General features: G+C 36.4%; 2 protein-coding genes across 2 annotated transcripts; one reads left to right on the plus strand and one right to left on the minus strand.

Annotated features, from left to right (window-relative positions):
• Window positions 1–16245: 16245 nt before the first annotated feature.
• Window positions 16246–20376, plus strand: LOC113289724 (potassium channel KAT3-like). Its single transcript, XM_026539082.1, is given in 11 exon segments — window positions 16246–17266; window positions 17382–17600; window positions 17711–17866; window positions 17970–18027; window positions 18128–18445; window positions 18698–18937; window positions 19170–19296; window positions 19408–19440; window positions 19523–19609; window positions 19611–19862; window positions 20078–20376. Coding segments are annotated over 11 exon segments (1719 nt in total). The 5' UTR covers window positions 16246–17150; the 3' UTR covers window positions 20191–20376.
• A 267-nt stretch (window positions 20377–20643) lies between these two features.
• Window positions 20644–26146, minus strand: LOC113289725 (mannosyl-oligosaccharide 1,2-alpha-mannosidase MNS3-like). The gene is made up of 6 exons (XM_026539083.1): window positions 25815–26146; window positions 23147–24111; window positions 22171–22432; window positions 21514–21711; window positions 21205–21353; window positions 20644–21063 (listed from the first exon to the last, which is right to left on the minus strand). Exons 1-6 carry the CDS (start codon window positions 25890–25892, stop codon window positions 20805–20807), a joined length of 1911 nt encoding a protein of 636 aa, XP_026394868.1. The 5' UTR covers window positions 25893–26146; the 3' UTR covers window positions 20644–20804.
• Window positions 26147–72089: the final 45943 nt, after the last annotated feature.

Consider the following 72089-nt stretch of genomic DNA (forward strand, 5'->3'; position numbering starts at 1 on the left):
CAATCAACAAATGCCGCTCTTGACATTTGAATAACAAAAGATTTTACTCCCCCTAAATGTAAGATAGGTAAATATTCAATCTTAACATCTTTGTTATACCCCTTCTGTAGTAAGAATTACTACACATCAATATGATATTTTCTCCCCCTTAGTCAATGCTTTACTCTTTCGTTAGATATAACATTTAAGCACAATTGTCCTTTCCTATTAATTAAAAATCACTTGTTTACTCCATATATTTCTCCCATTTTTTGTCACAAAATGACAAAGGTTCGAGCAAATAAAGGACAAACCGAAAGGATCTTACAAATCTATAAGACTTGTATACAACCTATAAGAGTTAAGCACGAAGATTTCACATAACATTTTATATAATCAATATTAAAATAAAAACTACAAAAGTAATTTAGTTTCAATATTTTATCAAGGAAACAATTGTCCGAAGCAATTTTCCTTATAATCCAACAATTCGACTAAGATACTCAATTCCCTTGTTGAACCGATTGTGCATGTACAATCGCTTGTTTCGATAAGACCAAAATAAAGATCAGAATTAACTTTATTTTTCTCATCAGGCTCCAATTATTAAGACAATAACTTAGACCTTTCCCTTTAGACAAGACAAATACCAGGTTAGTTAAATAGTTTTTCTTGTCAAGGCATTTGATTAGATTTGAATAATCGAATCCTCCAATTGATAGTCTAGCTAAGATCAGAATTAACTTAGTTTCTATTATCCGGAATCAATTGGAATAAACAAATGATCTCGTATTTTTTTAAGCCAAAAACAATAGATTCAAACCAAAATAAATTGACTTGCACAATTATTTTCTTAACTGGAAGCAATTGAAACAAACATATACATTACAACACCGCAATTGCACTGAGTTTCGTTAAGCAAAAACACTTGATACCCAACAATAAAAAAGATACCAAACAATAAGCCAAATACATTGACATAATTTTTCTTAACCAGAAACAATTGAATCACATAAACATCCATACACAACATAATGGAACATATCAATTGTACCAACATTTTGGTAAGCAAAAGAAAAATACATTCAATATAAACAGTCTTTTCTTAAACAAGAAAACGATTAACTAATAAATAAAAATCATTACCTCAATTTCCGCAGCCACTACTCCCCAAAAAGATATATCGCTATGCGCAAGTTCAAATAAGAACTCTCCCCCATTGTGTTGTCATCCTCTCGCAAGAACAAAAGAACAACAACAAAAGCAACCTTTACCAGAGAAAGGTTGAATTGGTTTTAACTAATGCGTGCCAATAGCAAAAGTTGAAAACCCGAAACACATATGTTATGTTAAACACAACTCATGTAAACATAAATTGATTCAACATATTGTTTGACTTTTCACATATGATTTTCAATCGGAACACCTTATGATCCTTTGATAAAGCCTACCAACATGGGCTAGAACTTAATCCCGCTAAATAAAAAAGCTACACAAATCATAAGGGCTACACCATATGAGATCGAATATTAAGGTTAATAGAAACTGAAATCAGACATCTCATATACTGAAATCACATAGCAAAAATATAAGCATTCACACACAGGCTATGTAATCGTAAACTATCACATGAAACAAAAATTATTAAATAATAATTTTATTCATAAATAATAATATTGGTAGTTTTATTCAAATAGACTTTACACAATTCATGAAATAAATCAAAAATTGGTTAGTCTATTTTTCTTAAATAAGAAGATAAGCTACTCCTTATTTCTCTACTGCTCATCACATTCTAGTTCTGACTCTTGGTCCTCTTCACTTTTTAAGAAATCAACATGGATCTCTAAGATCCCTTGAAGAGTTTCTAGATCATCTCGAGCAGTGAAGGCTAGCTGTTTCTGAATACAGCTCAATTGTCTACCAAGATGCAAGATATGAAACAAGAAATCTCCTTTGCTATAGATCCGAGCAGTTGAAGCAACAATTCTTCTTTCTTTTTGAGTTTTACTCATATGCTTGATAATTCCCTGAGAGACAGTTTTAGTGAATTTTTCATCTCCAAAATTGTTCCCCATTGTGTTTTCACAAATATTGGTGATGAGACAGGATATCTAAGATTTCTTTGGGACGTTGTGGTGGTGATGGATTCAGAAATCCTGATCATTTGATTTATAATCATTCTACATAGATCGATTTGCATGTCTTCTCCAAGGAGAAAGTATACAAACTCAGCAAATTCCATGTCCCATTGTGATGTATCTCTTGTGCAATCAAAAAGAGTTTTTATTGCAAGCTTACCGAAAACTTTTAAGTAGAAGGGTACCTCTTTGGTTAGCATTCTTCTATTCTTCCATCCAACATATTTTCTAATGAGACGTTTTGAAATGTTATCATGATCAATTTCAAAACCAGTAATCAAGTGATTTCCTTTCAAATTGTACTTAATGATCTTTGAAATCATCTCTATTGACATGATGAAAAATATATCCAACAAGAGTGCTAAAAGTAAGATTCTCATGATCAATATTATGAATATTAGTATAGAAGATTCTTACTATATCAAGTGAGTATTTTTCGAACCCGAACAAATTTCCCCAGTTTCAGTCTTGAACAAACTTCACATATTCACCTTCTAAAACATCTAAGTCGAATCTCTTTTCAGCAGTGAAATTAACTCCTTTTAGGACTTGATATTTATCAAAACATGTACTATCAACATAGTTTGTAAGTTCGTGTTTTTCTTTGATCAAGTGAGGATACTTAATTTTTTTCAATTTCACCAAAAGGAATATATGGATTCAACTCCAGGTTGTTGGTTTCAGATGTTTTTCCTCTTGATTTCCTTTTTCCCATATCTCCAAAATATCGAAGATATATGAAAAACCCCTAGTTTCGGTTCCGAACAATTTCTCCCAGAAAACTACAAAATAATATTCTTTTATAGGGAGTGTAGGTATTAGTTTTCAGAAATAACTAGTTTTAGGAAATCCTTCAAAAATCAGAAACATTAGTTTGTGGGGAAACAAATCCAATTTCGCAACAAGGTCTTTCTTTTGGAAAGCCGATTTTTCTTGTATATGATCTTTATTATGGATCAATTCTATATTCATGTCCAAATATTTTTCAACTCTATAATTACCAGAACTTGATAATATCTTTTGAAATTCACTCAAGAATTTTCCAATAGAGTATACAATGACAAAGTTGAACATAACAAGATATTTATAAAAAAATATCTTTAGAATCACAAATCCAGTAATATTTTGAAAGATCACTTGCTTCATTAAAACAGTTCTGGGGTGTATGAACCACTCCTTGGTTAATAGAATTATTAACCGAAAAATCATCCTTAACAAAATTAAAAGGATTCCAAAATCGCAACCTAATCAGCGATACATTGACAATTTTAGATCTGAAAATGTACATATATATATATTTGGGTAACAAATCCAAAATATATTTAAGATCCCAGATTTTCATAATAGTCATAGTTCATACATAGAAAAATCTCAGAAGGAATCTTATGCATTTTCAAGATAAAACATATCACATAGAAAATTGTATCTGTTCTACTAAACTTGTTAGTAAATCTTACCATGAGATACAATTCTATGATATCCAAGGAATTATGTAGGTCAACAAGAGTATTATATACTTCATTCGTGTCTTTCACCCCGGGCCTTTGATACTATCAAATCTTGCAATTACGTTAACTGAATCAAACATTAGATTCAATTCTTATAGGTTGGATCGCACCAAACACAGATTTTTATATCTTTTCGTGTTTGCCCGCTTTAATACCAATTGAAAACACAAGGGTACCCAAATACACCATAATCTTTTTATTTCGATCTATAAGTCCGATACCAAGTGTAATCGTCTATGGACAAAGTCGAGTCAATACGACAACTTGATATTCACTTAATAATAGTTATGGTCCGAAACCGATTTAATATAGGATCAATATCAAGTGATTAGGAATTAACGTACAAGTGCAATTTACTTTAATTATAATAAAATAATTATAATGCGTAAAAGTAAAGTAAATGGCACATCAAGATTTTGTTAACGAGGAAACCGCAAATGCAGAAAAATCCCGGGACCTAGTCCAGTTTAGAATACTCTTAGAATTAAGCCGCTATACAAAATCTAATACCAACTTCGTGTAGTTGAGACCAGGCAGACAATCCCTAGTTACTTAGTTCCCTCGGTATCCATGCGCCTTCGACTTCTAGAGTCACGCACGTGAATAGCAAGTCCTTTGGATCGTATTCCAAACAACAAAGGAAGAATATGTTTGGTAACCACTCTAATCAATCTTGCTAGAAGAAATAGATGAGTCGTGGACAAAGGCTCTTATGTTTAATCTAATAAACTTCTTTGTCTGGTTTGATCAATCTAAACTATAACTACTGAAATAGTCAAGTATAGATTCGCACTCAACCAATATAGATATCAAAGAGAAATATAGAGAATGTCGGTCTCATGCAACTAATCAATCAGATCTATCAAATATAAACTGATTCTAATTGGATCCCATCCGATCAAGTTTGTGCACTAAATCCATAAGATACGAAAACTAATAAGAATTCTTCTTCGTCTTCAAATCTTCTATTTCCTTCAAATACCTGCATAACACCACTTGAATCTCTTGTGATCAATCATGCACAGAACTGAGTCTGTTAAAAATGGATTATCATAAGATGTCTTTAGATCTAATAACAGTTCTAAAGATCCCATCGATACTTTGATCTAGTCTGAGTGAATCTTATATCAGAAGAGAAGATTCTCAAGAATAAACAAACTAGGTGCAATCAAAGTTTCAACAACCGCTAGTCAATCAAATCAAATCGAAAACTAATAACACTGTAATTATCTAGTTTCCCACCAACGGTACTCGTAGAGATTCATGATCCAACAGAAGTTTTTAAACGAGCGTCCGTAAGAGATTTCACCTAATTAGGATATTTTCCTCTCCGAATAGACCGCTCCACCAGAAACAACAAGAAATGAAGTTTGCCTGGCTCTTAGGATGGTTTACTAGAAATGCAAACTTGGGTATTTATAAACCAAGGATGTTTGGACACCAAGGAATTTCCAAAACCGAATATATACTCAAGATATGCAATAAATGCCCAAATTCGGTTTTCCTAATTCCAATAAATGCTTGTCCAATATTCCCGAAATCTCTCATAGAAAATCTCCAATTAGTAAATACACATAACTAATTTTTATTTTCTAGAGCTATGCATTAATTACTGGTAATTAAAGCATATAAAACCAAAAACCTTAATTTAAAGATTCTTAATTTGTTTCTGCACAGGATCACCTTGAGTACCAAGGAATATCTTTGAAAAATAAATGATAAGAGTTACTGATCGTGTTCAAAGTTGTTGATATCTTTTCACTGCAAATCCTTATTTCGTATTCACATGGATTTGCTTCTTGGAATCGGTTCTACCATACTTCCAAACAAGTTTAGAATTGGTTTACCAGTAATCCAAGACTACTATTTGATTGGTCATACCAAGTCGCTATGGTTAGTTATGATCGGTCCTTCCAAGTCGTATACATGGGTTCGGATTGGTTATACAAATCACTAGGATCAGTTCTACCTAAACATGGTACCTACTTGTGATCGGTCATACCAGTCACTAGGATCGGTTCCATCTACACGTTGTATCTATTTGTGGTCGGTCATACCAGTCACTAGGATCAGTTATACCAATTACAAGGATCGGTCACACAACACTTATGATCGGTCACACCAATTACCCGAATCGGTCACACCAATTACAAGGATCGATCATACCATCTCATGGTGATTAATTAAGATCGTTTACACCAATTACCAGGACCGGACATATCAAATCATAAGTCTAGGTATTGTGATCGGTTATACCAAGATACATAACCTGAGTTAGGATGGGTTCTACCAACTCACACATATTGGTCATCCAAAAAATATGCAATTAACAGCCGGACCAATATACCTATTTATTTCCCTTTCGATTCACGAGACAAGTTCATGAATGTACTTCCTTTAAATTAACAAATGTAAAATAATTGTTTCCTAGGATAACATCTTCACCATACACCCATACACATAATCATAAAACTGTATGCAAGATTATGTCGATGTCATATCTACGAAGTTCAAAAGATAAGTGTTATACTTCGTAATATCATTCCTTAACACTATGACCATACTATTATGATCATGTCTCTACACTAGATATTATATACAATATGTACAGTATATACAGCTTCGCATGTTATGTTTTTCATATAGCACGACTTGAAAGATTCGTTAAGAATGAAACAGTTCAAGTCAATATTACTAACCTCAAATGGAAGGATGATGTCATCATTGTAGTTCGTTACTTCTTCATATTCTTCAGGTTTTCATAGTAATACTTGTATGTCTCAAAATTTCTAGACTTTATAGTCTAACCTACACGAAGTTGACTCTAGTATTTAATCAACCGACTCTAGATGAGTTTTGATACTAAAATATGACAACCAAACTTGACATACCAATGCTTGGTGAGTTCAACCGAGCTATCCTCTAACAACAAGAATTCAGGAAATGGTAATTCTAATAATAACAAGAATGCTCAAAATCTTAAGCCTAATGGGTATTATGCTACTTTTTCTGGTAATACAAATGGGAGAAGGGATTACTCACAATTTGAATGTCAAATATGTAAAAAGAGAGGACATTATGCTAGTAGGTGCCACTTTATGTATTATCCTCCACCATTTACATAAGAAAATGGCTCAGGGAATGTAACCCAACAACATCATGCTTTTATTACTGTGAGTGAAGATATAAATTTTTCTGCACCTTCAACATCTGAGATCTACAATGGCTTGCTGATTCTGGTGCAACTGCATATATGACTGGAGATGGGGGTCTTCTGTACAAATCTTCTAATTAGAGGGGAAAGGAGAAGGTTCAAGTTGGCAATGGTAAGTCTCTACAAATTACTTCTACTGGAACATCTATTATTTAAACACCTAAAACTAGTTCTAGACTCAAACACTGTTCTTTTGATTCCAGATATGAAGCATAATTTACTCTCAGTTGCTAAATTTACAAGGGATAATTCTTGTTATTTTAAATTTTATCCTTATGGTTATGATATTAGAGATTTACTTACAGATGCTTTGCTTGTTCATGGAACTGTAGTTAATAATTTGTATCATATTCACAAATCTTTCATGTCTTTAAAAACACCTATTTCATTACCTACATCTTTTTAGACTCCTTCTCAAGTCTGGCATGATAGACTAGGCCATCCATCTATTCATATTGTTCAAAAATTGCACTCCACTAAAAAAAGTTGTCTTATCTTCTCCTCAGTCTTCTACCTTATGTCATCCGTGTCAGTTAGCTAAAAGTAAGAAATTGTCATTTCAGTTATCTCCTTCTCATGAACAAAAACCACCATCACTAAGTCATTGTGATGTTTGGGGTCCCACTATTCCTTCTTTAAATGGATATAAATATTACATTGTTTTTATAGATGATTTTTGTATATTCCATTGGGTTTATCCAATGGAACTTAAAACAGATGTTGCTCGATGTCTTACTCATTTTAAGACTCACACTGAGAATCAGTTTTCAAAAAAAAATAATTACTTATCAAGTTGATGATGCAGAGAAACTTGTTAAGGGTGTTTTCAAAACTATTCTTAAGAAAGGTGGTATTCTTATTAGGATATCATGTCCCAAAACACTAGAACATAATGTTCTCGCTGAGAGGAAGCATACACACATTACTGATATGGAAAACACTCTGTTATTTAACGCTTTTTGTCCTAAAAAAATGTGATATGATGCTTATGTTACTGCTATTATCTTATAAACCCAACACCAACTAGGATTTTAGATCACAAATCACCATTTGAAGTTCTTTTCAGTGTGGTCCCATATTATTCTTTTTTAAAGGTTTTTGGTACAATTTGTTATCCTCATTGAGATCACTCAAGAGCTGATAAACTCTCTCCAAAGTCTGTAAAATGCATTTTTCTAGGATACAGCCTGTTGCATAAGGGATATATTGCTATAATCATATTTCTAAGAAGTCTTATATATTAAGAATATCATTTTTGATGAGTCTCAAATTTATTTCTCGAATCGTGTTGTATCAACATCTTCAGGTTCCTCACCTGTTGATCTTTCTTCTGCTTTTGATTTTTTACCTATTCAAGTTACTTATGTTTCTGATAATGTCACTACTAGTAACACTGTGGTTACTAGAGCACATAGAGGAATTTCAAAACCTAACCTTTTTCCTGATCATGTTTCCCATATTTCCATCAAATATCCTTTTTTTGTTCTGCATATGAAATTTTATTAACTACAGTTTATGAACCTAAGATTTTAAGCAAGCAATGACTGATCCTAAATGGAAAGTGTCCATGAAAGATGAATACACTGCTTTAAGAGATAGTGACACTTGGGATTATGTAGCACCAGAACCACATATGAACATTTTAGGATCAAAATGGGTATAAAAAATTAAGCAAAATTCAGGTGGTACAATTGATAGGTTCAAATCTAGACTAGTTGTAAAAGGTTATCGTTAGAGCATTGCTCGGTCGAACTCGCATGTGTTGTTATCTCAAGCATGTTTGTCAATATTAGTCATGAAAACTATATGAATTGACTAAGTCTCGGTTTAGGATAGTCAAGTGTAGTTGAAGCTCCATACTCCATGGCGATCATCTTACGAAGACGAAGAACTACTCGAGGAACCGGTGGAACTTCATCCGACTGAAAGGTATGTGGAGACTTGAACTTATCTATCACTCAAAAGTCTGTTCTATCTCCTACACTTGAGACAAAGTCGTATAAGTATGATAGTTTTCATACATACACATTTGTTATTTCTAGCCGAGTTTACTCGCCTATCTTTTTCTCGAAATATGTGTTGGTAAGCTTCACTTTAACCATTTTCATCTTTACCCGTGACGAAATTCATGATGACGTTTCAATCTTGAAAATATCTTTGATGACGATAGTCGTGAATAACGATTGTTATAACATTATAGAAGAATGTTTCAATGATTGAAATGTGGAGGTTAGATTACCGTCTATGGATATAAGCATATATAGTGTGTTCGCACATTAGTGTATAAATCCATGTGTCTAAAGCCAAGTGCGTGCATATGTGTGCATGCGGTATTGGTGAAGGAGACAGGTTGAGTACGCGTACCCACGGAAGTTTTCATACTGAAAATTTCTGCTGGAGTTTGTAAGTTTTCAAACTAGTAAACCAGTCACCTTAGGTACGCGTACTCACGGAATTTTTCGAACCGAAAATTCCTGCTGAGTTTGTAAACTCAAATCCGGTAACTAAGGTACGCGTACTCATGCTGGTGATATCTCAAATCGGTAGTTCATGAACTTAAAACAATAAATTATAAGGAATGCAATCTTTGCAAACCGTGGCTATATTGTTCATGAATTGATTCAAGTGGCCCGATTTTGTTTAAATTGTGTCTATGAATAAAGACCTAAGCAATTAAACAACTCTTCAACTAGTTCTTATGAGTCATTTGAACTAGTTATGAGAAAGATGAATACGGTTAATATAAAAGTGCTCATATGGCTAACCATTGGTTAGCTATTTGTGAACCAACTAAGTGTACACGTTTAGGTACGGTTACTCAAACATAAATGAATGCATTTCATTTGTGTTTGTGACAAGCTAAGTTTCGATCTAACGGTTGAAAGATATTAGCTTGGTTGAATCAGGTTTTCATCTAACGGTGAATATTGAATGCTTTGTACCAAGGTAACTTAGATTGCAAACCCTGATTTAAAAACCATATAAAGAAGACATCTAGCATCTGAAAAAACTAATCCCCACACCTCTTGTGTGATACTAGTTGGTTTGATAGATTCGATTCTCCTTTAACCTTAGGTTTCTTCTCGAGACCCTGTAGGTTAACGACTGAAACACTTCATTGGGATTGTGAAGCCAGACGAAACTACTTTTCTTGTAGTTGAGCGATCTGATCTTTTCATTTTCTATCATACGAGTTCAATTGAATAATTGGCTTGAGATTATATCTCCGATAGGAAAAGATAAAAAGAATCACAAACATCTTCGTCTCATCGTTTGTGATTCCACAATATCTAGTTTCGCTACCATACGATTTAGATTATTGTGAGGTGATTCATAATACTAGGTTGTTCTTCGGGAATATAAGTCTGGTTTATCAATTAGTTCATGTTCACCTTGATTTATCAAAATACAGAACAAAAACTCTTGGGCATTGCTGTGGGAGACAGATTTATTCAATTCTATAGACTTTTCTGTGTGAGACAGATTGGTTTATCAAGTCTTCGACTTTGGGTCGTAACAACTCTTAGTTGTGGGTGAGATCAGCTAAGGGAATCAAGTGCGTAGTATCCTGCTGGGATCAGAGACGTAAGGAGCGAAACTGTACCTTGAATCAGTGTGAGATTGATTAGGGTTGAACTATAGTCCAGACCGAAGTTAGTTTGTAGTAGGCTAGTGTCTGTAGCGGCTTAATACAGTGTAGTGTTCAATATGGAATAAGTCTCGGGGTTTTTCTGCATTTGTGGTTTCCTCGTTAACAAAACCTCTGGTGTATGTGTTATTTCTCTTCCGCATTATATTTTGTTATACAATTGAAATATCACAGGTTGTGCGTTGTATCGATCAATTGTGGAATCCAACCTTTGGTTGTTGATTGGAAATTGATTGATCCTTGGATATTGGTCTTTGGTACCATCCGAGTTTTTATCCTTGTATATTCGATATAAACTCGCAGATTTCTATTTGCTTGAGTAAAGATCAAATCAAGAGATTGAGATATTAACTCCTCGATATACTTTTCTCTAGACTGAGTCTGACTGTCTAGTTGATTCTCTAGAAAGTATATTGCATTTAGTCCATACAAATTGCTAATCGAAATACTGGCTGAGGTTGTTGTACCCCCGCATTTTTAGTTATGATCAGCAGGATGGGATTGATTTTATGAGACTTTCAGTCCAGTTGTGAAGAGTAGTACTGTAAGAGTTGTTTTGTGTCTCGCTATTGCATATAGTTGGCAAAGCAGGCAGTTAGACGTGAGTAATGCTTTTCTTCATGGATTTTTAGATGAAGATGTTTATATGTCACAACCACAAGGTTTCATTCATCCTGATTATCCTACAAACTATGTTTGACATTTTAAGAAAAGTTTGTATGGACCGAAACAAGCTCTTAGATCTTGATTTCATAGATTTAGCTCTTTTCTCTGTTCTTATGGGTTCAAGAAGTCAGTTTCTGATAATTCAATGTTTGTGTTCTCTTCTCAACATGGGATGCTTGTTCTGTTATTATATGTTGATGATATTTTGTGAACTGGTAGTTCACCTGTAATAATTTATGCTCTGATTGCTTCTCTCAAGACATAATTTTCCATGAAATAATTAGGGGATTTGGATTATTTTTTGGGTATTGTAGCTATTGGAAACTCATATTCTATCTTACAGATACAGAAAAAGTATACATTTGAGTTACCGTCAAAAGAAAATATGGTAGATAGTAAACCTTGTGATACACCAATTGTCAAAGGTGCAAAGGTTTCAATTCATGATGGAACTAAATTGGAGAATGCTAGTGAGTACATAACAATTGTAGGTAGCTTGCAACATTTAACAATTACCAGGACAGATATTTGTTTTGGAGTAAACCATGTGTCTTAATTTATGCATTCACCAATAAATGTTCACTTACAGTTGGTGAAGAGAATACTCAGATATTTGAGGATACAATTGGTTTAGGTGTTACTTTAAGAAAAGATACTTTACAACATTTGAAGGCTTATACAGCTTCAGATTGGGCAAGATGTCCATATACAAAGGAGGTCTACATCAGGTTATGCAGTATTTCTTGGATTAAATTTGGTCTCTTGGTCCTCTAAGAAGCAGCCTACTGTTTCTAAGTCATCAACTGAAGCGGAATATAAATGTATTTTTGTTGCTTCTGCAGAGTTAAAATGTCTTGCTGATTTACTTTATGGGTTACATGTTTCTATTTTTACACCAACAATGTTTTTGTGTGACAATACACATAGAGATTCAATATCATACTATCATAGGATTGGTGGACCAAGTTTTTGTGGAGCTACAACATATGCCAAGTGAAGACCAATTAGTTGATATCTTCACCAAGGGTCTCTGTTTTCCTACTTTTTCCAGATTGTTGCAGTCATTGATGGACACAAAGTTACAATCTTCTGTATCAGATGTTTAGAGTACTTTCTTTTGTCAGATGTGTGTGTGTCTGTATCAAATTTTTTCGTCTTTTTCTGTTTTTCCAAACTGCAAATAGTCAGTCTCCTTATAACAGTTTGAGGGAGTCTGTTAGACACTGTGTGTCTGTGTCAGATGTGTGTGTCAAGTCAACAGTAGTCAATGTTGAGTTGACCAATATAGTTCGTGTGGTTAGCATGTGTGTCTGTTGTATTGTTATTGCCTAAATCATTAGCCTTAAATAGGCTTGTAAAAAAACTCGGTGTAATATCTTTTTCTTCTTCAATATAATATCAGTTTATCTGTTTCTCAGCTTTTCCAGCAGCATAACTTTAACTAAGACGTTAACAACTTTTGAATTACGCGGATCAAACTCTTTTTTTTTTTTGTGTGTGTGGTGACACCGAGTCCAAATTCTCAAATTGAACTGTCTACATTCATAGTACTATCTGTCCCTAAATAGATGACATATTCTTTTTAAATTGTCCCGTTTATAGATGACCTATATCATCAAACAAGGGGATATTTCTTGAACTACATTTTTAATTAATTAATTATGGCTTCTCTTAAATGTAACCCATGCTTTTATTAACTATAACCCGCATAAAATAAGTCATTAATTTAACCAAACATGTTCTTATAATTATTAACATAATCCATAAAATTTTAAACAATTTTTATATATAACCCAAAATATTATCAAATCCCTAAATCAAAAAAATAAAATAAATCTAATTACATAATTTTCATAATCAAAGTTATGTAATGGCATAATTAATTATTTTTAAGAATACCAATTTAATGTAATCATGATTGGGAGAAAAGAACACCATCTTAGAATTTTTTTTATAAAATAATCGTGTTTATGTAATTTTAGAAATTTGATTTTTTAAAAAACTGTGCAAGATCCTAGTTTAAGTGCCCCCCACCCCCGCCCCACCCACTCACTCGAGTCTACCTTTAGATCTACAAGATACTTATTACGTCGTTGCACATTTCCATTATGTACCGTCTATGGAGCCGTTTTTTTGCTTTGCTTTCTGGATTCTACTATTGGGTTGGAAAATCTTTGGGCGGACCGACCTATCCTGAATCTTTAGGCCAAATCATTTTTGGGTCACTTCTTTCCGGGTTAATGCCACCATCTCTCTCCAATTGATTAGTTTATGTTCTTTTGTAATTTCAAAGTTATATGCAGTGTACCATCTTTTTCATCGTTGGAATTAGGATGGTTACAATATGTTCTTTTGTAATCTCAAAGTTATATGCAGTGTACTATCTTTTTCACTGTTGGAATTAGGATGGTTACAAATTTCGGAAGATGGTTTACATGAATGGTTTTCATTTTCCCCAAAACAACAGGCTCTATGAGCCAGCGTAGAAATGAAATAACGATGGCAATCTGCCTAATCCGGGACCCTAACAGACCCACCACCAACTGGCTACTAGTACATGTCAAAAGAATCTTGCAAGAAAATGGAAAAGATAAGTAGTAGTACCAAATGAAACCCAATTCAGATTTACTTTACAAAGTATATGATGATACCTTATTAAGCAAATCTTTCCAAAAATTTGTCAAGCCTTAGGGACCGAATTAGTTCTGTTATTTTTAGGTCCAAGTAAGAAAATGGACCATCATCCTGATAGTGTTGTAGTACAGGAGGACCACAAAACCCTGTTTTAGATACTTTCTCATTTATAGTCGATCAAGATTTGGCTTATGATCACCAACTTGTAAAAGTTCATCTAAATATCCCACGTGACGTGAGAGTAAAACACAATCAAGTGGGAACTTTGGCCTTGGATTTCTAACTCAATTCAGTATAGTTTGGCTCCCTCCTTGGAAATGGATGCTTGTATTGTTCCGTTTTGAGTAGAACCTGTATTTCAATGCATTGTACTGTATGGTTCTGATTTGTTTCCATGCCAAAGAGTGGGTCACAAGTCAGTTTTTAGGCCGTCTGATTACCAAAAATAAACAAACAGAAAAAAAAAAGTTAAAAGAACCGGAACATAACTCATAACTGCAACTTTCATTTGCATGTGACTTGGGGTAAACTTTCTCCCTCACACAGATACTCGTGAATACAAACATATCTATCTATCCAAACTGAACCAACCTCCCACCATGAATCAATTGATGAGAGAGAGACTGATCTGATAATGAATTTTCCACGTCATTTCCTATGTCTCCAGGAAGTGAAAAGGGTTATTGTATCTCTCCAACAGTTCTGTTTCAGGACAACTCTGACCAGAACCAACTGAAACCACAAAGTTATCAGACCCAAATGGGGACCTATACTTCAAGTATTCAGCACTTTTTTCATTATAAAGGAAGCTACTGATACTTACAGCACTGTTCACACCTTTCTGTGGGCTACCTGGAGATTCCTGTTTTCCTATTTGCTGTTCTTCCATAGATGCTTTCAAGCAAATCATCTTATGGATCTGAACTAATAATCAAGTCCATAAACATGATATTTTGTATGACAAAGGATATCATTCATGCCTGCACATAATTCTTGTCATTAGATCGCCTCCTGTTATAGACACATAGAACAAGAAAAGGGTATAGAAATTAGTGGTAATTTCTGATCAGTATAAAAGACAGACATAAAGGGTGATTTTTATGGTTGATATACATCCAAATTTCATAACCAGTGAACTGCTTTCATGATGGTATTTTACTTAATTATTATAAAATCATGGGCAACAAAAGGCGATCCCTCGATTAGTTCAAACTTCAAAGTGGCTCATGAAAAACTGACAGGATAGCCGTTAGGAATATTCCTAAACTAAGCAGATCCCTTAACTAAAGCTCATTTACTTAGACCCGCCCTGAACTACGTTCACCGCCCTTATCATCTTTACAAGGTCCAAAGAGCTCCTCTCACTTTCAGCTTCAACGGGTTCGACTTGCCATCCAAAATCACATTTCAATTAGAATAAGTAATCCGAAACTTTACAGCTCAATAATGTGAAACTTCTTTTTGGCTGTACACCTAACTTTGCCAACTCAAACGAACGTGACGCACGTGCTCTTTGCCACGTCAACCGACTACCTCATTAGACCGATTACTTACTGCGTGTAGGGTCTCCATTCCATGAACTCCATGTGTGGTTCAAGAAGATCCAACTTCTGTAAGAAGATCTATCTGACATATTTGACATCTAGAAACGTATCTAGTGGCCCTCATATTCTGATCAACCAAAATCAATCCACTAAGGTCGCGCACAGACAGTTATCGAAAACAAAACAGCATGCTTGGTAAAATTGATATCATACCTTAAAGTAACATTCAGTACTATGTTGATGACTATATTCTAATAGAAGTTTTTACCTATAGCCAAACACCATATTAACTAAAATTCACTTGCATGAACATCTATGACTTGACAATTCCATGAGTGAATGCTAAAACTAAGACCAATCACTTTGTTTTCAAGCAAACAAACAAAACAAGATTATACCCAGACACTTTCAAATCCTGGTTTTCCAATTCAGATCTCCCTTAGAGATTTTATCTTCAGATAAATGTCAGACAGGTGGATCTAAATCTGACACTTTTTGAGAGTCTCTTGAAAATATTCAAGTGACTCTGCCTTACTTTTCTTTTCGGGTTTTAAAGACTGACCCTTCTACATGTGAATCACTGGAAACTTTTCTGAGGTTTCTTTCACCTACTTTTAAAACTGTTCCTATTTTCAATGTTAACTTATGAGAACAATATATCTACTTCTATTTTTCTAGGAGGAAGGTGATAATTTTCATATAGGTTAAGAAACTTCTTTCCGTCACTTATATGTCATCCATCCATGGCTTTAACTTTCATCCAAATGATGATATAGGAGACACTTTTAGATCATCCAAATCTAAACAATTAAACTTCATCACAAGAAACCAATCTGGACCAAGCTGAAGAGATAAAGCAACCACCAGCTATATCTGTATCTACTGAAATGTTTATGTGAAAAGGTTTGGCTTTTAGCATCCACTGCGTGTTGGTAATACTATTTCGTTGGCCACAGATTTTTTCCCTTGCTGAATTCTCTGTTCTTTTTCTGTCTAACGCATTTTGTTACTATCTTAATTTACCAATCTCTAAGAAGAAAACTATGGTTTGGTTCATATGATGTGAAATGTGGACACCTAGTTTTGTTCTTGATTGACTCTCATAAGCAAATACTAGTTTAAACAACAAGAGACAGAATATGGGAAAAGCTTGGTAAAAGTAGTACCTTTTCTCCCTCAAAAATCGAATGTTATTGGTCCATCTGGCATCCACTAATCCAATCATCTTCGGTCAAAATAGCACTTGCCTGGTTTATTTTGGAATTAGAGATGACAAGGCTAATTTTTCTTGTTATCTAAGCTAAGAAGGCTTTCTATTCTTTCATTTCATAAAACCACTGATGCAGATGATGGAATTCCAACCACATACCACCACCACCCTCTGTAAAATTTCACTTTCTCCAAATCTCTGCAATTTACATTGTATACGAACCTCATGTCTGCCACTTTCAGAACCCTTCCCATCTGTGAGTCAGTTGTCTCACTTTTCTTTCTTCTGCTGTATTTCCTTTCTGTCCCTCTTTTGTTTTTTGTTCAAACAAAGAAAAACTGTCTTTTCCTTTCTTCTCTTCATCTTTTTCCAGCAGCTTAGTTCTGTTGCAATTGGCATCTTATTAAACCTTTACAAAAGAAGTTGACTAAAACCCGTGTCTCCAAAGTTTTGCTATTTATACTGCTCTCCAAGGCCTTGACCCATGAAAGTTTTTACAGCCTACTCTACTGTAGCAGCAGTAGGTTTTAACAAATTGAGCCATCATGATGTCATTTTCCTGTGCAAAAGCCTTCTTACGTCGGTTCTGTAACGACGGTTTTCAAATGGAAAGCAATAGTCACAGCTTCTTCTCTACTGATCTCTTGCCATCACTTGGAGCAAGGATAAACCAGACAACCAAGCTAAGGCAGTATATTGTCTCTCCTTTCAGTCCTCGTTACAGGAGATGATCCTTTTGAAGGCAATTTACAGCTGTAATAATCTTCAGGAAATTCAAGGAATGGAACATTCTCTAAAAACCAACTATCTAATTCATCATGTTTTCTTCTTCATTTCAGGGCTTGGGAGATGTTTCTCATATTTCTGGTTGTGTACTCATCCTGGATAAGCCCATGTCAATTTGCATTTCTGACATATAAGCAAGGCACGCTATTCATCATTGACAACATTGTCAATGGTTTCTTTGCCATTGATATCTTTCTCACCTTCTTTGTTGCATACCTGGACCGCCGATCATATCTTCTGATCGATGATCCAAAGAAAATTGCAACAAGGTAAATAAGCGATATGACATTACCAACATAGTGATTAAATGCAAGAAAATGAAAAACCCACTAAGACTGATTTTGTTTTCTGCATGTGTAATGTTCTGGGTCCACCATAGGTACATATCGACCTGGTTTATTTTCGACTTCTGCTCAACAGCTCCATTTCAACCTCTCAGCCTTCTCTTCACCGAACACAGCAGTGGCCTAGGTTTTAAAGCGCTTAATATGCTCCGACTGTGGCGTCTCAGACGGGTCAGCTCCTTGTTTGCAAGGTTCACCACAGATTCATATCTATGCCTTCGGTTTCTCAATTCTTTTAAAATTGTTTCAATTGAAAAACAACAATATTCACTTAGCCGGTTTGATTTCCTTCAGAGTCGAGAAGGACATTCGGTTCAACTATTTCTGGACGCGCTGCACAAAGCTTATCTCAGTAAGCTTTTTCAATCCATTGTTATGCCTCCCTCATTGCCACTAGTAGTTAGTCCTATCGTATCTATGTAGACTGCACTTACATTCATGCTATGGTACAGGTGACTCTTTTTGCAGTGCATTGTGGTGGATGCTTTAACTATCTGATAGCAGACAGATACCCAGATCCAAGGAAAACTTGGATAGGTGCTGTTATGCCAAACTTCAAAGAAGAGAGTCTTTGGAACAGATATGTAACTGCAATATATTGGTCCATTACAACACTAACTACAACAGGTTATGGGGACTTGCATGCTGAAAACCCTAGAGAGATGTTGTTTGATATTGTCTACATGTTTTTCAACTTGGGATTAACAGCTTACCTCATTGGAAACATGACAAACCTTGTTGTTCACGGAACGAGCCGGACCAGAAATTTTGTAAGCCCTCTTCCACTGTAACTGCTTTGAACTGTGTTTAAGTATACTACTCATTAAGTAGAGATGGTATTATAAATGAACCAGTAATAGAAAGATAGTCTTATGAGGCTGATGGACAATGCTTACCTACTTGTGATACCAAGTCTGGTACTGGACCCTGCACTACACCAGTAGTTTCTGCTATACAAAGTATAGCTATTGTATACTTTAATTTTTACTTCAATATTAAGCTGCTTCAATTTAATGCTGCAGAGAGATATGATCCAAGCTGCTTCTGAATTTTCTGCGCGGAATCAGCTGCCGCCACAAATACGTGACCAAATGCTGTCGCACATATGCCTCAAGTTCAAAACAGAAGACTTAAAACAGAACGAAACATTGAATGGACTACCAAGAGCCATTCGGTCAGCTATTGCCCAGAACCTCTTCTTACCTATTGTTCAAAAGGTTGATCTTTTCCAAGGGGTTTCCAGCGATTTCCTTTTACAACTGGTACTACTTTAACCACCTCATTAAATTTGCAAATTCCTTATTTTATAGTGTAATTTATTTTCATTTTCATGTTAGCTGCCCACTGATCCTGTTTCAAATATTGTATTTTATCGCTATATATGATTCATGATTCACGCAAGGTAGTAAATCGAACAGTTGTTTATACTTATGCACTCATTAGTACCAACTTCATAACACAAATTATTGATCCAATAGTTTCTACCTTGGAAAGGTCTCAGAAGTGGAAGCCGAGTATTTTCCACCAAAGGAAGATGTGATTCTGCAGAATGAGACTCCAACAAATATGTATATACTAGTTTCAGGCGCTGTGGTAAGAGAACCTAAATTTTCCCTATACAGTAAGTACTAAGTACAAAGCAGTGCATTTCCTTGAGAATGACAACTATGGTCAATCTGGTTGGTAATGCAACATTTAAGTTGGTTGTTTCTATTTTTTGGCTTGTTCACAGGAATTTATAGCATCTACCAATGGTTGTGCCAAGGTACGTGTGTAATCTTCGCAGAATACACATAATGATATAAAGAATTGAGTAAGAAACTAATTCTACAAGTAAAATGGTATAGGTTCATGGAAGAGCAGTCGCAGGAGATATTTTCGGGGAAATTGGGATATAAAGAATACACATAATGATATAAAGAATTGAGTAAGAAACATAAAATGAACTCCAGCAAAGATTTGCTAGCGCCAACCAAAGCAATGATAAAATGAACTGGAAGACTAGTTTTGGCAATTGCAGCAAGATTGCAACAGAATCTAAATCAGGCAGCGTTGGAAAAACCGTAGCGCACAATAGCAGAAGAGTTACGATTCATTTTACTATTGGAAAGCACAATACATCAGAAAATCAATTCGGGAAGTTGATAAACTTGCGTGCTACGCTAGAGGAGCTATTGTCAATTGCTGGTAAGCTTAGTTTGACATCAAAAAATTGATGAGACCTGAACAAATTTCAAAGTTAATCATTATGTATCAAGGATAACTTGAAATACATAAAAGTAAAGGATTAGGAAAACATGGACCCTAAATATCTCAAACCTTGAGCTAGGATTAAAATAGAGAAATCAAACATAAATCTTACCTGCACTGACTTGTGTCACACTGGTCTTCTTAAACTGCAGGTCAAAAGTTTCCAGGCTACCATCCTGTAAAAGTCGTCAACAGAGAAAATGCTGAAATAGATGATATAAGCGTAATTCGAGATGGGGATCATCTATTCCTGCTTCAGAAGTAATACCTAAATCTGATAAACTATGCCAGCGAGGTTAGAATGTAAAAAAGAAGAAATTAGTGTGAGGCAACGAGTACCAAAAAAGTAATCAAAATTGCAATATCATTAAAAAAAGTTACCGAGTTACATTTGCTTGCATATATTCACGTTTTACCTATGAAAATGCAAACATTGAGTATTAACGAAGTCGAGGCTACGTAAGAAAATACATCTTGCGATAGTGTGATCTAATTTTTGTATCAGTATAGATAGATAAGCACGAGCAACCCTTCCATCCAGAACATTTAAGGAGATATGGGACAAAGGCTTAATAGCTGATGCTAACAAGAAAAATGTGGTGAACTTTTCCATCTGTTAAACAGAAAATCTTGCTGGTAACCCTTTCGTTTGCGGTCACCATGAAAACAGTACCCCCAACCCCCCCCCCACCCCCCCCCCCCCCCCCCCCACCCCCCCTTGATGTTCAACTTGAGACTTCCTCAGTACCACCCTCCTATAAGAATCCTAGATGAACAAATATAATGGCAGAACATGCCCGGACACTTCGGGTACAACAAAACAAAGTGATGCCCCCATTATACCTTCACGTTACCCATTCCTTGTGACAGAATACAAGGTCATTGCTTTTTCACTGCGCTACGAATAGGGAATGGGTGAGCTTCCGTATTGAATACAAACTTATCCAAAGGAATCACGTTTTCGTCCCCAAACAACAGATATAAATACTTCAAGGTTTCTCCTAAGAAAAAAGTCTCCATTTTGTCTCTTTTTCGTGGGGGGAGTACTGTGACGTCATCTAGAGAACCATAACCCCCAGAATCAACTCTAGTATGTTTTTCGAATGCTTCAAAGATCTGCCAACCCCACTCACGATACCTGCAGAAGTTTAAACCGAAGTTGGAGTTAAAATCCTACACTAGAACATTAATATTTAAGTTTGATGTTAGAAACAAAACGAGATCTACACTTTTCACATTATACAAAAAAGACTTGTGGATAGAGTATTCTTGAACATACTTTGAGTCCTCTGTAATACGATATAAGACAAACAATGATTCTACAGTTTCAGGGCGTAAAAGATTGTGACGGTCAAGAGTCTTAATAATGATATCATTTGCATATTCAGAACTTCCATTCCCACCACCATGGCCTCCTTCAGAGTATCCCTGTTTAAAGCCAACTAACAAATCAATTAAGTGTGCACAGAAATTCAAACGTTACACAACTCCAGAGCTCAATAGTGGGGCGTGAAATAGGGGGGGAAAAACAAGAAAAAAAAAAGGATTAATGTAACAATTATCAAGATAGGTACAAAAACCAACTTACATCTACATTGAAGTAAGCAATTTCTGGAGCAAGCCCAGTAGTAGTAACTGAATACATCTCGAAGCATGTCTTTGCCAGATCTTCAGCAAGCTTCAGATTCTCCATATCTTCAAATGTGAGCAAATTCTCTTCCATTGCCTTCTTCTTCGAAATGCCTTTGGTAGCACCAAGAGCAAGAGTCCCTGGCAGGAAACAGACCTGAACAGTGCAGCGTGATGAGGCTACTTCAATAAGTCAGTTTTACAACAATAAAAAAAGAAAAGAAAAAGAATAAAAGAAACTAGCAAGCGTGGGAGAGTGAAGCCAACGAGCTTCAGATCATAAGAAAACATAAGTTGCAACGAGTGCTTCAGATAATAATTTTCTTGTCAGTAATATACATAGACTGGTCCTCCTCGATGTGCTAACCATCATTGAAAGATCAACATAGCAACAAGTGAAAACAGGGAATAGAAAATACCCCTAATGTAAAAAACATTTCAGCCCTGATATTAAATCAAAGTTTGGGTTTCCAAATCTATAAAATTCCATATTTTATGGTTTTCCTTGAAAATAATCATCTCAAATACGGAGCCACAAAGTTGTTTAGCTTTAACCGTCAAATTTCACCACCCCAAAGAACAAACATGGAATCATTTAGTACAGCTTAGGACATACCAGGTGATCCATTTTCGAACTAAAAGCACCCTTAGGACCATAAGGCAGCTCCCCAACAAAAACCAATCCTTTAGGGATTGATTTCCGGACAAGAAGATGTCTGACACCTTTCATTGCTTCCTCATACATCTCATGTAAATAGCGCACATCACCATCTTGACTTGTCCGCTGCTGAAGCCAAACCTTAATCAAGTACTCATAATAACTGTCACCACGAGATCCAAGTCGAATATTTTCCCCACTGAACTGGCCAGAATGAGGGCTGCATTCATGAGAACAAAACAGATAACTGTTGAGATCTCAATCAATCATATTATCACAATAGGAATTTCAGGATGTGACATGCTATACAAAAGGAAAGATGCATGATCCAAACCGTTTACTTTGTAGCAAGTATGATACTTAAGCTGGCTTTATAACTTAAAAAGCATAAAACAGTTACAGAAGAAAAGAAAGAAACAAAAACTCCATTCCCAAGTACAGTAGCATTATCTCTTGCAACATAATGCACCATGTAAAGTATAGAGAACCAGAAGGAAAAGGCATTGGCATGTCTTATTGTAGCAGGAGTTTTGAGATCACAAATATTTCAAACAAGTGAGGTGAAGCCGGAATGAAAGGTCCTCATCGCATATCCTATGTAAATTGCATGGAGACATCCCATTCAGCGAATATGTAAGGTAAACAACATCAATGTGGCAACCAGATAACAACTAGCAGCCATGTTGTGGATACTTATAAATCTGAGAGCAATTAATAAACTGGTACTTTAGGGCACATTCGAATATATAAAGACATAAGGAAGTTACTTGAATCATGCATAACTGACATTCCGATCATTATCTGTCTATGCCTGATAGCGACATTCAGAAACTCCCTTAGCTTAACTAATAAGGAATAACACTTAAAACATGGATAATCTCGCAAAGAATGTCAATGTTGAGGGAATTCAAAAGCACGTAATAAAGCTTCATACCTGATGTAGATAGGCACTAGTCCCTCCACCTTAGGAAGAGTCTTTAGGTGTTCCAAAACCTTCATAGCTTCAGTTCCATATCTTAAATCGCCTGAAATAGCACTGAGGTAATTAAACTCAAGCTGAAGAGTAGAGACTTCAGAAGTACTGCTCAATCCATCAGGAGCTGGATGTGCTGAACGATCACGAAGAATAACATCACTATAAGGAACAGAAGTAGGGCTTGAAGTAAAAGCAGACATCAAACGATCGGCCAAGTTCTTAGCAATCTCTAAATAAACATGTGGTTTAGGACCTTTAACTTTCATATCACCCATCCCTTCTTCTCCCCCACTAAGATGATAAGCACTGAGTAGACCACCCAAAACACGTATAGTAGTTTCAAATAAATTGACTTGGCCTTTCCCATCAATTCTTTCAGAAAGATGTGTTTCAATCCATGTTCCTGCTTCTGAAATAACTTCATCAGCACCCATTATCATGGCAGTATCTAAGGCATCCACAACTGTGGCCCCTAGACCTCCTAAACCATCAACTCCCCTTTGGCTCAATGGCATAAGCTCATCATAACCCATTGCATACTGCTTATAGCCTGACCATGCATGGATAAATGCATGTTTAACACTACGTTGCCGGATCACCCATTTTGAATCTCCTTTTAGATTCCCTGCATTAAATGTTGAACTATTACTAGTAAGTATTTCATCAGGAGATAAGCGTGGTGGAAGCCTGGGTGGTTTTCTCCAGAATTTTCCAAACTTGCCAACACCATTTAAGAGAAGCCTATGTTCTTCCCTTCCGGCAATACTCTTTCTTATTCTATCAGACACATGATCGATGGAATTTGTATTCATTAGCATTAAGAATGCTAAACCCCCAATCATCAATAAAATTAAAAACTTCCCTGTGCTACAGGTTACGCATTCACGTTTGATACTACTGTTGGCGAATGCTTGCACTATCATCTGGAGAAAGGAAGGCAAAATCAGTCAACTAATAAACACACACACACACACACATATGTATATACAAGGAAATCAATGAATCAAGCATCTTAAAAGCACTTAAAAAAAAGCATTTCTCATAAAGAGAAAAGAAGTAGAAGGCCATAAAAAGGTAGACAAACTTATATGCATGGTCCAAGTCATAACTTTTCAGACAGAGGTATTTAACACCTCATGGATGGAGGGAACATGAAATTAGATACCTATGTTGATTTGTCTTGCCACAATCACTGTTTAAATTAAGGAAATAGAGATAGGAGCAACAATATTTTAGATGCATACAAGATGGCCTTATGAAACTTGAACAGGCAATATACTTTAACTGTTCATTGTCAAAGCTCCACTATTATATTAATTATCATCACCGGGTTCTAACTATGGTAAGGCTATCTTCTTCAAAATTAAATAAGAGCAACAGCTTTCTTCCTTGAATTACCAAACCACTAAAGAATTATGATAGAGAACTCTCAGTATCACGAAAACATGTAAGGGACGTCCATTAAGATTGGACCTACGACAAATGTTATTTAAGGTCGCATAATAGAAAAGAGTATCTATTTGGAGGGTGGTTCCGAGAGAAATGTGGAGAGTAGAAAACATTTGCTACTCCGAAGACAGTAGGACAGTGACTCGAGTGTGCCCCTGGACATGTTGTGGGAGTAATGGATGAGAAACTTGTAAGTTGAACCTTCTAATTTTCTAAAGCCAAAGCCCATGAAAAGTGATGTCAGAATTCCACTATGTTACCCATCACCATTTGCATCAATCAGAAGAGCTTTATAATATTTGAAGTAACAATAAACTTACCATACCATTCCTCACCATTAACACTCAAAGAAGATCAACAACATTGTGACACTCCATTGTTTTCCAACTCTACTACAAACAATCAGTAAATGATATTTGTATGATAGGTGATGATCGAAATCTATTCCTAGCAACCTCCAACTTCAGTTGTAAATCAACCTACTTAGAGCCTCCACGACCAGTTAAGATGTTTTCACATAGCAAAGAGACCTTAATGAACAAAAAGAGTAAAATGACATTATTTTTAGCATTGTTTAAGCTCGAAATCCTTTGCACCAAGTTTGAGTGTCATGGTTAATTTTACATTGCTATGACTACCTTCAGATTTGGGCACAATGTACCATCAAAAAAGCTGTCATAAGTTACTATTTACTTATGTTTTTTAGTGCAAAAGAAACCAATCAAGTGACCTTCTGAGCTCTAAACCATTCCGTATATTACTTTCTCCTTCAGCAGGGTTGTTCTAGACAGCTTACTAGCGAAGTTCTATTTCCCTTCGGCCTCTAACAATCAACCAAGTTATCATGATTGCATAACTTACCTATACTGAATCAGAAACCGAGAAAACATTTAAAAACGGAGAGCAGTCCGTGTCATGCAACAAGTGGCAAAACCAAACGAGAAATCCTAATAATAACCTAAAACCAAAACTAATGAATATCTGATTTCATTGATATCTCCTGATACACAAAATATATTTGGACAGATAGATAAATATTACACTAACATCAAAATCTTACTTAATTAGGGTTTAGAGCTCATAATATGGAACAGGCATTACTCCCTTTCAATCAGGATATAAATTACTTTCGTGATCAATAGTTTTCAAATTAACAAGAAGATCTAATGATACTGACCTTAAAACAAGATCGACGTCGGAATTTGGCGTTATCATAGTGCACATCTTTCATCGAAGACGGAAGAATTTTTGACATTTTAAAGCAATAATTTAAATTTGCTCTCTAGGATGAGGAAAAATAAGTCATCAGAGGAGTAAAACAAAATCCCCGTGAAAAAATCAGATTAATCCAAGGAACAAACAAGGGCGCAGGTTTATGGGGGGGCGATCTCTTTGAGCGCGGTTCTATTCGGATTTGTTTTGGTTGTCTAAGAGAAGAAGAAGAAGAGTGAACGCGAAGACTAGATCTCGTTTGCCATGTTTATTTCGAAGGAAACGGGATGACTTACTGATTACCAACTAAGAAGCACGTCCTAATCACTAATTGACTGCCATTTCCATCTTACTACTCTTATTTTGGGATTTGGGCCCACTGTTATTTTTTACAAGGGTGTATTGGGTGTACTTGAATCTAGTGGATTTATAAGGTTTTTTAAAAGAATGTTATAGATATATAATTTTGGATTATATTGGATTTAGTTAAGATTAATTTAGACTTATAAAAAATGAAGATCGTTTTTCCCTTTCAAAAAAAAACCATCAATAAAATTAAGGTGATGGTGGTGGTATGTGGGGCTGGTGGTGTATGGTATTTGTGGTGACGGTGGTGGTTGTTGTTGGTGGTGGTTCGTGACGATGGTCGACAGTGGTGGTTGTTGGTGGTGGTGGTGTGTGGTGGCGATGGTGGTGGTGGGTAGTTGTTGGTGGTCGGTGGCGATGGTGGTGCTAGTATTGGTTGGTGGTGTGTGGTAGTGGCGGGGAAAAAAACATAGTAAAAAGGAAAAAAAATTGTCAACTACAATCTGTGTGACTCTTGTGGTTTGGGTTGAGATTATAATGAGATAATAATATGCATAATTTGCCTACAAATATCCATAATAATCCTGATATATCCTTCTCCTCAACTATCTTAAGAAAACTTAAATGAATTAAATACCTCGGATATTTAAAGATTCTTGACATATCCTAATTGAATACCTCGGATATTTAATGAATCTTGACATATCCTAATTGAATACCTAAGAGTTTTTAGGATTGTTAGATATATATCTAAATCTTAATCCAATACACCCCTGCTAAACTTTCTCAGGTTTAATTTTCTATTGATGTGTTTTTGTGTTGCGAGTTATTATGTTGTGTCGTGTAAAAACAAATTATTATGGATTTTCCAAGATTTTGGTTTCGAGGGCTCTTATGAATCCACCAAAACAAATCGGGTCTCTTCCTCTCTTTTTCTTCTTCTTAATAGTCTCTTCTTCTTTCCTTCTATGTGTTTTTAGATTTTGATATGTAGATCAAAACTAACATGAATATCATTTATTAAGATTAATCAATGGTAAAGAAATAAATAATGAAGAAATTAATTAATACCAAAATCAAATCGAATAAGAGATTAACGTGGTTCGGTCGATTCGACCTACATCCCCGGATGAAACCTCGTAGAGTGAGATAATATTATTGATCTTCAAAATAGTCTGAGATGGATTCACAATTACATGGAACCTCTTATTTATAAAGTAAATTAGACCTAGGAAGATAACTATGCTAGGTTCATGTTTTGACTTGTTGTTTGCTTCACGTGCCTTGAGTGCACGTTCACTTGACTTGGTCTTCACTTCACGTGCGTGGCCGTACAGTCACTTGGCTTGGTCTTCACTTCATTGTATAGTTGCCTCGGTCATTCTTTAATTGCACCTCGGCTACTTGTATATACGCGATATATTACTATAATACTCCTCTCAAGTTGGACACATAGAGAAACGTAATGTGCAACTTGAACAATTTTAACAATAAAGATAAGAAGACTACGGTGACGATACATCGATAACCAAAGGTATCACTTAACTTTGTAATAATGGTTGGAGCAGTACAAACTGATCATGAACCTTGGCCAAGCTTCACTAGCTAAAACTTGTTGAAAAACTTGAACGCATTGTGTAACTTGAACGATTGTCGAACAGAACTGTGTATTAACCACGAGACTTGAACTTTGGTGAACCCATAACAGAAGCGGCAAATTGATCTTCAAAACCGTTGTGGTTTATCCAAGAGAGGTGAAGTCGCTTTTTGTAGCTGATGTCGATGATTGCTTGGCTGAGATGTCAACGATCGATTGGTTTTCAATGTTACCACTGGAATCATGCGCGGAAGATGGATTTTGGTGAGTAAATTGAGAAAGTTGTTGGTAATATGATCTTAGATAAACATCTAAGGAACACCACCGCACTGATATACAAAAGAAAAACACAAATAAAGGCCTGGAGAACTTAACTAAAGTCTGAACAACCTACTGTGTTGGGTCCGTGATTAAAAGAAAATTGATCCAGACCAGAGTAACTTAATTAAAGCCTGAATAGCCGTAACACATGAAGCATGTTCATCGGAGTTTTCGTAAATACAAAAATCGGAGATTATATTCACGAAAATATAGGAGGATTTCCCGAGATATAGATAGAAAATATTTCGAAATGATTTTCTATAATATTCGTAGTAAACACATTACCAAAAATAAAAGATGATTCTGAAATTAATAAATTGAATTTCAGAAAAAGATAATTTCAAAATGAATATTTGATGATAAAAATCAAACAAGTTGCAGCAGTGCCAAAACGGATATTACTGTGGATGCTTAAACATGAACTATTTGTTGATTAACCAGCAGGATAAAGGCGGCCATCAATGATTAATTAAATAATTAGCTCGTGAAAATCGGAACAGATGTAAAGATTTTGATATTTATCGTGAATTATTTCATCTTGGGGAAAGATCCAAATTGAGACATTTTGATTAACTGGAGCATGCAACAAAATTGATCAATAATCACTCATAACTTGTTGTCCAGGAAAATAATAATGTTAGCAAGATTGTTTAATAATCACTCATAATTTGTTGTCAAAGTGAAATAGACAACTTTGTTTAGGAAAAACACATGCATATATTCACATGTATTGAATGTGCGAACCAAGAGATTATGGTTGAAGCATATGCCAATATAGCTAGAGGTATTGATACATCGAACATATTCAAATTTGATGATTAAATAGATAATTAATCAAATTAAAATGATCAGTAACATCAAGTTTACTTCTTGGATTAAATGATCATCAACATGATCAGAAGTACAAACAAGTATCGAAGAGTATGAGTCAAAAGATGATAGTTACAGATGGGAAGACCATAACCACACGTAATTGGAGTACCATTAATTACGAAGAAAATATCTTTGAAATTATTCCGAAATGGCAAGATATATGAGATAATTAATGGGGATTACTTGTCTCACGAGGATATGAATTCAAGAACGGAATATGGAGATTTTTCGTGGATATTTCTGTGAGCAATGGAAAGTAAAAAAAAAGAAACAAAAATATTGCTTTCTTCTATGAAAATCTAGAAGATAATAATTGTCCATAACTGTCGACGGAGAAAAGGGTCTTTAATGAAAAAGAAAACTCAACAATAACGGATTTGACAGAACTATAGCCTCGTCTCAACCTAAGAGACCTTAATCCATTTGAAAAAACAAATGGTTCAAAGTGATCATGAAAATGGACCACGATTAGAGAATACTCTATTTGTATTTTCAAATGATTATGATATCAATAAGTTCATTTGAAAAGGATAAAATAAATGTGTTAGAGCATTGCTCGGTCGAACTCGCATGCGTTGCTATCTCAAGCATGTTTGTCAATGTTAGTGATCAAAACTATAAGTCTTGATTTCTAGTCTATTATAGCTAAGTCTCGGACTAGTATAGAAAGTGTAGTTGAGCTCAAGGACATCATGGCGATTCATCATACAAGAAGAAGAACTACTCAAGGAACCGGTGGAACTTCTCGACAAAAAGGTATGTGAAGACTTGAACTTATCTATCACTCAAAAGTCTATCTACTCTATCTCATACTCTTTGAGACAAGAAGTCGTATGCTATATATATAGACTTTGATTATACACATTTGGTATTTCGAGCCGAGTATACATCGCCTATCTATATCTCGAAATATGAGTTGGTAAGATTTTCGCTTTAACCAAGTTTATCTTTACCATGTGACGAAAGTCATGATATGTTTCAATCATCTTGAAAATTGCTTTGACGAGAAATGGTGTAACAACTATATAACGTCCTCTAAGAATGTTTCAATGATTGAAATGAGAGTTTAGATTACATAACCAATGGTGGACATAAGCATTGTTGTGGAAACACATTTATGTATAAGTCCTATTCCTTGAACCAAAGTTTGCGAACTTTGTTGATCAAGAGAACTGGAAGAATGGCGTGAGCCAAGTCCGCAAACTACCGAAGTTCTCAAACCCGAGAATTTCTGCTGGAGTTGACAAACTACTTTCCTGAAAATAAGTCCGCGAACTGGCGAAGTTCTCATACCCGAGAATTTCTGCTGGAGTTTGTAAACTTTGCCCGGTAACTTAAGTCTGCAAACCTAGTCTGCGAACTTGAAAAGGTTATATATCTGAAGATGATTTCTGAACTTAAACTTAAAAATATTAAGGAATGCAGTTTGCAAACCGTGGCTATAAAAGTTCATGAACCGATTCAAGTGAATCAAATCATCTTTGCTTCAATTGTGTCTTGTGTAGTACATGAGATTTCCTTGCAATTGAACAACTCTCTAACTAGTTCATTTGAAATCGTTTGAACTAGTTATGGTGAAGAAAAACATGGTTGATATGGAATGCTCATATGGCTAACCATTTGGTTAACTGTTGTTGAACCAACAAGTGCATACGTTTGGGTACGGTTAACAAACCTAGAAGCGTGCATTGTCAAGTGTGTGTAACAATCTAAGTTTTCGATCTAACGGTTGAGAAATATTAGCTTGAATCTAAATCAGGTTTTCATCTAACGATGGATATTGATTGCTTTGTTACCAAGTGTAGATGGTGGATTTTCAACAAAAGGCAAAACCGTAAAATCATGAGGCATGTTTTTGACACGGCTTTCAGGCATGCAACGATTCATATTTTACGAATCCATGATGAATATGTTTTCGAAAAGCCTCCACCAGCTGAGCGTTCGATCCCTGGCATTTCGTCGTGACCTCTATGCAGAATAATGTATTTGGGTGGTTCTCTGTAGATTGAGAGATTAATGCCTTCAGGACGTCGGTGATACTCATTGTTCACTGACTGCAGGAGAGAGACCCACCTCCACATAGAAGAATAGTTGGGCGGCGGACGCCTTCAGGACGTCGGTGACACTCACTGTTCCTTGATTATGTGGAGAGACTGTGCATAGATTCAGGCGATTCTCTATAGATTGAGAACACTAACGCCTTCATGTCGTAAACAACATCGTGACTCCCTGACTATGCACCATTCAGAATATATTTGACGCTTTAACTGGCTAACATCTTTTCTGCAATAGGTTAATTCTGCCGTGACATTCACTACTGAATTCCCAGAATAATTTATTATTGCTCCTATTCCATGGTCGAATCCACGGATTGATCCCGTGGAATGGCAATAAACAATTGCTCTGATTATATGATCGAATCCACGACTTGATCTCATAGAATAGCAATAAAACACTATATTATCTCATTATTCCGATTTCATGGTCGAATTCACGGCTAATCTCATGGAATGGTAATAGATAATCAAACTACTCCGATTCTATGGTCGAATCCACGATTCAATGGGGTGGTAATGCTTGTTTTATTATTCTGAATTCATAGTCGAATCCACAGCTGATCCTATGAATTAATAATGAACAACTACTCATTTTTATTACTCAGTTTCATGAATTATTCTCCACTGAATTTCATAAATTAGTAATAAATACTCAACAACCGGGCATCTGGACCATCACTGAGTAAGCCCCACAAAAATGGTGCGAGTGTACTCGACAATGATGCACAAGTGAGCACCTGGATGCACGAACGAGTGTCCAAAAATATGACATAATGAGGAATCCTTCGCAAAACAGGAGAAAAAAATAAATATTAATAAAATAATAAGAGGCGCCCAAGGTCGGGCCCACCAGCCGGCCGGCCGGCCGTGCCCTAGCCATGGTCGGTCCGTGCCTCTCCCATTATTTTCCTTATTTTTTGTTATTTCGTGAACTCACGAAAACTCCTTGGTTTTAGCAACTTTCCTTGTTTTAGCAAAACCCGTGAATTCTCCATAACTTCGTGGATTCACGAAATAATATTATAAAATAAGGAGAGGTGTGCGGGACCGGGCAACCTAACCGGCCGGCCATGCCTAAGTCGTGGCCGGTCCCACACCTCACAATCCTTAGCTTTTTATAATTATTATTCCCTAATCTCACGAAAACTCCTTGGTTTTAGGCTTTTAGCAACTTTCCTTGTTTTTGCAAAACCCGTGAATTCTCCATAACTTCGTGGATTCACGAAATAATATTATAAAATAAAGAAAGGTGTGCGGGACCGGATAACCTAACCGGCCGGCCATGCCTAAGCCGTGGACGGTCCCACACCTCACAATCCTTAGTTTTTTATAATTGTTATTCCATAATCTCACGAAACTCCTCTGTTTCAACAAAAACTCGTGGATTCTCCATAACTTCAAGGATTCATGAAAAATAATAAAATATGGAAAGGTGTGCGAGACCGGGCAACCTAGTCGGCCGTCCATGCCCTATCCATGGTCGGTCCCACACCTTGCAATCTCTAATCTTGCATAATTATTATTTTCCTCAATTCATGAAACTCCTGGGTTTGAGCAAAATTCATGATTTCTCCATATTTTCTCAAATATTGCTCAATTCACGAAAAATCAAAAGCCAACATAGTCGCACGACTGGCTAGACTCTCACAACAATTTTAAATTTAAAAACACTTTTATTTTATTATTTTCAAAATATTGATGAATTGACCATACATGCTCATTCCAACAAAAATCGAGAATTCTCAGTCAAGATGAAACTCTTCTGAAAATTCACTATGTTGCTCGAACGCGCATCAGAAAATACTGAAACTCTCAGTATGGAAACACGAACACCACAGCAATACGTGCATGCCTCCATGACCGACCAGAGTCATTCCTAGGGCTTGCACAAAGCCGGTCCCACATGTTTTCATAATTCTGACCTAATTTTCTCAATGGCTCATACTGGGACCGAACTCTCTCCAACCAACTGGATAATCCTTCAAATGACCGACAACTGGTCCCTTGACCACCAAGAGCCGGTTTCATGCTCTGTTGGTCGGTCCTCATCTCTCATACCTAGGTTTTGTTACCTAATGTTGAATCCAGCAATATTTCAATAAATGATGAAACCTGCATTCAATCATCGTTCTTTCACCAACTCTCAAACTGAGAACCCTGGTGCGTGCTCACTCGAGCACTGGGCATCACATGGACGCTCATCATCCCATGTGGTCGGTCCCTCTTCACTCATGACCAATTCTCAGCAATTCACCAATCGTTGAAGGATTGATCAAAAATTAGGGTTTCGAACAAACGCTCCACGAATCACCATTCTGAGCAAGTTCAAACACAAAATTATGTTGATTCAGTAATCAACATCCAAATTAATAATATTCGGCAATTCACCAATATTTTTGATTAATATTTTATTGGGTCGCGACACCAGTAAATAATTATTTGAATTGAGCAATACTTGCTTGAATATTGATCCAACCATCAATATTCAGTAATTCATCAGTAGTTTGTCGAATTGAGCAACACTTGCTCAATTGCATGTCAAATTACCAATATTCAGTATTTTGTTGAATTGAGCAACACTTGCTCAGTTGCACACAAAAATTATCGAATTCGTCGAATTGAGAAATACTTGCTCAGTTGCTCGACAAACTCTCGATATTCGGCAATTCGTCGAATTGAGCAATACTTGCTCAGTTGCTCGACAAACTCTCAATATTCGGCAATTCGTCGAGTTGAGCAATACTTGCTCAGTCTCTCTAGTCAGTAATTCATTGACATCTCAGAGAACTACATGTTCAATCCATGAATCGCTGAGCATTCACCACTTATGCTCGATTTAACAAAACTAGACTCACAGTCTAAATCAGTCAACAACTGACCAACTAATACACGTCTGCCTTGCAGACTCCACGATTCTTGAAATATCAATAACATCACAAATGGAGGGATATCACTTAGGGTTTTGGTTTGGCGGTCTACAGCACGTGGATTCATCCACAACGAGAAATGTGTGTAAGTCGTGTAAACGGTTGATGGAGTTAGCAAAGTAGTGGGTGCACGATCAGTCAAGTCTCCGCATGACATGGAACTGACTTTACCACGATCTCCCACTTTCTCACTCTTTCACTCAAGAAACCGTCACACTTACAGGGATCAGAGGTCATCATTCTTGCGATATAAATAATTCTAAATCGAGGATAACATAAGGATCGAATATCATCAATCATCGATTATCATCATTATCCGTCAACAACTCGATATAAACTTATTCACAGAACTCAACTTCAGCAGTTCAGCAATATTGCAGAAACCTTCAACACACCCACAATCCTTGATCATCACTGATCCCACACAACTCTCAGCTTCCCTCCTACAGATCAACCCATCTCCCTCTTTGCGACCGAATTGACTCTGGAACGGCCATTGTCTTGGTTTAGGCCGGAGTCATACAGATTTATTTCCCGAATCTCAGCACCCCCTTTGCAGTGGTGCATCTGTGTGAGGTTCAGTAGTTCGCTCGGTTGAGGGGTCTCGACAGCACGCTCGACTCTCCACTTTCCTAGAAAACCAGCAAACGGTTTTTCCCCATCCACGATTGGCGACCACAATGGGAGATTAATCTCTCGGTTTCAATCTCACATTTTCGCAAAATGGTTGATCTTAGGTCAGGTTCAGTTACAAATCCTAGCACTAGCAACAACGGTGGTATTCCAAAAACCATTCCTGCTTACAACAATAGTGGTGATAATACTCCTCCTCACACCAACAACGAAAATCAACCTCTCTTCGGCCGACGTCCTGAGGAAGTCAGGGATAATCCACCTACCGTAGCTGATCTCATGAAGGTGCAAGGGACTCTCGCCAAAAATCAGATTGACATGGCCACCACTCAGAAAGAGCTGTGCAATTATCTCAAAACTCCCACTGACAAAATGTCAGGGAAAGCTCAGGAGAAAGGAAAATCCAAAGAAACATCTCCGGCCGCTGGTCCTGAAGTCATTCTGATCCATGTAGTAGATGACGATGAAGTCCACAAGGCTGCAGGTAACCCGCCAACAAAGAAACCTGCAGGCTTCATCACACGTGAGGACATGAAACGCTTCATGGAGGATCTAGGAAAAGACAAGACAATATTTGTCCACCGTCATCAACCTCCATATCCTGCTGCTACTCAAATAATTCCTCTCCCAAAGAGCTACACTTCCCCAACGTCCACACTATACAACAGAACTGGGAACGCTCGAGAACACGTGATTCATGGAGGCACCAGGAGAGCATGAACACAGCGGAATGATCCCAATCTACAGAGCCTTGATGGAGAATCTGCGATTCCAGACTTTCTCAGAACTCCATGGAGCAGCCAAGAGATCAGTAATGCTTTACTAGAAAGATCAAAGTCTGCAAGGTCGAGGAATCTCGAAGCATTCGACGCCTAGTCAACAATCAGTACAATCTCCGGCCTTCCACAAATATTGTTGCAGAAAGGAGCAAACAGAAAGTCGAATCACAGCGCAAACACGCTTCTCTAGCTCCTCCGAAATCACCAAAAAAGGGGTAGTCAAATCCGGGATTCACAAGCTCCAACTCAAAATGCAGATCCAGCGGAACCTGATTTCCCTTTCTCCATCGAAGAGGTGATCGAACTACTTGATGTCTGGATCCAGGATGGTGCAATCAAGCTGCCATATGTCAGAAAAGAACCAACTGAATAAGAAATAGAGAACCCTCTCTACTGCCGTTTCTATAGGTTCGTCAGTCATCCCACCAGCGACTGCAGGATCTTGAAGCGCATATTCAAGGAAAAATTCGGATTTGGGGAACTTAACTTGGGGACTGAAAGAGTACACAGAGACCCTCTTCTAGTCAGAACTTTCACAATCTCCAAACAACCAGTCAAAGAAGCAGTTCAGTCAGGCATGTATGTGAATTGCTTTATCTGTCAAAGGCTCAAAAGTGAGACATGTTCATGGCTTTGAACCATATTCTAGAAGTGCTTTGATTAAGGATTTTTCGTGGGTTGTAGTAATGAGGTTCAAACTCTCGGACTTGTGAAGATTAAGTTTAAATATTTAATAAAATTATATACAAAATTATTAACAATGGGTGCGAGAGGTAACCAAGACACTAGATTCCACTATTATGCAAAATTGAATGATAAATATTTCAAAACTCTATTCAATTCTTAAGTCCTCTTTTATCTTTAATTCACTATCAATCATATAGATTCTCAAACATTATTTGTAAACCTTAAGCATAGTTTATCAAGAGATTAAACCAAGCATAACCTATCAAACTGAATAACAAATAATTAAGACAATCGTTCAAACAATTTAAAACTCTGCAAAAGCAGCGATTAGGTGAATTATATAATTAAATGAAATAGTTACCCATTTATGTTGCGTGAATAGCTTCCTCCATTTCCTTGGTTACGAGGGAATTAGCTCATCATAGTATAAATACTCTCAAAATAATTTATTATGGCTCAAAAATGGTTTACAAATGATGAGAAGAAGAGAAAATGGTGTAAACAACTAATGTGCGACCCACGGGAAGCGTCACACAAGAACGATACATATGAAATGCTGTAGTCTTTGGGAAACTACGACCCACACTGCACTATCGCTGTCACTGTTGAAGAAGGACAGTCTCTTACAGTCTATTGTTCTTTGTGTTCATCTTCATGCAGCAGCAGAAACAGAGTTTTGCTAAACTCTGATTTCGTCTTCTCTAGCTCTCCCTAGCTCCCAAAACTCTCGACACCTTTTTTCTGAGTCCCCAGCACCTTATATATACTCATAGGATCAACATAACTCGAGTTTAATTCCCGTATCTTCTCCATTATTGTTTTTATTCTCCACGGGATAATTTCCTTCTTTGCGAAGATTTTATTCCTTCTTTTCTTCTCTTCTTGTACGTATCTACAACTGTCAAGATATCTTTAGGATAACAATGAATCAAAACCGAATATCTCCTCTGCTTTCCTTCCCACGTAACTCCCAAAAATAGCAGAGAGACATCCAAATTATTCTCTCTTCCCTGTCTCGTGATATCTTCATATCTGATCGCATTTAATGTTGTTAACAATCATGTTGTGATACGATGCAATATTTCCATCTCATTACTGTGCCAGAAATCTCCAAATATCTCGTAAGAATCATTACCAAATATACACAGTTGAGAACCAAAAGTTTCCCGCCAAAAGAAATTTTTAAATGAGGAAGAAAAGGACGCCCCTTAATCAACAGCTGTGGTGCAAATATCAACGAAGGTGCCCCTTCGTAATTGAGTGCCCCTTAACCAATGATGAGAGTCTGAATAACAAATGTCCTCCAAGAGTGCCCTGGGAAATTTTTCGAGCCGATTTTTCCAAAAATGTTTATTTCAAAAAATACCTAAAAACACACAAAACACCATAATAAGGACAAAAACAAGTACTAACAATACGAAACATTGAGGACAAATTAGACACAAATGCGTCTATCATGCTTCTAGAAGCTCACGCCACAGACAAGGAGATGCATGACTGGGGACTTCTTACCACAGTCCATCTTAGAGGAAATGAATTCAGAAGAATGTTGATCGATGCTGACACCGCCATCAACATCATTCCACTGAAATCCCTCAGAGTCACAGGCATCAGTCGACAAGAAGCTACTCATGCACCCATCTCAATCAGATACCATGAAGGAACGCTCAGATATGCTTATGTCTAAATCACTCTCAAGGTGAAAATACGTTCAACCTGAACATATAAAAAGTTTCACATAATCAGGAAAATCCAATATATGACGTGATAGCATGGACCCATGCTGAAAACATGACTACAAACAAAGCGTCTTTTGTTGCACATCACTCCAACAAAGAAAGTTCTGATCCAGAAGATTCGGCGGACGTTCCATCATCAGAGCACTTGGAGGAAATTCGAACTCTGACGAAGTTGAAACAATAACCTGCAAAAGATACATAGAAATTCATCAAGAGGTCTCGCATTCAGGCAAGTCTCATTCCTTCCATGTCTATGTCTTTCATTCCCTCACATGTTATTCTAGCATGGGGACTCAATTAAGCTAGCATCTCTGCTATTACAAAACGCTATGAGTGGGTAATCTCATTCCAACAATATTTTACCAAGTGGTTGAACCTGACACCGCTTCGAATCGAGCATCTCACCGTGAAATTCACCACTGAGAGATGACGGAAGCATGGCAAAGAACACTTTGGAAAATTCTCCATAGACTTGCAGGAATGTCCACGAGTGCCACAAAATCAGAAATCTCTGATATCTGCACAAGTGTTGAATCCCTCGCAGAGGAATGCTGAATCGACAAAAGATACACGGAGCCGAGACGATCAAGCATAAGACATTCGACGCTTCAGCGCTCAAGCATCTAAGAAGTCTTTAAATTGTACTCCCAATCAAAGAGTACACCTTCAATATTGACGTCTCTGGCTTCATTACAAATATCTCGACGATGACACATTGATTCAACAACAACACGATCAAAGTGTAACTAGACTACAATCGATAAGTCTTCATTATCCCATGATAAGACTTCTGAAGTAGATGCAACATCATTCATCCATGGATGGCACAAGCTCCTGAATATACATCGGGGACTTAATCTTATTGGAGAAATCGATTCAAATCAACTTCAATAAATGTTATCCACATAACAAGTTCTTGCAACCTATGTAGTTTCATGAAACTTCATCAGCGATTGAAGAACTTCATCAACGGGGACCTCTCTACATCACAAGCCCCTGCACGATTGAAGAACTTCCTCTCTTCACCGATCGCATTCAGAATAAAGACTGCTGCTGCTATCTACCACGCAACAACATCAATTCCCTGACAAAGTCACTTCGCGGCTCTAGATGTAGGAGCAAGACTATGTCGATAATCATGGTTCTAGCTTTCTCGGTCTCCGTAGCAACTCCAACCATAGTATCGGCATCAACAAGGATATTTGGAGTAACTTCGTCAATGGTCTCAGCATCAACAAGAATGTCTGGAGAAAATTTGATCGTGATCTCAGCATCGACAACGGTCCCAGGAGCAACATTCTCATGACATCTGGCTTCATCAACTATCCATTCTCTGAAGGTTACTCTATGGATCGTACTTCTTCAAGCTCTAATGATTCATATCAAGATGTTTATACCTGAAAACATGGTAACATGAACGTCTTCCCAAAGCTTGCCCGTTAGACGGGCACAAAACCAAAATCTTCTACAAGATGTTCTCTCCAATCCATGGGCTTACAAAAACGTACCAATAGGTGAGTAATGGGACAATACTTCCTCAACGAAAGATTTTCGTCTATGTTTCTTCTACAACATACCAAAAGGGCGCATCAATCGGGCATACGAGCTGAAATATATGGCCTTTACCGTCAGGTCTATGACATCTGAAAAATTTGTACGGGATTACAAATTACAAATGTGCACGCTTAGTTGGCTGACCTCTGCAACTCCAAATTGAGTGATTCTTTGCTCATGTTATAACTCAGTCTCTTAGCTTCAAAAGTTGGGGTCAAGCATCGAATTATGACGTTGTATGAGGTTCCTACAGCTTCCAGAGCATACAACATGCAAGCAACAATTCTTAGACGAGATTCATAACCTCCACAGTCGATCGATGTCCATCATATCCTTCCGCTAAATCCTTCATCAAGCAGCAATTCTGAGATTGATATCTCCGATAGGCAAGATATAAAAAGTAATCACAAACATCTTCGTCTCATCGTTTGTGATTCCACAACATCTTGTTTCGCTACCATACGATTAAGATTGTTGTGAGGTGATTGATTAATCTAGGCTGTTCTTCGGGAATATAAGACCGGATTATCAATTGGTTCATGTTCACCTTGATTATTATCAAAAGACAGAACAAAACCTTTAGGGTTTATCTGTGGGAGACATATTGATCCTTTGATAAACTTCTTTGTGTGATACAGATTTGTTTATTGTCAAAGCCTACGATCTTGGGTCGTAGCAACTCTTAGTTGTGGGTGAGTTCAGCTAAGGGAATCAAGTGCGCAGTATCCTGCTGGGATCAAAGGCGTAGGAGCACAACTATACTTTGTATCAGTGGGAGATTGATTGGGGTTCAACTACAGTCCAGTCCGAAGTTAGCTTGGAGTAGGCTAGTGTCTGTAGCGGCTTAATACAGTGTGTGTTCAATCTGGACTAGGTCCCGGGGTTTTTATGCATTTGCGGTTTCCTCGTTGACAAAATTTCTGGTGTCTGTGTTATTTCTATTTCCACATTTTATTTGTTTATATAATTGAAATAATACAGGTTGTGCGCATGAATCAATCAATTGGAAATCCGACCTTCGGTTGTTGATTGATATTGATTGATCCTTGGATATTGGTATTTGGTACCATCCAAGTTATTCCTTGTATTTTATTAGAACTCGCAGTTCTTGCTTGAGTAAATCAAATCAAGAAGAGAGATATAAACTCGTTGATATACTTTTAATTGATTGAGTCTTGTTGATTCTCTTAAAAGTATATTCGAGTTTGTCCATACAGATTGATAAGCGAAATATTGGGTGGTGTTGTTAGACCCCCGCTTTTTCAATTGGTATCAGAGCAGGCAAACACGTCCAAGACCTCAAAAGTCTATGTTTGTAGCGATCTGACTATATGGACCATAAATTCTTAATTGACGCTTCACCAGGTTTAAAAACCAACCATAGAAAAAAGTCTGATAAACTGGTTACTCTTCAAAAATGGTTGGATGAACAAATCCGGATCAACTCTGGTCTTGTTTCAAAAATTGCAATTCTTAAGGATTTGATATCTGGTAATAGTCCCTTGGTGAATGTGAGAAACTCAAGTTCTTCTTCTTTAGAGAATAGTCGTAAATCAGATAGTAATCAACGACCGGTTGTTGTGAAAACTGATATGACTAGGAACCACTCAGACAAACTTCAAGGTTTTGGCCTGTATTGTTGTTGTGATTCTTCCAATCACCTTCAACAAGTTTGTATGTCGTTTCAAAAGAGTCTGAATGTTGCAAGTAATCTTTGTAAGAAAACTAAAAAACTTTTTTATACTCTGAAAGGACATACAAAACTATCAGGAAACTCTGAACAGAGAAGTACTAATAGTATGGGTACCTTTGCTTTAAGATCTACGTCTCCTTTTCAATGGTTTCTTGATAGTGGATGTAGTAGACATATGACAGGTGATCTCACATGGTTTGTTTCATTTATTGATTATGAAGGAGGTCCTGTAACGTTTGGAGATGGGAGTTGTTGCTACATCAGCAAGAAGGGAACGGTCAAACTGCCCAGTGTTACATAAATCCATGATGTAGTATACGTAAAAGGTATGACTGCTAATCTTCTTTCTATTATTTAAATTTGTGACAAAGTCCATCGAGTTATCTTCAATGCAAATGGATGTGACATTGTAGACAAAACTAGGAAAGTAATTTTTCAAGGAACTCGTGGTAAAAACAACTATTATCTACTTGATACTCAGTTTAGCAACCGTTGCAATTTGACTAAGGTGGAATGTACACATCTTTGGCATGAGCATTTTGGTCACATCAATTATCGTCTTCTAACTAAGATCATTAACAAAGAACTTGTTAGAGGCATTCCCAAAATCAATGCAAAGATTGAAGGTGTATGTGGTGCCTGTCAAAAGGGTAAGCAAACTAAAGTTCACCACAAATCATCTCAAGATATTCTCACTAAAGCTCCACTTGATTTAATTCATATGGATCTCTTCAGACCAATTAAACAATCCATTGTTGCTGGTAAGAAGTATGATTTAGTTATGGTAGATGATTACACCATATTCACTTGGGTTGCATTTCTATCTCATAAGAATGAAACTCTTGGTGAATTCAAGATTATTGTTAAAAGGATCCAGAACGAATAAGGTCGCAAACTAAAGAAAATTAGAAGCGATCGTGGAACTGAATTCAAAGACACCAAGTATTTGAATTCTGTGACGAACTGGGGATCCTTCAACAATAATCACCACTTATCACTCCTCGAGCTAATGGAGTTGCTGAAAGAAAGAATAGGAATATTCAGGAAATGGCCAGGGTAATGCTCCATAACAAAAACTTACCATTAAGATTTTGGGGAGAAGCTGTTTTTACAGCATGTTACTTGATCAACCGTGTGTATTTACGGTCTAAAACCCTTAACACTCCTTATGAGTTGTGGTACGGAAGAAAACCCAACCTACACTATCTCGGGGTGTTTGGAAGTAAGTGTTATATTCTGAAAGATCGAGAACAGAAAGGGAAATTCGACACCAAAAGTGATGAAGGTATCTTTCTTGGCTACGCTTCTGATAGTCGTGGTTTTCGAGTGTTTAATATCAGAATACAAGTCATGATGGAATTTGCTAATGTTATCATCGACGACATTAGTAACTTTCGTCATGATAATCCTCCTGTTGAATTGTCTCCAACCGAGACAATTGAGAAAGTCAAAGAAATTCCAGAATCAGTTGAAGTTATCCCAACAGTTACTGATCCTGACATTTCTAGTGACGGGGAGAAGAGCACTGATCAAGCCATTCCTGACGAACAAGAACGTGTCCCTCTACGACATCTCTGGGTTCAAAGGAATCATGATCCCAACAGTATTATTGGAGGAAGAGATTCTACAGGAAAAACAAGAGTACAACTTCAAAATATGTGCAATTTTGGTTGTTATCTTTCACAAGTAGAACCAAGGAATATTGATGAAGCTCTGAACGATCCCTTTTGGGTGAATGCGATGCATGAAGAGTTAAATCAATTTCAAAGATAAGATGTGTGGGAACTTGTACCTTGTTCCTCCAATATCAGTATTGTTGGTACCAAATGGATATTCAAGAATAAGTCTGATGAATTTGGCACGATTGTCAGAAACAAAGCTAGACTTGTCGCTCAAGGATATTCACAGATTGGAGGGATTTACTTTGACGAGACCTTTGCTCATGTGACACGCCTTGAGTCCATTCGTCTTTTGTTAGCTCATGCTTTTTTTCTTAAGGTTAAGCTGTTTCAAATGGATATAAAATCCGCGTTCCTAAACGGGATCTTAAAGGAGGAAGTCTATGTTGCTCAACCTAAGGGGTTTGAAAACCCTAATTTCCCAGATCATGTGCTAAAACTCAAAAAGGCATTGTATGGGTTGAAACAAGCACCTAGAACCTGGTTTGAAAAACTTACCACTTCTCTCATTAGAAAAGGTTTTTCAAGAGGCGGAGCTGATAAAACTTTGTTTACCAAATGGAGTGGGAAAGATGTGGTTATTGCTCAAATCTATGTAGATGATATCATCTATGGATCAACTTCTGAAATTTGCAAAGGACTTCCAAGTCTCTCTTGATAAGGAATTTGAAATGAGCAATGTTGGTGAATTAAAATTCTTCTTAGGATTACAAATTCAACAACATAAGGATGGAATTTACTTATCCCAAGAGAAGTATTCTCGAGACCTTGTGACAAGGTTCGGTCTGGATAAGTCATCCCCAAAATTGACACCTATGCACACTACCGGTAAACTACATAGAGATGAGAAAGGAGCAAAAGCGTATCAAAAGTTGTATCGATCTATTATCGGTAGCCTTTTGTATCTTACAGCTACTAGACCTGATATTTCCTTCAGTATTGGTTGTTGTGCCAGGTTTCAGGCAAATCCAAAGGAATCTCATCTTGCAGCTGCAAAAAGGATCATTAGATATATTAATCACACTTCCGGGTATGGTTTATCTTATACTTTTGATACTAACACTGATCTATCTGCTTATTCAGATGTTGATTGCGCAGGATATGTAGAAGACAGAAAAAGTACATCAGGGGGTTTCTACTATATATGACTAAATCTTGTATCTTGGCATAGCAAGAAGCAAAATTCTCAATGCCTGTCTACATGTGAGGCAGAATATATTGCTGCTGGATCATGCTATACTCAACTCCTATGGATGAAACAAATGCTAGTTGATTGTGGAGTTGATACTCTAGTGCGATTCGAATCACTGAGAATCCCGTTGAGCACTCAAGAACAAAGCACATTGACATAAGGTACCATTTTATTCGTGATATCTATGAAAATGGTATCATAAGTATGTAATTTGTGCCTTCCGAACAACAATTGGCTGATATTCCTACCAAACCATTAGATACTGCTACGTTTCAACACTTGCGGCAGTCCATTGGTGTTGTTTTGGTTCATTAAAACGTTTCCATAACTCTTGCCCCTATGCTTACCTCTATCTTTTGGTCAATTGAGTTTGAAACTCCAGTAGGTTTACTCCAGTTCAATTTCTGTAGAGTTGTTTTCGTCTTGTTAGTGTCTTTTTTATTTCAAAATTCTTCTTTTCTTTCGAAATTAAGGCCTCTCTTGTTGTTCCTTCGGGAATGACATCAAATGTGGGGAGAGTTCTTTTGAAATTGTGCTTAATGGTCATATCTTGAGGGGTGTGCGGCTGTGGAAATTTAGAGGAGTTACCTTGTATATTTAAACTCCTTGATGAATGCATTTAGCTTCGGCTTTATGATTGCATCTAAATTAGTTGGTATGTATTTTTTTCCTTTTGTCATGAAATGTCTCTCTCGGAAATTTCATTATGATCCCGTTCTTGTACCTTTACCAATTTTATTGACAAAAAGGGGGAGAATTAATATGTAGTTCACACTACAAATACATATGGTTTTCGGATCATTGTGTAAGGGGGAGTGATACATATCACCGTAGTATTATTGTTGAAGTTGTGATACAATTGGACTTTGACACTTTGTAATAATACTATGACACTGTATAACAATGATCGAGACCGATGCTTTCTCATTGTTATAGCTACGGATCTTCAATAGCGTTGATGCTAAACTTACACCTTTGGGATCATTGGAGTACTTGGAAGTGACGAAGATTTCGAGGAATGTTGAAGATTAGACATGTGGAATAGGAGATACTAAAGTTTCTTTATATTTTTTGTATTCCATATGTATTGATAGTTTTGTCACTAAAATTGACAAAGAGGGAGATTGTTAGGGCATTGCTCGGTCGAACTCGCATGCGTTGCTATCTCAAGCATGTTTGTCAATGTTAGTGATCAAAACTATAAGTCTTGATTTCTAGTCTATTATAGTTAAGTCTCGGATTAGGATAAAAGTGTAGTTGATCTCAAGGACTTCATGGCGATTCATCATACAAGAAGAAGAACTACTCAAGGAACCTGTGGAACTTCTCGACAAAAAGGTATGTGAAGATTTGAACTTATCTATCACTCAAAAGTATATCTACTCTATCTCCTACTCTTTGAGACAAGAAGTCGTATGCTATATATATAGACTTTGATTATACACATTTGGTATTTCGAGCCGAGTATACCTCGCCTATCTATATCTCGAAATATAAGTTGGTAATCTTTTCGCTTTAACCAAGTTTATCTTTACCATGTGACGAAAGTCATGATATGTCTCAATCATCTTGAAAATTGCTTTGACGAGAAATGGTGTAACAACTATATAACATCCTCTAAGAATGTTTCAATGATTGAAATGAGAGTTTAGATTACATAACCAATGGTGGACATAAGCATTGTTGTGGAAACACATTTATGTATAAGTCTTATTCCTTGAACCAAAGTTTGCGAACTTTGTTGATCAAGAGAACCGGAAGAATGGCGTGAGCCAAGTTCGTGAACTCAGTCCATGAACTGCCGAAGTTCTCAAACCCGAGAATTTCTGCTGGAGTTGACAAACTACTTGCGTGAAACTAAGTCCGCGAACCCAGTCCACGAACTGGCTAAGTTCTCATACCCTAGAATTTATGCTGGAGTTTATAAACTCTGCCCGGTAACTTAAGTCTACGAACTTGAGAAGGTTATATATCTGAAGATGATTTCTGAACTTAAACTTAAAAACACTAAGGAATGCAGTTTGCAAACCATGGCTATAAAAGTTCATGAACCGATTCAAGTGAATCAAATCATCTTTGCTTCAATTGTGTCTTGTGTAGTACATGAGATTTCCTTGCAATTGAACAACTCTCTAACTAGTTCATTTGAAATCATTTGAACTATTTATGGTGAAGAAGAACATGGTTGATATGGAATGCTCATATGGCTAACCATTTGGTTAACTGTTGTTGAACCAACAAGTGCATACGTTTGGGTACGGTTGACAAACCTAGAAGCGTGCATTGTCAAGTGTGTGTAACAAGCTAAGTTTTTGATCTAACGGTTGAGAAATATTAACTTGAATCTAAATATGGTTTTCATCTAACGGTGGATATTAATTGCTTTGTTACCAAGGTAACCTAATTGCAAACCCTGATTTGAAAGACTATATAAGGGGAAGTCCAATATATGTGCAAAACTAATCCCTACACCTCATGTGTGATACTAGTTTGCATACTAGATTCGGTTCTCCTTTAACCCTTGGTTTTCTTCTTCTAAAACCAGGTTAACGACTTAAAGACTTCATTAGGATTGTGAAGCCAGACCGATACTACTTTTATCGTAGTTGTGTGATCTGATCTTGCATCTTCTATCGTACGAGTACAATCAGATTGATTGGCTTGAGATTGATATCTCCGATAGGCAAGATATAAAAAGTAATCACAAACATCTTCGTCTCATTGTTTGTGATCCCACAACATCTTGTTTCGCTACCATACGATTAAGATTTTTATGAGATGATTGATAACTCTAGGCTGTTCTTCGGGAATATAAGATCGGATTATCAATTGGTTCATGTTCACCTTGATTATTATCAAAAGACGGAACAGAACCTTTTAGGGTTTATCTGTGGGAGACAGATTGATCCTTTGATAGACTTGTCTGTGTGAGACAAATTTGTTTATTTTAAATTCTTCGACTTCGGGTCGTAGAAACTCTTGGTTGTGGGTGAGATCACTAAGGGAATCAAGTGCGCAGTATCCTGCTGGGATCAGAGGCGTAGGGAGTACAACTGTACCTTGGATCAGTGGGAGACTGATTGGGGTTCAACTACAGTCCAATCCGAAGTTATCTTGGAGTAGGCTAGTGTCTGTAGCGGCTTAATACAGTGTGTGTTCAATATGGACTAGGTCCCGGGATTTTTCTGCATTTGCGGTTTCCTCGTTAACAAAATTTCTGGTGTCTGTGTTATTTCTATTTCTGCATTATATTTGTTTATATAATTAGAATAATACAGGTTGTGCGTTTGAATCAATCAATTGGAAATCCGACCTTCGGTGGTTGATTGATATTGATTGATCCTTGGATATTGGTCTTTGGTACCATCCAAGTTATTCCTTGTATTTGATTAGAACTCGCAGATCTTGCTTGAGTAAATCAAATCAAGAAGAGATATATAAACTCGTTGATATACTTTTAATTGATTGAGTCTTGTTGATTCTCTTAAAAGTATATTCGAGTTTGTCCATACAGATTGCTAAGCGAAATATTGGATGGTGTTGTTAGACCCCCGCCTTTTCAAAATGAACTTTCTGATTAAAAAGATGATTGGATCTGTTTGACCATGATATTGGGTCTCAAAAATCGAGATGAAAATATTGTGAAACATTGACGATTTTTGTTTTATTGATACCGAAACAGAGACATGAAAACCTTGTCCATATTTAGATAGAATAAGAACAAAGTTATGAAAAATGGATTGCGGAAGCGATTGGATCGAGAGCATTTCTGCTCTGATACTATCTTAGATTTTGATATGTAGATAAAAACTAAGATGAATATCATTGATTACAGAAAACACTACAGAAAATACTAATAAGATTAATTAATGGTAAAGAAATAAATAATGAAGAAATTAAACCACATACCAAAATCAAATCGAAGAAGAGGTTAACGTGGTTCGGTCGATTCGACCTACATCCACGGATGAAACCCCATAGGGTGAGATATATTATTGATCTTCAGAATAGTTTGAGATGGATTTACAATTACATGGAACCTCTTAGTTATAGAGGAAATTAAACCTAGGAAGATAACTATGCTAGGTTCATGTTTTGACATGTTCTTTGCTTCACGTGCCTTGAGTGCAGTTCACTTGACTTGGTCTTCGCTTCATGTGTGTGGCCGCACGGTCACTTGGCTTGGTCGTCACTTCATTGTATAGTTGCCTCGGTCATTCTTTGCACCTCGGCTACTTGTACATACGCGATATATTACTCTAATATGTTTTTCAACGATGATTAATCGTCGATTTTCGACCAGTAATTACTTCGATTCAGTAAGAATCAAAAAAGCCACCCATTTTTTGGTGCCTTTTGAAAAAGCGGGGGTCTAACAACTACACCCAATATTTCTCTCAGCAATATATATGGACAAACTCCAATATACTTTCAAGAGAATCAACTAGATAGTCAGACTCAATCTTTAGAAAAGTATATCAAAGAGTTATATCTCAGTTTCTCAATTCAATCCGTAATCAAACAAATAGGAATTTGTGAACCCGATTGAATAAGAGAAATAACTTGGACGGTATCACAAACCAATATCCAAGTGTCAATCAATTCAATCAACAACCCAAAGGCTGAATTCAAAAAATGATTGAACTTAACGCACAACCTTTGATATTTCAATTATATAAACAAATGTAATGCGGAAAAGAAATAACATAGACACCAGAAATTTTGTTAACGAGGAAACCGGAAATGCAGAAAAACTCGGGACTTAGTCCAGCTTTGAACACCATACGGTATTAATCCTCTACGGAAACTATCCTACTACCAATGAACTTCAGACTGGAATGTACTTGAGCCCTAACCATTCTCACATTGATCAAGGTACAGTTGTGCTCCTTACGTCTCTGAACCCCAGCAGGATTCTACGCACTTGATTCCCTTAGCTGATCTCACCCACAACTAAGAGTTGCTACGACTCAAAGTCGAAGACTTGATAAACAAATATGTCTCACACTGGAAAGTCTATTGAGATAGATAAATCTGTCTCCCACAAAAAAACTTATGAGTTTTGTCACGTCTTTTGATAAATCAAGGTGCACAGGAACCAATTAATAAACCGTACTTATATTCCCGAAGAACAGCCTAGTATTATCAATCACCTCACAATAATCTTAATCGTAGGGAAGCGAAACAAGATATTGTAGAATCATAAACGATGAGACGAAGATGTTTCTGAATTTTTTTAATCATACCTATCGGAGATAAATCTCGAGCAAATCTTAGAGAAGATAGTACTCAACACGATAGTATAAAGTAAGATCAGAACACGCAACTACAGAGAAAATAGTTGGGTCTGACTTCATAATCCCAATGAAGTCTTCAAGTCGTTAACCTACATGGTTTTGGATGAAACCTAAGGTTAATGGAGAATCGACTCTAGTCGCAACTAGCATCACGCAGGAGGTGTGGGGATTAGGTTTCCCAGTTGCTAGATTTATCCCTTATATAGTTTTCAAATCAGGGTTTGCAATCAATGTTACCTTGGTAACAAAGCATTCAATATTCACCGTGAGATGGAACCTTGATTAGACTCAAGCTAATATCCTTCAGCCGTTAGATCGAACTTAGCTTGTTACACACAAATGAAATGTACCTTCATTTAGATATGAGTAACCGTACCTAAACGTGTACACCTTGTTGGCTCAACAATAGTTAACCAAAGTTAGCCACATGAACACTTTCATATCAACCTTATTCATCTTAACCACAACTAGTTCAAATGACTCAAATGAAACTAGTTTTAGAGTTGTTTAATTGTTTATATCATCATAGAAATATACAAGACACAATTGAAGCAAAATCGGTTTGATTCACTCGAATCGATTCATGAACATTATAGCCACGGTTTGCAAAAGATTGCATTCCTTATTACATTAATGTATTGGTTCATGACATAACCGATTTTACAACATAACTTACTCAAGTATGAAAACGGATACACATACCTAAGTAGATGGACTTGGACTGTGTTCGACAATATGCAAACAGGTAAGCATATTGTCACACATCCAAACATCAGTTGAAATCGGTACGCATACGGGTATGCATACCAAAGTTCCCGGACTTCCACTGAGTTCACTAGTACGTGTACGGGTACGCCTATCAAGGCTCCCATACTTCACCTGACCTCGTCAGTATGCGTACGGGTACACATACTACACCGGTATTTGATCAACACATATGCCAGTATGCATACTATGTATATAATCCAATTATGGTTAAGTGTTCTAAACTCCATTTCAATCATTAAAACATTCTTAGAAGATGACAGTAGATGTCTCACACAAACTATTATCTTCAAATAAACTTTCAAGTGATCGAATGATAAATACGAAATATTCTGAGTCTACATCAAATGACTGTCTCACAGAAATCATATAAGATGTTACCAGGTGATTTTCACATGATCATCTTTTGACTTTCGTCAAGAATATAAGATGAACTTGGTTAAAGTGAAAGCTTACCTACACATTCGAGAAATATGTAAGCGAGTTAAACTCAGCTCGAAATATCAAATGTATATAAATCGAATACTGTGTAGCTATACGACTTTTGTCTCAAATAGGAGATAGAGGAGAAATAGACTTTCCGAGTGATAGATGAGTTTCAGTCTCCACATACCTTTTGTTAATGAAGTTCCACAAGCTTTCCTTAGTAGTTCTTCGTCTTCAATTGATGATCGCCGTGAAGTCTAAAGCTCAACTACACAATCTATCCTAGTCTGAGACATGCTATAAGTAGACTAGAAATCAAGACTTATAGTTTTGATCACTAAACTTGACAAACAAGCTTGAGATAGCAACGCTTGCGAGTTCGACCGAGCAGTGCTCTAACAATCTCCCCTTTGTCAATTTTAATGACAAAACTATCAATACATATGGATTACAAAATAAATAAAACTTTGTAACTTCTCATCCAAATGCTTGATCTCCTTGGTTCTTCAACATTACTCGAAATCTTCGTCACTTCCAAGTACTCCAGTGATCTGAACGTGTTCAACTCAGCATCATAGTTGTTGAAGATCCGTAGCCATAACAATGAGAAACAGTTGCTCTCAATCATTGTTATACAGTGTCATAATATTATTACACAACATCAAAGTCCAATTGTATCACAACTTTGACAACAATACTATGGTGATATGTATCACTCCCCTTTAGTCAATGCTTGATCTCACATGAAAATCACTCCCCCTTTCATAATGATCCGTAAACCATATGTATTTTTTGTGTGAACTACACATTAATTCTCCCCCTTTTTGTCAATATAAATTGGCAAAGGTATGAAAACTAGTGGGATCCTAATGAATTTCTCATATAGATACTTCATGACTAAAAGAGAACATATCAACTTTGTTTCGATGATTTTACATAGTCGAAACTTAGTTTATTCATCATGGAGTTTATAAAGATACAAGAAAACTCTTACAGTATTCCACAACCGCACTCCCTACAAAGATTTGGCAATTATGCACAAGTTCAATTAAGAACTCCCCCCCATAAAATGTCATTCCCAAAAAAAAAAACAAGAGCGACCTTACTTTTGCAAGAAAAGAAGGATTTCTTTGGACATAATCAAATCACATGAAACATAAATTTGTATCCAAAAATCTCAATTGAATTATCCATAAAGTAAATGATCAATACAATTGGCCATGCTCAACATAAGAAAACTTACGGAGAAACACAGTACTTTCACAAAGATGTGGATCAGGGAAAGACCAATACTGCGGAATAATCAAAGACTCATTCTATTTTTCATCACTATTTTCACAATGACATATAATAGACTTAATCTTTGGTGTCAAAATTTCATTTTATATTTCATCAATATTTGCATAAAGACATGTGATAGACTTAACTTTTGGGCATATATGGGACAATCATAGTTCACGGACGTAAACACACATATCCCATAACAATTTGTAATATATAAAACCAATAAAGACTAATACTGCAAAATCATCTTCCAAAAACCAAAAATGAGCTTAGAAGAGAAGTACTCCAAGAATCCAAGTGCCCAAGTCCAAAAGAAGTGGAACAAGTGCGACGAAACGGAGCAAAACACTCAAAAACAAGAGTCAAGACAAAGACCAATCTTAACTCTTCCAAATTCAGGAATTCTCATCTCCAATTTAAAGAGAATTCTAAGAGGAAGAGAATGCAAAAAAAAGAAAGAGATTATTACGAGTTCGACGAAGAAGTTACGGCCAAAACAATTTTACCGAAAAACGACGTTTACAGGCCAATATGCATACCGGTTTGCAAACGAATTTTCATGACCTTGAGCAGTATGCAAACGGTTTTGAAAACTAAAATCCCTGGGTTTTGATTTTAAATGATGGTATGCATATCTGGTATGTGTACCACGAAGTCCAAACATCCCGAACTACTATTTTCAAATCTAAACATTTAAGAACCTTAAACACAGATCAAGTTAGGTAGAAATGAACGATAATCAAGGTACATGTATAATTATAAGTACTCTCAGCAAATAAAAATAAAAATCTTTCTCAAGTTTATATACATACACTTTAAGAAGAATCCAATCGAATTCTACAGCCTTACCGAACATAATTTGTGCGCCCCAATTCTTGTGCTTCCCTCACCGTATACTTAACAGGGCATTCCTTGGTAAGGATGCACTTACAGCACAATCAAGTTGGGTTGAGGTGAACAATGTCTTTCTTACCACAAGTGAAACATACATTTCCATAACTGTGGAATTTTCACCATCTATGGTTTTCGGCTTATTTTGTTTCACTTTTGGATTATCATGAAAGAGATCGCTTTTAGAACCTTTCACATCCAAACCCATATTTACAAAGAAATTTATAAGTTCCAACATCATGGATACTGCCTTCTCTATAGTCATGGAATTTTCTGGGAGATCATTCCTTTTTACACTCAAAGCATCAATGGCTTTCTTTGGTATCCACTTATGAGTGCATTTAGGAACCACCAGACCCTTCTTCCCATTACTCTCTTCTAGAATTCTAGAAAAATAATTGGATTGACTATTCTTTTGCAAGTTAGTCTTTTTCCAATTGGGAGCATCATATCTTGTCTCCATCTTTACGAAGTTATCCTTTTGATAATCATTACGATTGTGAAAAGGATTCGTATAACATTTATAAGCAAAACTAGGATTATCACAGCACTGATTCCTTTGCCTAAAAGTTGGATAGTTACAACCTGTAATATTAAGAGGACTTAACATAAGATCTCGGTTTTACAACTTCTTGCGATGCCCAAACAAGAACAACGTGAAGTTTCTCATTTCTTATACGAAAATGACATCTCCTTTTCAAATGACCTTTGTTTCCACAATAATGACAAATATAAGGAACGTTCTTACATGGATTCATGTGTGCTGTTTTTTTAGGTTGATATACTTTGCTCTTTTGAACCTTAACTGCCGGTGAAGGTATTTCACTTTTTCCATAAGTAGAAACCTTTTGTTCAGAAGAATCACTAGCCTTGAAATTTTTTACCTCTTTGCTAATATTTGGAGCATCTATTCCCTTATAGCCCAATCCTCGTCTATCACGATGATTTTTAATTGCTCCTTAATTTGTTTGAACTAGTATTGAACTTTTTCAATTCATCTTCCAACATCTTGATTTTATCAAGAGCAGCAGCTAAAGCAGTCTCTAATTGTTTTTCTCGGGTGAGAAAAACTTTCTCTCCGTCATTGAAACACTTTTGTTGAAAGTCATACCTTGCTTCTGTTTCTGCAAGTCTTTCTTTCGATACAAAAATATTTCGACGAAGATTTTCACATTCAGATTTCTTTGAACGTATATCTTCCTCACGATCTTTAAGAATAGATTGTAACAAATTGTAACCGGAATCATATCCCTTAAATAGTTTTCTCATTTTTCTGTTTTCTAGACAGAGAGGGGTCAGAAACTCAGCCAACAGGATGTTGACTTCTTTTTCTTTAGGAGATGATCAAAAAGCTTGATGTACTGTGAGACTTCCTCATTAACATCTTGTCCCTCTTCTCAATCACTTTCATCAGAAAGATCATCCAACTTTTCATCTAGGCGTGCTTCCCAGTTATACAAAGTTTTAGACGACGGAGAAGACGTGAGAGATTTCTCAGGAAAAACAAGACTTTGGACCAAGTACGAATGTTTCTGAACTGGTGATGCGTTGACAGAGATAGTATCATCCATAGTTAGATCTCTACAAACACAGACTTATGAGATCTTAAACGTGTTTGCCTACTCTGATACCAATTGAAAAGGCGGGGGTCTAACAACCACAACCAATATTTCACTTAGCAATCTACATGGACAAACTCTAATATACTTTCAAGATAATCAACTAGACAGTCATACTCAATCTTTAGAAAAGTATATCAAAGAGTTATATATCAATATCTCAATTTAATCCGCAATCAAACAAATAGGAATTTGCGATCCCGACTGAATAAGAAAAATAACTTGGAAGGTATCACAAACCAATATCCAAGTGTCAATCAATTCAATCAACAACCCAAAGGCCGAATTCAAAAACTGATTGCACTTAGCGCACAATCTGTGATATTTCAATTATATAAACAAATGTAATGCTGAAAAGAAATAACACATACGCCAAAAAAAAAATTAACGAAGAAACCGCAAATGCAGAAAACCCCGGGATGTAATCTAGCTTTGAACACCACATGTATTAAGCCGCTACAGACACTATCCTATTACCAATGAACTTTGGACTGGAATGTAGTTGAGACCTAACAAATCTCACATTGATCAAGGTACAGTTGCGCTCCTTACGTCTCTGAACCCCAGCAGGATTCTACGCACTTGATTCCCTTAGCTGATCTCACCCATAACTAAGAGTTGCTACGACCCAAAGTCGAAGACTTGATAAACAAATATATTTCACACAAAAAAAGTCTATTGAGATATATAAATCTGTCTCCCACAGAAATACCTATGAGTTTTGTTCCGTCTTTAGATAAATCAAGGTGCACAGGAACCAATTGATAAACCGTACTTATATTCCCGAAGAACGTCCTAGTATTATCAATCACCTCACAATAATCTTAATCATATGTAAGCGAAACAAGATATTGTGGAATCACAAACGATGACACAAAGATGTTTCTGACTTCTTTTAATCTTACCTATCGGAGATAAATCCATAGAAAATCTTAGAGAAGATAGTACTCAAAACCATAGTATAAAGTAAGATCAGAACACGCAACTACAAAGAAAATAGTTGGGTCTGGATTCACAATCCCAATGAAGTCTTCAAGTCGTTAACCTACATGGTTTTGTATAAAACCTAAGGTTAAACAAGAATCGACTCTAGTCACAAATAGTATCACACATGAGGTGTGGGGATTAGGTTTCCCAGTTGTTAGAGTTCTCCTTTATATATTTTTCAAATCATGGTTTGCAATCAATGTTAACTTGGTAACAAAACATTCAATATTCACCGTTAGATGAAAACCTGATTAGACTCAAGCTAATATCTTTCAACCGTTAGATTGAACTTAGCTTGTTACACACAAATGAAATGTACCTTCATTTAGACATGAGTAACCGTGCCTAAACGTGTACACCTTGTTGGCTCAACAACAGTTAACCGAAGTTAGACACATGAACACTTTCATATCAACCTTATTCATCTTAACCACAACTAGTTCAAATGACTCAAATAAAACTAGTTCTAGAATTGTTCAATTGTTTATATTGTCATAGAAGTATACAAGACACAATTGAAGCAAAATCGGTTTGATTCACTCGAATCGATTCATGAACATTAGCCACGGTTTGCAAACGATTGCATTTCTTATAACATTAATGTATTGGTTCATGACATAACCGATTTTAGAACATAACTCATTCAAGTATGCAAATGGGTACGCATACCTAAGTAGTAGGACTTGGATTGTGTTCGACAGTACGCAAACGGGTACGCATACTGTCACACATCCAAATATCAGTTGAAATCAGTACGTGTACGGGTACGCATACCAAAGTTCTCGGATGTCAACTGAGTTCGCCAGTATGCATACGGGTACGCATACCAAGGCTCCCGGACTTCACCTGACCTTGCCAGTACGAGTAAGGGTACGCATACTACACCGATCTTGGATCAACATATATGCCAGTACGCATACTATGTTTATAATCCAATTATGGTTAAGTGTTCTAAACTCCATTTCAATCATTGAAACTTTCTTAGAAGACGACAATAGCTGTCTCACACAAACTATTAGCTTCAAAGCAATTTTCAAGTGATCGAATGATCAATACGAAATATACCGAGTCTACATCAAATGAATGTCTCACAAAAATCACATAAGATGTTACTAGGCGATTTTCACATGATCATCTTTTCACTTTCGTCAAGAATATAAGATGAACTTGGTTAAGGCGAAAGCTTACCAACACATATTTCGAGAAATTTGTATGTAAGCGAGTTAAACTCAGCTCGAAATATTATACGTGTATAAATCAAATACTATATAGCTATACGAATTTTGTCTCAAATAGGAGATAGAATAGAAATAGACTCTCCGGGTGATAGATGAGTTTCAGTCTCCACATACCTTTTGTTGATGAAGTTCCACAAGCTCTCCTTAGTAGGTCTTCGTCTTCAATTGATGAACACCGTGAAGTTCTAAAGCTCAACTATACAATATATCCTAGTCCGAGACATAGCTATAAGTAGACTAGAAATCATGACTTATAGTTTTGATCACTAGACTTGACAAACAAGCTTGAGATAGCAACACTTGCGAGTTCGATCGAGCGAATAAGAGTTTATAAGAATTCCATACCACATATGAGATGAGTTTTCCTTTATGTAAGAGTACAAATCCCTCATTGGATCTGGTCTTAGGTGTACCGAAGATTTATCCTAAGATAAATCGCAATAGTGTAAAAGGGGATTCATTTTGCCCTGCACCTGTCCCAATTATGATGGAGAAGCTGGAAAGATTGTCGTTGGATCCCCTTTCTAGATAAATCTCGGGGTTTATTTTGGTTAGTCTTTAATTACTCAGTGACACATTATTGATCTCCAAATGACACGTATATAGGTTATTTCGCAATTCCAAGTATGTTCTATCCTAGGCTTAAGTAGTTTCAGAAGCGTAAGTCATCCTAAAATTGGATAAACCTTCAGAAGTAACTTTTCCACTTCTAGAAGCAAAAAATCCAGGAGTTAATAGCGCGTTCGGATACAAATATGCTTATGACTTCTACTTCTCCAGAAGTGGAAGTCAGAAGCAAAACTATTTTGCTTCATAAAAAGTTAACTTTCGACTTCTAGAAGTTGTTTAGAAATGTAACAGCCAAACTGACTTCTGACTTTTCGACTTCTAGAAGTCGAAAAGCTGCTTTTGATGTTTTCAATGTTAGATAATCAAAACTATATTTTTATTTCTAGTCTACTAAGTCAACTCTCCGACTAGGTTAGAATTTGGTAGTTGAGTATCAGACATCACCCTCGAAGATTAAAGATCGACGAAGACATTTGGAGAACTTATATATCAGGTATGTGAAGACTGAAACCATTTTATTTTACTCACTATCTTGATATTCTATCTGTTGAGACCATGTCGTTCCATAGGTCCAAAATACTTCATGAAGTATGCATTTCCATTTCCCTTTTGCAGCATCTAGCTGTTTCTTTATATTGAACATCACAGTCTTGATCGAGATTTCTGCCAGGTCTTTTCCCCGTGGAAAATATAGCGTGATAAACCTATTTACATTCGGTAATTAGTTATTGTCCATTTCCATATTTTGTGTCTTTTTTCAGCATTATAAGTTTTTCAGAGTTAATTTATCAGATGTTATAAAAGCATACTTTTGTTGTATATTCTCTTTTCTGCAGAACTATGTTAGATTTTCATACTTGAACTATGGTCAATTGTCGGCTACAAGCGTCATCGGGATTCCAAATCTACAGATGACGTGCTCCATGGGAATTTTGTGACATTTTTCTCTGTGATTGTTACCAATGATTTTTCCTTGACTCACTTTGAAAAACCAGCGGCAACCAACAAGTATTTTCTGCCACCAGGTGCTTGTAATTCAACACTTGTGTTAGTTCAATTTCATATTTAAACCTTGAACCTTTATATTGTTATCTAATTTTCTCATTATTCTTTCAAGGAAGCTATGAGTTTGAGATTTTCTTGTCGTAGTAAATGGACCCATGATGTCCAATGCCCTCTTCATGAATAGCCAAGGAGTCAAAACATTGTGCAGGGGTTCTGCTGGTGCACATATCTTACTATCATATCTGCATATTTAAAACTCTCACGGTGTTAATTATCACTATATCATATCCATGTTCTACCTAAAACATAATTTTCTTTTAGGCTTTGAAAAGCCATATTTCTTTTTCAGAATCTTAATAGTTTTTTTTAGTATTTCTACATCTGCAGTTTTGTTTTCTGTTTCTGACTTCAGGAGTCATGTTACTACTCGAGCTTTCTGCAATTAGATTGCATTTGTGATCATAATAAAATCATGCTTGTAGGATTGAAATTTATTATATTGAGTATAAATCAGATAGTATTTAGGCATTACCTTTGGCATTTATCGCATTTATTTTTCATACACTCAGCAGCTTCTTTCATGTATGGTCATAAGTAACCTTCAGACCTTGCCTTGTCAGCTAGTGATCTTTTTCCAGCGGGGTTTCCATAGTGTCCAGAATATATTTCAGCTACGATTTGTTCTCCCTTCTTTCCTGTTACACATTTGAGTAATAGTCCCAGTTAGGTTTTTATATACATGTCGCTGTCAAGGAGCTGATATATGAATGCTTTTGTCTCAACTTTCCTTGTCTCTTGTGAATCATCTAGAGATGTCTTTGATTCAATATATTTGAAAATATCTTTCATCCAAGAATCTTTTGCTTTAGCACTTGTCATATTTGAACTCTGTGTTCTGACATCTTCGTGTCTGGCTTTCGAATGAATGATTTATCAAGAATTTCAATCTTGGTATTTCTACGACAAGCTCTAGGTATTACTGCTCCCAGGAATTCCAAGGCATCTGCATGTCTCATTTTTTTTCTTGGTACTTGTCTGATACTCACTTTTTCAAAGCTGGATATTAGTGTTAGAGCACTGCTCGGTCGAACTCGCATGCGTTGCTATATCAAGCATGTTTGTCAATGTTAGTGATCAAAAATATAAGTCTTGATTTCTAATGTATTATAGCTAAGTCTCGGACTAGGATAGTAAGTGTAATGGAGCTCAAGGACTTCATGGCGATTCATCATACAAGTGGAAGAACTACTCAAGGAACCGGTGGAACTTCTCGACATAAAGGTATGTGAAGACTTCAACTTATCTGTCACTCAAAAGTTTATCTATTGTATCTCCTACTTCTTGAGACAAAAGTCGTATGCTATATATATAGACTTAGATTATACACATTTGGTATTTCGAGACGAGTATACCTCGCCTATCTATATCTCGAAATATGTGTAGGTAAGCGTTTCGCTTCGACCATGTTTTTCTTTACCTAGTGACGCAAGTCATGATATGTTTCAATCAATTTGAAAATTGCTTTGACGAGAGATAGTGTATCAACTATATAACGTCCTCTAAGAATGTTTAAATGATTGGAATGAGAGTTTAGATTACATAACCATAATGGACATAAGTATGTTGTGGAAACACATATGTGCATAAGTCCTATACTGGAGAATGGCTAGTAACCAAGTCCGCGAACTGCCGAAGTTCTCAAACCCGATAATTTCTGCTAAGTTAATAAACTGTTGCGTGATCCCAGTCCGCGAACCGGCGAAGCTCTCGAACCCGAGAATTTCTGCTGGAGTTTGAAAACTCTTTTGAGTACTTCAAGTCCGCGAACCTAGTCTGCGAACTTGTGAAGGTTATATATCTGAAGATGATTGCTGAACTTAAACTTATAAAAACTAAGGAATGCTTTTGCAAACCATGGCTATAAAGTTCATGAACCGATTCATGTGAATCAAATCATCTTTTCTTCAATTATGTCTTGTGTAGTACATGAGATTTCCTTGCAATTGAACAACTCTCTAACTAGTTCATATGAGTCATTTGAACTAGTTATGGTGAAGAAGAAAATGGTTGGTATGAAATGCTCAAATGGCTAACCTTTTGGTTGACTATTATTGAACCAACAATGTACACGTTTGGATGCGGTTAACAAACCTAGGTGCGTGCATTTCATTTGTGTATAACAAGCTAAGATTTTCATCTAACAGTTGAGATATATTAGCTTGAATCTAAATCAGGTTTTCATCTAACGGTGGATAGCGTTTGCTTTGTGAGCAAGGCGAAACCCTGATTTGAAACACTATATAAAGGAGACATCTAGAATTGTGCAAAACTAATCCCCACACCTTACATGTGATACTAGTTTGCGTTCTAGAGTCGGTTCTCCTTTAACCTTTGGTTTTCTTCTTCTAAAACCAGGTTAACGACTTAAATACTTCATTGGGATTGTGAAGCCAGACCGATACTACTTTTATCGTAGTTGTGTGTTTTGATATTGCATCTTCTATCGTACAAGTACAATCAGATTGATTGGCTTGAGATTTGATATCTCCGATAGGCAAGATATAAAAGTAATCACAAACATCTTCGCCTCATCGTTTGTGATTCCACGATGTCTTGTTTCGCTACCATACGATTAAGATTGTTGTGAGGTGATTGATTAATATAGGCTGTTCTTCGGGAATATAAGACCGGATTATCAATTGGTTTCTGTTCACCTTGATTTTATATCAAAAGACGAAACAAAAACTTTATGGTTTTTCTGTGGGAGACAGATTGATCCTTTGATAGACTTGTCTGTGTGAGACAGATTTGTTTATTGTTAAAGCCTGCGATTTTGGGTCGTAGCAACTCTTAGTTGTGGGTGAGATCAGCTAAGGGAATCAGGTGCATAGTATCCTGCTGGGATCAGAGGCGTAGGGGTTCAACTATACCTTTGATCAGTGGGAGACTGATTGGGGTTCAACTACAGTCCAGTCCGAAGTTAGCTTGGAGTAGGCTAGTGTCTGTAGCGGCTTAATCCAGTGTGTATTCAATCTGGACTAGGTCCAGGGGTTTTTCTGCATTTGCGGTTTCCTCGTTAACAAAATTCTGGTGTCTGTACTATTTCTTTTCCGCATTATATTTTGTTATATAATTGAAATATCACAGGTTGTGCGTTGTTCAATTAATTAGAATATCCGATCTTTTGGTTGTTGATTTAAATTGATTGACAATTGGATATTGGTCTTTCATACCATCCAAGTTATCTCTCTAGTATTTTATAAAGACTCGCAGATTTCTACTTGCTTGAGTATATATCAAATCGAGAGATTGAGATATTAACTTCTCGAGATACTTTTACCTAAATTGAGTCTGACTGTCAAGTTGATTCTCTAGAAAGTATTTCGGAGTTAGTCCATACATATTTCTAAGAGAAATATTGGGTGGTGTTTTTAGACCCCCGCTTTTTCAATTGGTATCAGAGCAGGCAAACACATTAAAGACCTTATAAGTCTGTGTTTGTAGCTATCTGATTATGGACGAGTCTATCTCTAATAACGTACCAGTTCAAAAATTACCAGATGATTCTAAAAGATTGGATTCACCTGAGAGAACTGTCACATCTAAGTCAATATATAAACATTCTCTTGATGTAAAACTGTTGATTGGGAAACTCTCCTAGAAGAACAGTTGGATGAACTTTCTGATGAAGGTGATTCAGATATTGATAGAGATGTTGATGAGGAAGTCTCAGAGTATGTTAAGTTTTTGGATTCATGGAAAATGAAGAAGATTACAACTTCTCATGTCACACCTCTTCTGACTTCTCTCTGTCGAGAAAACAAGAAATTGAGAAGATGTTACGCAGGTGTTTATTTTTCGAATCGTTCTTGAGAATCAATCCTCAAGGATTCTGAGGAAAACCTACGTATGAAGTCACTTGAATGTGATAATCTTTATCAAAAGTACTTTTTGTTGGAAGAGAAACTTGCAGAATCTGAAGCAAGGTTTAACTCTCAACAAATTAGTTTGATGACAGAGAAAGTTCTTGTCTCGCTCGAGAAAAACACCTTGAGGCTGATTTAGCTGCTGCTCTTGATAAAATCAAGATGTTGGAAGATGACTTGAAAAAGTTCAATACTAGTTCAAGCAAATTAACCAATATGATAGGAGCAAGTAAAAATCATCGTGATACACGAGGATTGGGCTATAAGGGAATAGATGCTCCAAGTATTAGCAACGAGGTAAAATTTGTTAAATCTAGTGATTCTTCTCAACAAAAGGTTTCCACTAATGGAAAAAGTGAAGTACCTTCACCGGAAATTAAGGTTCGAAAGATCAAAGTATATCAACCTCCAAAGTTAGCACACAGGGATCAAGGTAAGAACATTCCTTATGTTTGCCACTATTTCGGAAATAAAGGTCACCTGGAAAGGAGATGTCGTTTCCGTATAAGGAATGAGAAACTTCATGATGTTCTTGTTTGGGATTTACAAGAAGTTGTGAAACCAATATCATATGTTATGACTGATCCTCTTAACGTTACAGGTTGTAATTGTCCAACCTTTAGGCAAGGGAATCAGTGCTATGATAAACCTAGATTTTCCTATAAACGTCGTACGAATCCTTTTCACAATCATAATGGTTATCAAAAGGATAAATTCGTAAATACGAAGACAAGATCCGATGTCCCAATTGGAGAAAGAATAACTTGCAAAAGAATAGTAAATCCAAGTCTCTTCCGAGAATTCTAGAAGACAGTAATGGGAAGAAGGTTCCAATTGTTCCTAAACGCACTCAGAAGTGGATACCAAAGAAAGTCGATGATGTTTTGAGTGTGAAAATGAATGATCTCCCAGAAAATTCCATGACTATGGAGAAGGCAATATCCATGATGTTGGAACTTAACAAGTTTTTTGGAAAAGTGGAATTGGATGTGAAAGGTTCTAAATGCGATCTCTTTCATGATAATCCAAAGGTCACTTGTGGTGAGCAAGACATTGTCCACCCCAATACAACTTGATTGTGTTGCAAGTGCATCCTCACCAAGAAATGCCCTGCTATGTATACGGTGAGGGAAGCACAACAACTGGGGCACACAGATTATATTCGGTAAGGCTGTAGAATTCAATTGGACTTGTCTAAAAAGGTATGTCTATAAACTTGAGAAAGTTTTATGTTTTTATTAGTTGTTTGAGTACTTATAATGATCCATGTACCTTGATTATCGTTCATTTCTACCTAACTTGATATGTGTTTAAGGTTAACGTTTAGGTTTGAAAATAGTAGTTCAGGATCTTTGGACTTCATTGTACATCTACCAGGTATGCATAACATCTTTTAAAATCAAAATCCAGGAGTTTAAGTTCGCGTACTTGAAAATTCGTTTGCAAACCCGTATGCATACTTGACGTCGATATTCGGTAAACTTGTTTTGGCCGTAATTTCTTCATCCGAACTCGGAATGACCTCATTATTTTTGAATTATCTTACTCTTTGATTTCTCTTCAAAATGGAGATGAGAATTTATGAATTTGGATGATTTAAGATTGGTATTTGTCTTGTCTCTTGTTTTTGAGTGTTTTGCTCCGTTTCGTTGCATTTGTTCCACTTCTCTTGGACTTGGGCACTTGTATTCTTGGAGTACTACTCTTCTAAGCTCATTGTAGCTTTTACAAGAATGTTGTTGGTGAATTACAAAGAAGGAAGTTCGAATTGGCAGTAGTACGCATCACTATGGGATTCTTGAATGTTCACAATCATTTTATGTGAACTATGGTGCATGGTACTTAATGACTTTGTATGTTCTTCTTTGAAAATATTTTTATACGCATTTGGTAGTTATTCTTGGTATAAATCCGGGCGAAAAAGATTGATTCTACTCTCTAAGGACAAATCATCTTATATGTGCATTACGAGTTTGTCTTGATGCCTAGGAAACTTCTTATGAGAATTTATTCTTGTTTTTTGAGAAGGATTACTAGAGTTTCGAATAGCAATGATTGTGACTACACATAGCTATTATTTTCATCTTCTTATTCTTTTTAGGTTTATTGATTTTAAATTCTAAAAATATTTAGAGGATGATGGTTTGCAGTATTTAATCTTTTCAATTTGTTATGGGATATTTGTGTTTACGACCGTGAACTTTGTTGCCCCATATTTTGTCAAAAGTAAAGTCGTTTGTGATCGGTATTCACGTACTGGTAAAAGAATGAATGGACTTTTGACATATACAAAAGTTAAGCCTATATTGTCAATTCTTTGATGGAAGATAGGTTAAAATCTTTTGTTTTCAAGGATTATGTCTATTATTGTCGTTATGCAAATAGTGATGGAAGATAGAATGAATCCTTGTGTATTCCACAATATTGATCTTCATTGATCCATATTTTATGTAATACTGTGAGGCTCCGTAGTGTGTCTTATGTTGAGCACGATACGACTAAGCTAATTAATATTTTGATTAGCTTGGTTGGTTGTTCCGTAAGGTATGCTATGTTGAGCAATTGTGAACTAAATTAATTATCTTGTTTGGTTATTTATTTATTGCTCCGTAAGTTCTATTATGTCGAGCAAAACAATTGACAATTAAATTGATTACTTTCTGATTAGTTTGGTTTTTTGTATTCCAATTATATTAATTATGGGTTCTCTTGTAATTAGTCTAGTTGAGTTTTTCATATATTCCATAAGTTTCTTCTTGTGTTGATTATATGAACGGCTATCCTAATCGTTTTCTATTGGTTATGCTAGTCATATGTTCCGTAAGTTTTCTTATGTTGAGCATAATCAATTAAGTTGATCACCTTGTGTGTTTAATTTGATTGCGTATTCCGATTAAATTAATCATGGGTTTACTTGTGATTAATTTGAATGAGTTTTTGGATATAGAAAATCATTTATCATGTTTTTTGGTGTCCAATAAAAATCCTTCTTTTTCTCTCGAAATTAAGGTCGCTCTTGTTGTTCCCTTGGGAATTACATCAAATGAGGGAGAGTTCTTTGAACTTGTGCTTAATGGTTATATATTGAGGGGTGTGCGGCTGTGGAATTTTAGAGGGGTTATCTTGTATCTTTAAACTCCTTGATGAATGCTATTAGATTCGGCTATATGATTGCATCTAAATTAAGATGATGTGCGTCCTTTCTTTTAGTCATGAAATGTCTCTTGTAGAAATTTCATTATGATCCCGTTCTTGTACCTTTGCCAATTTTATTGACAAATAGGAGGAGAATTAATATGTAGTTCAAACTACAAATACATATGGTTTTCGGATCATTGTGTAAGGGGGAGTGGTTTCCATGATCGAGATGAAGTATTGACCAAGGGGGAGTGATACATATCACCATAGTATTATTGTTGAAGTTGTGATACAATTGGACTTTGACACTGTATAATGATACTATGACACTGTATAACAATCATCGATACCAATGCTTTCTTATTGTTATAGCTACGGATCTTCAACAACGGTGATGCTAAACTTACAACCTTTGGGATCATTGGAGTACTTGGAAGGACGAAGATTTTAAAGAATGTTGAAGAATAGACTTATGGAATAGGATCTACTAAAGTTTCATTATCTTTTTTGTATTCCATATGTATTGATAGTTTTGTCACTAAAATTGATAAAGGGGGATATTGTTAGAGCACTGCTCGGTCGAACTCGCATGCGTTGCTATATCAAGCATGTTTGTCAATGGTAGTGATCAAAACTATAAGTCTTGATTTCTAGTCTATTATAGCTTAGTCTCGGACTAGGATAGTAAGTGTAGTTGAGATCAAGGACTTCATGACGATTCATCATACAAGTGGAAGAACTACTCAAGGAACCGGTGGAACTTCTCGACAAAAAGGTATGTGAAGACTTGAACTTATCTGTCACTCAAAAGTCTATCTATTCTATCTCCTACTTCTTGAGACAAAAGTCGTATGCTATATATATAGACTTAGATTATCCACATTTGGTATTTCGAGCCGAGTATACCTCGCCTATCTATATCTCGAAATATGTGTCGGTAAGCATTTCGCTTCGACCATGTTTTTCTTTACCTAGTGACGCAAGTCATGATATGTTTCAATTAATTTGAAAATTGCTTTGATGAGAAATAGTGTAACAACTATATAACGTCTTCTAAGAATGTTTCAATGATTGGAATGAGAGTTTAGATTACATAACCATAATGTACATAAGTATGTTGTGGAAACACATATGTGCATAAGTCCTATACTGGAGAATGGCTAGTAACCAAGTCCGCGAACTCAGTCCGCGAACTGTCGAGGTTCTCAAACCCGAGAATTTCTGCTGAGTTAACAAACTGTTGCGTGAGCCAAGTCCGCGAACCGGCGAAGCTCTCTAACCCCAGAATTTCTGCTGGAGTTTGAAAACTCTTTCCAGTACTTCAAGTCCGTGAACCTAGTCTGCGAACTTGTGAAGGTTATATATCTGAAGATGATTTCTGAACTTAAACTTATAAAGACTGAGGAATGCTTTTGCAAACCATGGCTATAAAGTTCATGAACCGATTCATGTGAATCAAATCATCTTTTCTTCAATTGTGTCTTGTATATTACATTAGATTTCCTTGCAATTGAACAACTCTCTAACTAGTTCATATGAGTCATTTGAACTTGTTATGGTAAATAAGAAAATGGTTGGTATGAAATGCTCAAATGGCTAACCTTTTGGTTGACTATTATTGAACCAACAATGTACACGTTTGGGTGCGGTTAACAAACCTAGGTGCGTGCATTTCATTTCCGTATAAAAATCTAAGATTTTGATCTAACAGTTGAGATATATTATCTTGAATCTAAATCAGGTTTTCATCTAACGGTGGATAGCGTTTGCTTTGTGAGCAAGGCGAAACCCTGATTTGAAAGACTATATAAAGGAGACATCTAGCCTTGTGCCAAACTAATCCCCACACCTTACGTGTGATACTAGTTTGCGTGCTAGAGTCGGTTCTCCTTTAACCTTTGGTTTTCTTCTTCGAAAACCAGGTTAACGACTTAAAGACTTCATTGGGATTGTGAAGCCAGACCCATACTACTTTTATCGTAGTTGTGTGTTCTGATCTTGCATCTTCCATCGTAAAAGTACAATCATATTGATTGGCTTGAGATTTGATATCTCCGATAGGTAAGATATAAAAGTAATCAAAAACATATTCGTCTCATCGTTTGTGATTCCACAACGTCTTGTTTCGCTACCATATGATTAAGATTGTTGTGAGGTGATTGATTAATCTAGGTTGTTCTTCGGGAATATAAGACCGGATTATCAATTGGTTTATGTTCACTTGTAGGACTAGAAGATGCCTACAATATTATATTAAACCGCAAGTGCACGGTGTCTAGAAGATAGATAACAGCAAATACGGGTCGAACCCACAGAGACTAGGATGGTGAAAATCTGAATTCCTCAGCCTAACTAATACTGATTCAAATATGAGATTATTGTCGATACGACGAAAAAGTTGATATGAAGTACTAACTAGAATACAGAAAGTAAATGAAGTAAAGGATTTTAATGCAACAACAAAATAAAAAGCTTTGAGACAGTTGATGGGATGATACTTGGGCAGTTGATTTCACCACTCAAACTGTAATAGACACTCACCAATGAAGTTGTTCTTTTCCCATATAATGAATCAGCGATGGAGATACGAGTCTTTCGCTTCATCGAGGGGATCTCAATACAGAAGATTCAATATCAACTAAGGTATTAACCCCTAAAATCAGATGTCTTGTTATGGCACAAATGATCACAGATTAATGAAATCAATTCTAGATGAGTTGATGCAACATTATAAGATTGTTCTAAAGACCTAGGATGCAAGACATACAAGGTGATAGTCACATAATGTAGCACAAATATTGAACCTATCCTTATTCAATAGAGCACAAAAAGAACAACATCATAGATATGAGTGACTAGCAATGGTTTAAGGGTTCCATATCAACCCTAGCTAAGTAATTAGCACATAACAAAAACAGAAGACATATGAAATTCAAGGATGGATAAAATCATTCATGCAAATTTCTTTGTTCAACTGGTTTCTAACAAGAACAGTTTTAGAGAAGAAAAGTTACAACTGATTTCTGCCTATGACCCTTCTTACTTGGATATCCAGTTACACCACAACCCCCCTATTTATACACAAAATTCTCCCTCTTTTCTCAATCCCTAATATCAACAAAAACAATATAAAACTCAGGGATTTTGATGTTCTCTAACTCACCACTGATGTAGCATAATTGAAAGTACATAACCACCTTACGACGCCGCATGACCTTATCTTTGACTAACCCATTTTGTGGATATTCATTACGAATAACTACCCTATTCTTTTCTCTTCCTTGTTGGATTTGCTGGTGTAGATGAAATTCAGACTCCTAGCTTGTCAGTTCAGTCCGCTTTAGAAAACCAAACAACTGACCTACTCTTGTGCCATTCAAAGTCTAGGGTTAGGTTGAAATGAGTATAGAGATATATATAGAAGATAAGCAACTAGTCTGATAGGGTAAAAATGGTGATAGGGGCATGGGTTTGACAGATTTGACAAGCCAAGGAAATTAGGGAGACAAAAAGAAGATGGGTGATTGAAATTTTGGGGAAGAAGACGCAACAACAGAGATATTTTGCTTCTTGTGATGAGATCGGGTTTTGGGAAAGGTAACATAATGGATATTCAGGTGTGAAGCATGAAGACCCCATTTTGGTATGAGAAGGAAAATTGGGCTCGACTTTATTTTAGTTCCCAACATGGTCATCACTTGAATTTCGGCCCATTGATGCATTTCATGACTAGAGATTTCTTTCCGTTAAACTTCTTATCAGCTAGCAATGCTATTACTCCATAAATCTTTCAACATCATGACTTCCTTCTCCACTACACGCGTCTGCCTCACACCGACTTGGCATCTAGATCGACAGGGCATTGTAGATCCACTTCCTTCATAGCACATGTTCAGACCATTCTTTTCATTCCCCTAGTATTACAAAACAAAAGTCAGGACAATTGCTAAACATTTTACTCGCAACGAATAAGAAGTACATAGTATATAGTTTGGCATAATTACAAGCAATTAGTACAACAAAATACCCTAAACACCTACAAAATGATAAGAACGTATGCAATATTAGGTATCAATCAAATACCCCCAAACCTGCTTTTTGCTCGTCCTCGAGTAAAACACAAAACCAAAAGAAAGGTCTACCTATGCCACTGGCGCCGGCCAGAATATAGGAAAAAAGTTCTCAGGACAAAGTGTAAGCTCAGATTCCATGAAAGTGATACCTTCATTCAGTTTTAGCTCACAACAATTGGATATGTCAATCTAGCTTTCAAAGGTACACGTGACACACACTGATTCCAGCACAAAAATCATTTTGAAATCCAAGAGTTCGACTAGTTAACATGTGATCAAAGTGTAAGGTGTAATTCTATCGTGAGCATGCATAGAAGCTGATTTATCAACCTAAGTCATGACTGCCAATACTAAAATATAGTTGAGCCGATTCAAAGACAAGCTAGCTTTATGGGAGATGTGAATGTTCACCTAAAGTGTAGGTGATATTTCAACTTACCCGTTTTGTACATCGATGACATACACCCTCCCTTGCTTATTACAAGACCATTTACAACATACAACAACAACGAACATTGACTACATATTTACATTGACTACTCTCTTAATTTGAGGCAAGAGAGGAACTTTTAACTCTGAAACAGAACATAACAAACAATGGAAAATTCTTCTTTCTTTCTTTTTCTGATTTTTTTCTTTTCATGAACTGAATTTTCAACTGACTTTGCAAAAATGAGAGATACAAACACATCATGACGCAACAACTTTACACGGAAAACAGAACAACACAATACATGACACTTTGGAAAGAGGTAGTCATTTTTGATGCACACAGTAACATTCAAAGGTTGCTTTTCATAAGGTATACACCAACTACTATCCCAGCCGACCAAAGAACAAGATAGTCAAGTCTCATTGGTATTCTAGATGAATGGCAGTCTACCGGATTACGCAAATCAGGCGCTATACATGCTTGACAGATAGTTCAAGTGCGTTTTCAGATCACATGTTCAAAAAGTTTCAAAAAAAAATGTAAATCGAACTCACATGTTGTAGTGCTAGAATCAGAAAGATATCAAACTAGTACCTCATCATCTAGATCAAGAACCCTAAGATGTCATACATGCAGGTATCACAATTCAAGGTAAATGAGCTCCATTTTTCATTTTTCATTTTTTCTAAGATGTTATCAATTCACAAGATTCAAACATACAAAATTTCTACAAAGATCATGCGATACCTACTTGTACCCCCAAACCTATGTTAAACAGTGCCTCAATGTTTCTAAGGATTCACAAAGCTATAACATTCCATTTAGTTCATGAAGATAAAGAAAGGTTAGAGAGTACCGGATCCAAAAAGTGTTTTCCAAACCAGATAGTCGAGCAGCAAGGTAGATATCACAAAAACAAAACATAGATTATATACAACAAAAACCGGCCTATCAAATTGAAACCGAAAGAAATCAATAGACAGAAAATGGAATTCTAAACCTGGTATGTACAAGGGTAAACCACTTCAATCCAGATAGACAGGGTCCTCCAGATCAGTTGTCTCAATTTCAGGTGGGATTGGTTCAAGGAACGGCTTCAGTCTTTGTCCATTGACCTTGAAGACGTTCTTAGTTGCTACATATTCGAGTTCTACATCTTCATGAGGGAATATTGTTCGCACCATGAACGGGCCTGTCCATCTAGAACGCAATTTACCTGGAAAAAGATGCAAACGTGAGTTGTACAATAACACTTTCTGTCCAGGCGTGAATGACTTGCGCAAAATGTGCTTGTCATGGAACACCTTCATTCTATCTTTGTACATCTTTGCACTGTCATAAGAATCATTCCTCAGTTATTCCAACTCTTTGAGTTGGAGTTTCCGTTGAGTACCTGCCTTATCAAGAGAAAAGTTAAGTTTCTTAACTGCCCAATATGCTCGATGTTCTAGTTCAACAGGTAAATGACAAGGTTTACCATACACAAGTCTGTACGAAGACATGCCAATAGGGGTTTTATATGCTGTTCTATAGGCCCATAAAGCATAATTCAATCGTAATAACCAATCTTTCCTAGACGGGTTAACAGTCTTTTCTAGAATGTGCTTAATTTCCCTATTAGAAACCTCTACTTGGCCGCTGGTCTGTGGATTGTATGGGGTTGCGACTTTATGAGTTATGCCATACTTGCGAACTAATGACTCAAAAGACCTATTGCAAAAGTGTGAACCACCATCACTAATTATAGCTCTAGGTGTGCCAAAACGAGAAAATATGTTTTCTTTTAAGAAGGCCAGATCCACCCTATGGTCATTTGTTTTGGTCGCAACTGCTTCTACCCACTTGGAAACATAATCAACAACAACAAGGATGTATAGCTTACCTTAAGAATTGGGAAACGGACCCATGAAATCAATTCCCCAAACATCAAACAGTTCAACAATCAAAATAGGGTGCAATGGCATCATGTTTCTCTTGTAAATACTTCATAGTTTCTGACAACGTTCACAAGCAATACAATAAGCATGACAGTCTTTGAATAACGATGGCCAGTAAAACCCACTCTGCAAGACTTTTGCAGCAGTTTTCTTGGCACTGAAATGGACACCACATGCTTGGTCGTGACAAAAAGATATCACATCTCTTTTTTCACTGTTGGGGACACATTTCCTAATGATTTGGTCTGTGCAGTACTTAAACAGGTACGGGTCATCCCAAAAGAAGTATTTAACTTCAGCCAAGAACTTAGAACGGTCTTGTATAGACCAATGCGAAGGCATTCTTCCCGTGGAAAGATAGTTCACAATGTCAGCAAACCAAGGATACTCAGACACAAGCATTAATTGTTCATCAGGAAAAAACTCTCTAATCTGCACGGAATCATCAAAAGACTCAACATTTAATCTAGACAAGTGATCAGCAACCACATTATCAGAACCTTTCTTATCTCGAATATCGAGATCGAATTCCTGCAATAACAATATCCATCGGATGAGACGAGCTTTAGCATCCTTCTTAGAAAGAAGGAATTTCAGGGCAGCATGATCAGTGT

This window comes from Papaver somniferum, chromosome 6 (genome assembly GCF_003573695.1).
Source record: "Papaver somniferum cultivar HN1 chromosome 6, ASM357369v1, whole genome shotgun sequence".
Taxonomy (NCBI): domain Eukaryota; kingdom Viridiplantae; phylum Streptophyta; class Magnoliopsida; order Ranunculales; family Papaveraceae; genus Papaver; species Papaver somniferum.

Bases quoted from the DNA above. Each gene is read 5' to 3' on its own strand.
- LOC113289725 (XM_026539083.1), bottom strand. From the start codon at position 25,892: ATGTCAAAAATTCTTCCGTCTTCGATGAAAGATGTGCACTATGATAAC. The intron at 21,712-22,170 runs GTATGTCCTAAG...TGCACTGTTCAG, and splicing joins GTTCGAAAATGGATCACCTG to GTCTGTTTCCTGCCAGGGAC. The intron at 21,064-21,204 runs GTATGTTCAAGA...AAACTTCTGCAG, and splicing joins CGTATTACAGAGGACTCAAA to GTATCGTGAGTGGGGTTGGC.